The sequence below is a fragment of the Coptis chinensis genome, chromosome 1 (genome assembly GCF_015680905.1).
Source record: "Coptis chinensis isolate HL-2020 chromosome 1, ASM1568090v1, whole genome shotgun sequence".
NCBI lineage: Eukaryota > Viridiplantae > Streptophyta > Magnoliopsida > Ranunculales > Ranunculaceae > Coptis > Coptis chinensis.
In genome coordinates, this window is record NC_141456.1 from 12,232,504 (window position 1) to 12,303,992 (window position 71,489).

General features: G+C 36.6%; 5 protein-coding genes and 4 long non-coding RNA genes across 16 annotated transcripts; 6 read left to right on the forward strand and 3 right to left on the reverse strand.

Annotated features, from left to right (window-relative positions):
* The first annotated feature begins 4,018 nt into the window (after positions 1-4,018).
* GAUT14 (galacturonosyltransferase 14) lies at positions 4,019-9,839 on the forward strand. Its single transcript, XM_086591719.1, is given in 7 exon segments — positions 4,019-4,406; positions 4,928-4,983; positions 5,114-5,269; positions 7,068-7,658; positions 8,265-8,349; positions 8,352-8,566; positions 8,950-9,839. Coding segments are annotated over 7 exon segments (1,641 nt in total). The 5' UTR covers positions 4,019-4,153; the 3' UTR covers positions 9,235-9,839.
* A 9,666-nt stretch (positions 9,840-19,505) lies between these two features.
* Positions 19,506-20,966, forward strand: LOC147522184 (uncharacterized). Its single transcript, XR_015195078.1, has 4 exons — positions 19,506-19,574; positions 19,737-19,880; positions 20,378-20,487; positions 20,728-20,966. It is a non-coding gene; the product is annotated as an uncharacterized LOC147522184 (long non-coding RNA).
* Positions 20,967-21,012: 46 nt separating this feature from the next.
* On the forward strand, positions 21,013-22,082 carry LOC147522185 (uncharacterized). The gene is made up of 2 exons (XR_015212527.1): positions 21,013-21,667; positions 21,770-22,082. It is a non-coding gene; the product is annotated as an uncharacterized LOC147522185 (long non-coding RNA).
* Positions 22,083-23,692: 1,610 nt separating this feature from the next.
* Positions 23,693-26,017, forward strand: LOC147522186 (membrane-anchored ubiquitin-fold protein 1-like). 2 transcript variants are annotated; one of them, XM_086591807.1, is made up of 5 exons: positions 23,693-23,859; positions 23,987-24,156; positions 24,951-25,118; positions 25,504-25,598; positions 25,679-26,017. In XM_086591807.1, exons 2-4 carry the CDS (start codon positions 24,024-24,026, stop codon positions 25,557-25,559), a joined length of 357 nt encoding a protein of 118 aa, XP_086447933.1. In that variant the 5' UTR covers positions 23,693-23,859; positions 23,987-24,023; the 3' UTR covers positions 25,560-25,598; positions 25,679-26,017. The 2 variants fall into 2 exon arrangements, with proteins under 2 accessions (XP_086447933.1, XP_086447922.1); XM_086591796.1 differs by having other exon boundaries at positions 25,504-25,594.
* A 3,026-nt stretch (positions 26,018-29,043) lies between these two features.
* On the forward strand, positions 29,044-32,039 carry LOC147522187 (heparanase-like protein 2). The gene is given in 9 exon segments (XM_086591782.1): positions 29,044-29,392; positions 29,491-29,527; positions 29,873-30,056; positions 30,213-30,364; positions 30,448-30,780; positions 30,783-30,867; positions 30,973-31,098; positions 31,247-31,346; positions 31,550-32,039. Coding segments are annotated over 9 exon segments (1,542 nt in total). The 5' UTR covers positions 29,044-29,188; the 3' UTR covers positions 31,871-32,039.
* Positions 32,040-32,253: 214 nt separating this feature from the next.
* Positions 32,254-36,763, reverse strand: LOC147522188 (heparanase-like protein 1). Of its 5 annotated transcripts, XM_086591773.1 has the most exons (12): positions 36,624-36,747; positions 36,508-36,541; positions 35,942-36,197; positions 35,794-35,830; positions 35,414-35,597; positions 35,054-35,205; positions 34,736-34,969; positions 33,821-34,010; positions 33,529-33,654; positions 33,333-33,432; positions 33,002-33,048; positions 32,254-32,787 (listed from the first exon to the last, which is right to left on the reverse strand). In XM_086591773.1, the coding sequence occupies exons 3-12, from the start codon at positions 36,149-36,151 to the stop codon at positions 32,757-32,759; spliced, it is 1,311 nt and encodes a 436-aa protein (XP_086447899.1). In that variant the 5' UTR covers positions 36,152-36,197; positions 36,508-36,541; positions 36,624-36,747; the 3' UTR covers positions 32,254-32,756. The 5 variants fall into 5 exon arrangements, with proteins under 5 accessions (XP_086447899.1, XP_086447871.1, XP_086447880.1 ...); XM_086591745.1 differs by lacking the exon at positions 33,002-33,048; XM_086591754.1 differs by lacking the exon at positions 33,002-33,048 and having other exon boundaries at positions 35,942-36,200; positions 36,624-36,734.
* A 4,711-nt stretch (positions 36,764-41,474) lies between these two features.
* On the reverse strand, positions 41,475-42,121 carry LOC147522189 (uncharacterized). The gene is made up of 2 exons (XR_015195087.1): positions 41,822-42,121; positions 41,475-41,741 (listed from the first exon to the last, which is right to left on the reverse strand). It is a non-coding gene; the product is annotated as an uncharacterized LOC147522189 (long non-coding RNA).
* A 7,492-nt stretch (positions 42,122-49,613) lies between these two features.
* LOC147522190 (uncharacterized) lies at positions 49,614-53,322 on the forward strand. 2 transcript variants are annotated; one of them, XR_015212563.1, is made up of 5 exons: positions 49,614-49,838; positions 50,499-50,580; positions 50,797-52,051; positions 52,327-52,921; positions 53,024-53,322. It is a non-coding gene; the product is annotated as an uncharacterized LOC147522190 (long non-coding RNA). The 2 variants fall into 2 exon arrangements; XR_015212561.1 differs by having other exon boundaries at positions 50,797-52,921.
* An 828-nt stretch (positions 53,323-54,150) lies between these two features.
* On the reverse strand, positions 54,151-58,576 carry LOC147522191 (uncharacterized). Of its 2 annotated transcripts, XM_086591823.1 has the most exons (3): positions 57,949-58,576; positions 57,724-57,788; positions 54,151-55,892 (listed from the first exon to the last, which is right to left on the reverse strand). In XM_086591823.1, exon 3 carries the CDS (start codon positions 55,854-55,856, stop codon positions 54,255-54,257), a length of 1,602 nt encoding a protein of 533 aa, XP_086447949.1. In that variant the 5' UTR covers positions 55,857-55,892; positions 57,724-57,788; positions 57,949-58,576; the 3' UTR covers positions 54,151-54,254. The 2 variants fall into 2 exon arrangements, with proteins under 2 accessions (XP_086447949.1, XP_086447957.1); XM_086591831.1 differs by lacking the exons at positions 57,724-57,788; positions 57,949-58,576 and adding an exon at positions 57,315-57,539.
* Positions 58,577-71,489: the final 12,913 nt, after the last annotated feature.

Sequence of the window (71,489 nt, forward strand, 5' to 3'; positions counted from 1 at the left end):
AGGGTACAAATAAATAATATAATAAAGCTTTAGTTTTTTATATTTGGAGAGAACAAGTAAGCCATGACTTTGCAATGATTTTTTGCCCTCGACTTAATTGTGTGTTACTTGACTTCTATTATCGGTCCGTCCCTTTATATTCTCTAAAAGTAAGAGTAGATTAATGATAAAATACTTGAGTTTGATATGACGCTCCTACACGGCTACACCTATTATAAGAAGACTATGTTGTGGTTTCACGTCATACTCAAATTTTTTGAGAGGGAGGGGCGGGTGAACCTCTATATATTCAAAAAAAATTGTACTAATAATACATAGAACATAATAGTTATTCAAAATCTCTGGAGGAGCCCCTGTCTCCATCTATGAATGGCGATGACACATGTCGCAAATATATTTATGACAATATATGTCTCTCACAATATGAAGGTTTGAGTTTTGACATGTACGTTTTAGGAAATGCCCTCAAGAAAAAGGATAGAACTAAAACACATGGCCCAGCACAAAAAAAACGTCCGAAGTCGACTGTGATTGGTTGGTAAAAATAAAATAACAACTCAAACTCTCTCTCTCTCCTCTCTCCTGTTTTCTCTCTCTACACCAGCCAATCACAGTCGACTTCGGATGGTTTTTTTGCTGGCCATGTGGTGTAGTCACCCCCAACAAAAACTTAAATAATTTTTGTCCTGTTGATAGGTATTGTTGAGCACACCTGTGTGTCGCACTGTCGCCAATGTTATTCGTAATTAGTTGGAAATTAAGTAAAAATCTCAGTTAGAAACTTTTGTACACGAGGGGCCCAAGGGTACATATGTTGTACGCTTTTCGTATAACGTACAGGTTATTGTTCTGTTGCCACCATTCAATTCAGTATAGTACTATAGTGTCCTATCCTAAAGTCCTAATTTGAATTGGTCTATAAGAATGAATCAAGTTTTATTATAATTGATTTTAAAGTTCGGATAGGCTAGGTGGTAAGCTGCTTTCGAATTGCAAATCAATGACAAATGGCATGACTTGAATGTGATAACGAATTTGAATATATCACTATGTTCAACAGTGACTGCACACTGGCGAATAAGATATATCTCGATGATGCTAAACAGAATATTCAAAACAAGTTGTGATTCAGAAATCAACTAATGAATAACAACTTTCTCACAAACTCATTTGTCAGCATGTTCTGTGTGTGTTTCCTATGCAATTTCCATGCCTTGGTCTAACCTATTTTTGTATGATTAGGCGATGAAAGTGATTGTTATACAGATATATAAGAGCGGAGAAAAAAGGTTTATTGAAATTTAAAGTTAGTTAACTAGATGGTGGTTCTTTCTCTTTCTTAAGAGGTAATCAATGATTTTGGATTAGGATTCTCTATTACTCAGAAGATGCCAATATATGGAATGCTGATCACAATATCGCACGTATAGAATTAGTCATTTGCAACACCTACATGCATCATTAAAAAAGTTGACAATGCCAGCATGATCAATTGATTAGAACTTACCTCTTGTTACTCTGTTTCAGTCAAAATACGGTTTTGTTCAAGGGTTTGACATAGGCAGGTATCAAATGGCTAGCCTGGAACCTCACTTGTGTGGACTGATGAAGGCCTAGTTGGGACTTGGAGGACCAACGCCTTGCCCATCCATCAACCCTCCCAAAGGGCTTCAATGTAACGTATTTAATTATTCAATACTGGCTATATTTGAAGTTTTGAACTCGTCAGTGCGAATATACATGTCAAATTAAATTACATAAACTCCAGTTCATTTCATTACATTCCTCTTTATTGGCGAGTAAACTTAGTCCTCGACTCCTCGCACATGATGGAGTGTACCTTCGTCGTCTTTTACTCTTTGAAGATGAACCTTCCTTAGTGCAGGCCTTCATCCCTCACACTCACTACAGTCATAATGTCAACCTGATAATCTGCCTGGATTGCCTCTCCGAGTCTCCATACACCATACATGCAAAACTAAGTTGCACACTTGCACCAAAACACCAACTATAACTCAAAGCCCAAGCTACAAAACATGTCCACATGAGTATTGCTCCATCCAAGGTCTCCCCTTACACTGAGACGTCACCTAAAATTACATCCAACTCTCTCTCTTCATCTGCCCCTAAAATTGGGGGGTCCTAAAATCAAACACCCTTCTCTCAGTTTACCTAGATAGTATCCTCTATTCGGTATCCAAATATTCAATACAAGGTTTTCACCCTCAATTTCTACAAATATCATACCGTACCACTACCATGCATTATGTGTTTACTGCAAGTTTCTACAAAGATCTTCACTTTTTTCCTGCTGGTTTAGTGAATCTAGCTAACACATTAACACCATTCACAAAGAGAAAAGATTCTGGGTTTGGTCATTTTTAAAGATCAAATATTGTTTATTGTTTTTCGATGATGATATTTTGTATGTTGTTAGCCCATCAAGTATGGCCGGCAAGTTCACCATAGCAAAAATATGTTGATTCCATAGAAGAGTAATAATAACTAACAAGATCATATTAAATTGTAGCATGAATTCTACCAGCTGTTCCAGCCAAGAGTATAAGTTGGAATCTTGGATGACCGGGTTCAGCCATTTTTATGGAATAAGATCTCACTCCATTTCATTTTCATGTCATGTGTAACACCATTTATGTCCCTTTTCCAGTTCCAGACGTCCAGTTCAGAATTTTTGCAAAAAATTATTTACTTTCCTTTTCAACATTAATTGATACAAATATAGAAATTAACTGCTGCCATGATTCTTTTCTAAAAATTAAAACATGAAATATATATTTGCTATAAAAATCCAGCTTGATTTTATTGGCAACGAAGATATGATAAGTGAACTTTGCTATTTGGTGGTGAGATTTTCCAAAGAAAGAAAAAGATAACATAAAATGGGAAGGATCAAGGATCAGCAATTAAAACTGGACGTGCGCTCACTCGTTTATAACTTACTATCTTAGTTCGTTATTTTTAATTTAATCATATAAAAGATTCATAGGCTCATGAAGTGGGCTAAGATGATCTGATAACTGGGGCTTATTAAGTGGGCCTAATTGGCATGTTTTCTGACGTCGGTGATTAAAATTTACAAATCTCGACGTGTCCAGTTCGGACAGACAATTTGTTGAACGCGTTTCGAACTCTTCTTGTGCCCATGTCATTGCTTTTACTTTTCTTCCATCACTTCTGTTATACACTAATTTTTTTTTAAGAACATCTGAAAATTCACACCAAGGAAACATATATTTTCTACAAAACACTGTAATTGACGTTGTCTTGCTAATTGCTATTGGTGAAATGCAAATGTTAGTTTCAATCTATAAAATGTGACGAAGTCAACTATTTAGAGATTCTCAAATGCCTAATGTGCATTGACTAACTTCATTTGAAAGACTCTAGAATGCATAATATTTCCTATATACTCAATCAAAATTGTACTTATTCATATGTGTCATGTATGTGAAATTGTGAATACATAATTAAGAATGATGTGCAAGCCACAATCGACAATGGATATTAGCGTGTAGCCTTTACACCCATTGTCAATGAATTCTAATTAACATAAATAGACTCTCATGTCTCGTATTATTAGACTTTAATTATCTTAATTGCTTTCACATTGAGATCTGAATTCCACCAAGATATTGATGTGGAAATTACTTGAAAAAATATTGTTACCAACTTGGAAACAAATATAAATTAAAATAAGAAAAATGAGATCTACAAGCAAAAAATAAAAATAAAAATAAAAATAAAAAAATAAAAAAGAGAACTCGTCTGACTCTGCCCGAAAGAAAAGAAAAACAAGGAAGCACCTCATATTTTTAGCTTTTCCAATTCAATGAAAAAAGGCTTCTTCTTCTTCTTCTTCCTCATTCCCATTGATTGATTGATGATCTGAGATTATATTATAACAATAATAAACCCAATGCTGTATTCAAACCCACCTCCACAATCAAGCCAACGATCTAATGTCTTCTTATAATAATAAAAATACAATAACATTATTAATACTATTGTTATTATTACAGAAGAAGGAGAAGAAGAAGAATGGGATTGTTTCTTTTCTTGTTATTATTATTATAAGAATAAGAACGAGTATAGTAATAGTAATAATAATCACGAAGGGGCAACGAAGAAAACGATGCAGCTTCATTTCTCACCTAGCATGAGAAGCATAACGATATCAACAACAACGACTAGTAGTGGAAATATTAATATTAATAATGGAGCAGGGGGGAAGTTTTTTGATTTGATGAAGATCAAAGTTGCAGCTCGTCATATATCTTATCGTACCCTTTTTCATACTATCTTAATCTTAGCCTTCTTATTACCTTTTGTATTCATTCTTACTGCTGTTGTTACCCTTGAAGGCGTCAACAAGTGTTCTTCTCTTGGTGAGTTTTCCATTGCTTGCATTATTGTTTATATCAAATGAGAGATCTTCTTTTTTTGAGATCTGTTTGTATTTCTTCAATTTGGGGTCTGATTTGAGAGATGGGTATTGTTTTTTTGGGAATGAATTTCATACTAGGTTTGGGTATGGGATCTACAAGGAAAATGGATCTGTTGTTGGGTGTTTAGTAGTTTTGTTGGATTGGGATTTGTTAATTCGTTGGTGGGAGTTACATTTTAGAAGGATTAATGAGTCAGTTTCTTTGTGTTTGGAAACTGAATATATTAGTTTGATAGTTGGTGCAACTTGGGCATGTGAGCATGTTTAATGTTGTATTGCAATCCTTGGTGCATTCATCATTTAGTTAGGTTCAGCTGAAATTGCATTTGTTCTGTTTAATCTGATTTTTTTTTTGTCTTCCTCATATTGCACATATTTCTCATCTGTAGAGTTTTGTTTTTTATATACAATATAGCTTCAATTGATGGGAACTTATAACTCTGTATTACTTTTGTGCCTTAGATTGTTTGGGAAGACGATTGGGGCCACGACTTCTTGGACGGCCTGATGAATCAATGGTAAATATTTATTTCGTGTTATACGATTTTAATCCAGTCCTAAGTGTGTGACTGTTGAGAGACTGCTTCTTCTTCTTTGAAATATTTCTTCTGTTGTTTGAAGCTGATTCTTTTTTCGGTTGGTGTGCAGAGGCTTGTTAGTGATTTTTATAAGATTCTCAATCAAGTGAATTCTGAGGAAATACCAGATGGTGTGAAGCTGCCGGAGACCTTTAGTCAACTAGTTACTGAGATGAAGAGCAATCAATATGATGCCAAGACATTTGCTATCAAGTTAAAGGCAATGGTATGTCAATAATATTTTCACTTGATTACTTAAATTGTTTAGTTTACGATCTTTACATGTAGTTTGTATCTCACTTCGAGAGTCCTTGAAATAGTTTCATAAGGAAACGTTGCATCAAAGTTATTGTTTGCAAAAAATAGTACTTCTTAACTTCTTAGAAAAGCCTATACAGGCAAAACAACTAAGAAAGAGAAACAGGGTTTTCAATTAGCAGCACACTTTGGGTGCTCTACAACTATTGGTTAGATAGATTCATAGTAGATTAGTAGATCCCTTGGTCCATTTCTCCGTTCCCTTTGCAACCAAGAGGACATATTGATCACTGAATTTGCGGATGTGGTCTGCAATTTATGCACAAATTTGTTTCTCGGGGTAGGAAAATAACAAGATTGTTCTAAGGTTGATAACTTGTCTTTTATGGATTTATTCAATTGAGATCAAGGAGGTGCCTTGTTATAGGATTTTAAATTTGTGATGAGATTGTAAAGCCGATGGAATTGAAATGAACTGAACAGAAGAGATAAAAATGAACTAGGACTTTTGTTATCACATTTTTATTGAGTTTTTCAACCTCACTACTAAGAGCATTTTCACAAAGTATCAGTCCATGGAACTGAATGTGAGCCACATTTCCCAAATTATAGCTTCAGTCACCTTGTAGCCTTTTTTCTTAACAGAAACCTCATTTCTTTATCTAACCATTCAAGTTTTCCATGAACCCTCGACTTTTTCACCTTCAAGATATTTATATGATTGAGAGTTTTAGACAATTTAGTTTTATTGTATTCTTTAGTTTCAGATTTTTAAAACCTTTTATCTCGTCAGAATGAGACTCTTAAAATGGCACCAGGAGCTCTGGAATAGTATGATCCTCGGGCCGCCCCAACTCATTTCTGATTTTGCATGTTCTACACTGTCCCTGTACACCCATCTTTCGTATTGCGTCAGTCCATGCCACATCTTAAGAACCTATGCGATTGTCCTTTTCCACTGTTCTGGTATATTACATTTCAGGCTGGGCTCTGGCCAGGGATTTCGGCTTTAGATGTCACCCATCATCCACCCATTAATCATGATGGAGCCACAGTGATGAAAGATAGGTGGGTTGATTTGAAAGTTGAGAGAGACAGTATGAATGCCTGGTACATAGAGAGGGATAGAGACAATATGAGTCCTAGAAAGAGGAAAAGCTGGATTGCAAATTTAGAATAATTGGTAAAGAGAGAAACAAGAAAGAGCAGATAAAAGACTAGAATTTGATTTTCTTTACTGGACCCCTTTCCCTTACTTTTTTGTTTATTATCCTTCTATTCTCTGGAATGAACACAGTTCATGGTTGCATGTTTTCCCCTTATTTTACATATTAAAGTCGTGTAACACGATTTGAGGTCGATACTTGTTAATTAATGCTAGTTGAAGTCATTGCAACAACCTCAATGTCTCAGTCACCTCCTAGACCATTTCTGAAGCATCCTTGAATCTCCGCTGATTCTTTTTGTGTCTTCTTTCTTATCTATTCAAGGATTAAAATTGCTTCGTAGTTCACAACTTAGCATCATTAATTGGATAATCATTACCTTGGTAGAACTTGTGGATTCATTAGGTGTATTATAATGAATTGCATCATGTAGTTAGTTATTCGAGCAAGTCAGCAAATTTAAAATCTTTGAATCAAATTAAGTTGCTTCCTTTTCTTTTTCAATACAATTTATGCACAATTTATACGTTACTAATAGAAATCGTTTATACCTCCTTTTTGTTAACACTTGATTGTTAACTCAAGAATTTGTCTGTGCAGATGGAAAGGTATGACAGGGAGGTCAGGGAATCCAAGTTTGCCGAGCTGATGAACAAACATTTTGCAGCAAGCGCCATTCCAAAAGGCATTCATTGTCTCTCTTTGCGTTTGACAGATGAGTATTCCTCCAATGCACACGCTCGAAGACAGTTACCATCTCCAGAGTTACTTCCGTTGCTCTCTGACAACTCTTACCACCATTTTATCATGGCGACTGATAACATCCTAGCAGCTTCTGTAGTTGTTGCTTCCACAGTTCAATCTTCTGTTAAGCCTGGATTAATTGTTTTCCATGTTATTACCGACAAAAAAACTTATGCGGGTATGCACTCATGGTTCGCGCTGAATCCTCTCTCCCCTGCTATAGTTGAGGTGAAAGGTGTACACCAGTTTGACTGGTTGACGAGAGAAAATGTTCCAGTGCTAGAAGCTGTAGAGAGCTACCATGGTATAAGAAATTACTACCATGGGAATCACGTCACTGGCGCTAATCTCAGCGAAATTACTCCACGATCTTTTGCCTCAAAATTGCAGGCCAGAAGTCCCAAGTATATTTCAATTCTCAACCATCTCCGGATATATCTCCCAGAGGTAATTGGATGTGGACTGAAACCTTTTGCTTTGAGAAATATGTTACCATTCTGTATGACTCCACCAAGATCAAGAGAAACTTGATGATCCAGTTGGATCTTTACTTAATTAGAAATTTATAATCAATAATAATCACGAAGAAGAGACCATCAGGAGAAGACAATGAAGAGGTGTCTGTAGGACGATGGGTTTAATAGGATCAGTAAGGCGCTATACTAAGGAGGACAATCTGAGTGTTGTATTTTCGTGGCATGTGCGAGGAATCATTACTAGAAATTTTGTGTGAAATATGCGACTCTAGGGTGGTGAAGCTAATGGTTAAAAAAATTAGTTCTAATACTTTTGCATCTTTAGGCAGGGTAACAAGGCTATGCGTGTTTCATCTCTTGTGCTGTATATGGAATTTAGCACATAAGGGGAAGGACTATGGGTTCGATCACAATTAGTTTTTGAGATATGAAATGTGGTTCATCTTCCACTTACTTAAATATTGTTTTGTTTGCCTACTGGTTTATTATTATTAGTAGTAGTAGTACAAGTATTAGTTTTTTTTCTGTTTGTTTGTTTGTTCAAAGGTGACTGATCTCTCTGTAATTATGTTAACAGCTCTTTCCGAACCTCGACAAGGTGGTATTCTTAGACGACGATGTTGTTATTCAGCGTGATTTATCACCCTTGTGGGACATTGATCTTGGGGAAAGGTCAATGGTGCTGTAGAAACATGTAAAGGGGAAGACCAATGGGTGATGTCTAAAAGATTCAAGAATTACTTCAACTTTTCTAATCCCCTCATTGCGAAGAATTTAGACCCTGATGAATGTGCATGGGCTTATGGAATGAACATCTTTGATCTGCATGAATGGAGGAAGACAAACATCAGAGATACATACCATACTTGGCTGAAAGAGGTGAGTCACAGTTTTTGATGGTTTGTATACTGTATGTGTTGAAAAATTGGTTAGCTATCTATCTGATTTTGATCTACTGTGGTATCACTCTATTTCATGTAAACTTTAAGAGCATTAATCATATGAACTCATTATTTGCCCCATATTGTACTCATTTGCATTGTTACTTATTTACTGCACCAGCGCTTTTAAAACAGACATTTCAACCTCATTTTACAACTTGGTAGAGCCCCTTTTACTTTGTTCTGAGTTGAACTATAAATCTTACACATGGTTTTAAACACAAGAGTCTGAAATGGTCCAGCTACTGACTAATAAGTTGATGCCTCTCAATTGTTATTGTTGATATTCTCATATCATGATATGTTTTTTTCTTGGTGCAGAATCTGAGATTAAATTTGACGATGTGGAAGTTAGGCACACTTCCACCTGCTCTAATAGCATTTAAAGGCTATGTTCATGCTATTGATTCTTCGTGGCACTTGCTAGGTTTGGGTTACCAGAATAGGACTAATACTGAAAGCGTGAAGAAGGCTGCAGTTATTCATTACAATGGCCAATCTAAGCCCTGGCTTGAGATTGGCTTTGAGCATCTCCGGCCATTTTGGACGAAGTATGTGAACTACTCCAATGATTTTGTAAGGAACTGTCATATCTTGGAGCCGTAGTTGATCATCCGAGGAGGAAAAAGGATGAAACGGAGAAAATTGATATATACTTGAGATGGATACTCTTAAAGATTCATAAAAGATGGAATCTGGCCATGCAGGTATTGCGGTCGGATCTAGATTTCTGCTGTCCCTCCTAGTTGATAGATTCCTGCATTGCTGGATGGAAAGAGACACATTCTTTAATTATGTAACATAGCGATCCATGCTGTTTTTTGGTCGAGAAATGGTAGTTATCCTTATTGTCTTCTCAGAGCTATTGCCGTCTCTTGATGCTGAGAGCCCCTGCTTCAGATGATGTGAAATAAAGGCAGTGCCGGACATGTTGGAATTGCAAATGCAAGCTTGTCCATAGAGGATCAAGAGGGAGGGCATGTCTGGTTCCTTTGCAAGACACCCTAGATATCCTTTCAATATATAATTTTTTTGCCTGTGTTCCTTACTTTTTGTTGGATCCCCCATTTTTTGTTGTGTATTCATGCTGGTCATCATTAGTTTAGTCAAGGATATTTGTTGTGTAACAGATCCCGCTAAAATGGGGAACTATTCTTAGACTATTTGTTACTCATGAAAAATTGGAAATGTGCAGATAATTCTTTTTGCCCCTTCTTATGTCATTAGCTGATCTGAAGCAAATCCCCTTCCTTCATGCTTATCTCTCTGATTTGTGTGTGTGCGGACTGCAACTTCCTTGAAATTCTCATGGAAAACAATATTTTGGAAGCAGGCTGTTTGCAGAATTCTTCTATTTACTCATTCAAGGGTATTCCTGAATCATTTTGTTCTCCACAAATCTATATTCTGAGATATAATAAAGCATCTTTTATTTTATTTTCCGCTCATGTTAATGATCCACTTCGCGAGGACTTAAAATTTGTCTCTATGGTCACATGAAGCTGTTTTGTTCTATTAACTTTGAGACTTCTTTCAAGCAAAAAAAACTTTCAGACTTGTGAACAAGCTGAAAATGAATATCTGTAACGAATATATGTATGGATATTATTATGAATGAACAAGGTCTCCAACGATATTTCTTATGAAATTACAGTTAGGGGATATTCCACATGGGATGCAATCTAAATATCTAATTATAAATCACACACCTACTAGGTTCGACATTTTTAAACTTGCTATAGAAAAAAAAAAAAGGGTAGATGAATTAATAATAAAGGGGAGCCCCACTTATAATTTCAATTAGGGAGGTACCTCCTTAGATAAAAAAAATTCTTCGTTAAAATTTTTGTTTTTTTTTTTGAGAGTTAGTTCCGAAAACCCAGCTTCATCAGTGTAGAAATGAATTGGCTAAGGTCATCCAACGATAATTCTTATGAAATTACAAAAAAAAAAAATCTTCCAGAAGGGATTTGAATCAAAATATCTAATTAAAATCAAACAATCTACTAGGTTGTCGAAATTTTTAGTAATTTTGTGTACTCTCTTAACTATTTTGTATGAAATCTTTTATATTCTACCAAGAATTTCTTTTTATGAAATTTGAAAATCTTAAAAAGAATATCGAAAATAGACGACAAGAATCCGAAACTGTATAGATTTTATACTATAGATATAAAAACTTTTCTAATAAAGATCAACATGACTTGAACAGTAGAGCTTGCTTCAACATTCTTAAGTTTAGTTTCAAACTTTCAAAACATACAATTTATGTTTTGTTTTGCTCATGGAGTCTGTGCTATCAGTCAGACACCCTAATGAAACCAGTACACACCTCTTTCTTCATTGCCAAAATGAAGAGCTATTTGGACTACGTTTAACAACTTCTTTACTATGTAACTATGTCAGTCTCTGATTTCCGTTCTCCTAGATTTTTGGAGATTATAAATTCCACTGATATTCTTAGAGATGATGATATTTCGCGTGAATAAGGTTTCATATGCATGACTAGAATATCTTAACAGGGTCAAAAGGCTTTCCTGCAAAGATAAGGTTTTTTCTAGATTTCTATATAACTTTTGATCATAGGACAAGGACTTCAATATCAGAAGGTTATTATAGAATCAGACTCTTAAGTTTGCAGTAAGCTTCATGTCTGCAAAAGGGATTGGTATTTTGTGAACATCTATATTCTATATGGACGGTCAGCGGCTGCTAGCCTTTTCTGTACAAGTTAAGCTCCTATATAGGACATGCAGATATGGCAGAGATCTTTTGTCAAAACGTGATTCTATTGGACATGTAAAAACTCAAGGAGCAAAATATGTCTTGTGATTGAGATCGATAGAGCACCAACTATGACAAAGTAATTGTGGTACAAATGCTACGTAAGGATGCCTTGGCATGTTGAACGCTTGAACCTGAAGTCAGAATGTCAGATACTCACTTTCTTTTGAGTTAAAGGTAATTGTATTGAATAGCCAAAAATGTTACAAATGCAAAGGCATACCAATTACATATAGATTACATATGAAAACTTACTTTTTCAGATCAAATAAACAACTAAGGAAAAAATACTCACCTTTGCATTGTTTTGCCCGCAAATTGAACACTCGTGCATTTGAACCACCATCTGCTTTTTGTTCAGAGTTTTTGCTTTCTGGTCGCATCCACTTCCCCTTCAGCAACTAAAAAACATTTATAACTTAGGAGGTATTTGTTTTTCCTACTTATAAGTGCTTGCTACTTATAAATGTTTGCTACTTATAAGAACTACTTATAAGTAGGTCTTAAAATCTGTTTGTTTTTTACTATTTATAAGTGGTAGGGGTGTTTGTTTTTTCAAGCACTTATAAATGGCGACATTACAATTTAACCCATATTTTAATAACACATCTACTATCTATATACTAAAGCAGAGACCTCTAATAGAGGATTTTCTCTCTCCTATGTGGCACTCTAATATGAGAGTTAGTTTTTTTTCTCTCTTATGTGAAACTCTAATATGAAAGATAATCTTTTCTAATAGCCTACAATCTCACGTACATAGAATCTCTTTGGAGAGTTTTAATGTATTTCTAATTCTTATATTTGGAGAGTTGGAGTGTATTTCCATTTCTTATATATTTGATCAGATATATAAAATTGCTAAAAAATAGGTGATTTATAAAAGGTTACGAATCAAACATTTTTAGTGTTCCAATATATTTGATCATATAAAAAAATTTGCTAAAAATATGTGATTTGTATAAACTAATTCCTTATTACAAATCATACAATTTTAATAAAGCACCGACTTATTTCGAATATGTCCTTAACACGGCCTCAAAACATACTTAAAAACAATTATACAAAAAATAACATCACAAAATATATAATAGAAAATTAAAAAAAAAATAACGGCAAAGCAATAATGACAAATATTTAAAAAATATATATAATAATGAATGAAACTAACGTAAAAAAAAACAATTAATGGGGAACAGAAAACTGGATGCAAATGCATCAAACTATAACCTCAAATAATATTTAACAGAAAATCGAAAACTATATGCAAATGCAAGTATTAAACTAATCTTAAAAAGTAATATATAGAAAATTGGAATATGAATACAACTGCATTAAACTAACCTCAAAGAATAATTAACGGAAAATCAAAATTTATTTGATACAAATACATCAAACTAACATAAAAAAATAATTGTCGGAAAATCGGAAACTGAATGCAAATGCATTGAGCTAACCCTCAAAGATTAAATTAACGGGAAATCGGAAACTTGATGCAAATGCATTGAACTAACCTCGAAAAAAAATTAATTATAAATTAGAAACATGATGCAAATCGTGGAACTAATATTAAAAATTAATTAACGGAAATCAAAACCGGATGCAACCGCGACCGAACTAATCTCAAAAAAATAAACTGGATGCAAATGCATTGAACTAACCTCAAAAAATAATTAACGGAAATCGAAAATTGGATGCAAATTCATTGAACTAACCTCAAACAATAATTAATCGGAAATCGAAACTAGATGTAAATGCAATTTTATCAAATAATAAGCGAAAATCGAAAACTGGATGAAATGCATTAAACTAATCTCACGAAATAATTAATGGGAAATCAGAAACTGGATGCAAATGCATTGAACTGACCTCAAAGAACAATTAATAGGAAATTGAAATTGGATGCAAATGTATTGAACTAATCGAAAAGAATAATTAATTAGAGAAATCGAAACCGGATGCAACTACATTGAACTGATCTCAAAAAATAAATAACAGGAATTGAAAATTGGATGCAACTGCATTGAACTAACCTCAAAATATAAATAACTAAAAATCAAAAACTATATGCAAATGCATTGAACTAACCTCAAAACATAGTTGGGTTATATTGTGGTAATATCTCGATAAGTATAGTTTTGTATTTAAAATGGTGTTTATCTTATCTCTTTCCAGATGATTGGAAACTCCTTTGCTATTCAAGTAGCTTCAATATATATGAACTTCACCTTTTATTAGACAATCTCACAAAACTTCAATCAAATTTCTATTATTAAACAATAAAATAAAGTTGAAGGGTTTTATCAAATGTGAGTTATTTTTTTTTAATGGAAAGTGAGGTTTTCATGTTATAAGAAATTTGGTTGAGTGATTAATATAATATTAATATATAATAGTTATGCATATTTGCAAAATATTTTTGAATAATTAATATAACAACACCCGTTCATAGATAATCTTTGAATATTCCACATAGTGAGTCATGCATAATTTAAATAATAATTAATGGAAAATCGGGAACTGGATAATCTTCGATGATCCCACATAGTAAATCAAACATAATTTACTTTTTATGTCATGTTTGCAAAGACACTACAGATGAATCAATAGAAGTTGGTATTACACACCACATTGAATAATTAAAAGGAAATCGGAAACTGGATTCAAATACATAATAGAGCTCAAAGAGTGATTAACGGGAAATCGGAAACTTTATGCAAATGCAATAAACTAAACTCAAAAAGTAATTAACTAGAAATCGGAAACTGGGTGCAATTGCATTAAACTGACGTTAGATAATAGCTAACGAGAAATTAGAAATTGGATGCAAATCCCTGAAAAATAATTAACGGGAAATCGGAAACTGGGTGTAATTGCATTAAACTAACGTCAGATAATAGCTAACGGGAGATTAGAAATTGGATGCAAATCCCTGAAAAATAATTAACGGAAAATCGGAAATAGTATGCAAATACATCAAACAAACCTCATATAATAATTAATGGGAAACCGGAAACTGGATGCAATTCAAATGCATTGAATTAAACTCAAAAAATAATTAACAGAAAATAAAAACCGAATGCAATCTGTATTGAAACTAACCTCATAGAATAATTTGTGGGAAATCGAAACTAAATGCAAATACATTAAAATAATATCAAATAATAATTAATGGGAAATCGAAAACCGGATATAATTGCATCGAACTAATCTCAAAGCATAAATAATCGAAACTAAATGCGGATGCATTGAACTAACATTAAAGAGTTATTAACGGAAATCGGAAACCTAATCCAAATGCAATGAACTAATCTCAAAGACTAATTAATGAAACATTGAAAAATGGATGAAACTAATAATTATTTTACACGAACTAATCTAAATGAAATGAATAATTAATGGAAAATTATAAATTTGATGTAACTACATTGAACTAACCTTAAAAATAATTAACGGAAATCGAAACTTGATGCAAATGCATTGAACTAACCTCAAAGAACAATTAACATAAAATCGAAAAATTTGGATGCAACCGCATTGAACTAACCTCAAAGAATAATTAACGGAAAACTAAAAACTAGATGCAATCAGATAAAACTAAAATCGAGATTAATTAATGGGAAATCATAAATTCGATACAAATGCATTGAAATAGCCTAAAAATAGTTAACTGGAAATCGAGAGTCGAATGTAATCATCATCGTTGAATCCTCCTCAAAGCATAAATGTCTTTTTTAGCCTTCTCACATGAGTAATTAGGAACCCAAAACGAAAGTGAGTTTATAAAAATAGAGTCTTACATGTATGCAAACTGTATATAAATTATAAACTATCGAACTAACCTAGAAAAACAATTAACGAGAAATCAGAAACTGGATGCAGATGCATTGAACTAACCTCAAAGAGTAATTAATGGGAGATTGGAACCTGGATGCAAATGCAATGAACTAATCTCAAATACTAATTAACGAAACATCGAAACTGGATACAATTGTACTGAATTAACCTTAATGAATAACTAACGGGAAAGCATAAAGTAGATGCAATTGCACTGAACTAACCTCAAATAATAATTAACGGAAAATCGGAAACTCGATCCAACTGCATTGAACTAACCTCAAAGAATAATTAACGAGAATTTGGAAACTAGATGCAATGTACTACATTAAACTAACCTCAAAGAATAATTAATGAAAAATCATAAACTTGATGCAAATGCATTGAACTAATAACCCTAAAACATATTTGTATTATATGTAGGAGGAATAAATATCTCCACAAATATAGTTTTACAATTTAAGTAGTGTTTATCATAATTCTTTTATTGTGATTGGGAATGTCTTGCTATTCAAGTAGCTTCAATATTATCTTCGTCACATTAGGCATTCTTACAAAACTTCAATCAAACTTCTATTGTTAAACCTAACAATAAAAAGAAGTCGATGAGTTTTATCAAGGTTTGATGCTTCCTTTTTATAGAGCTATGCATAGTGGTGCAAGAAATTTAAATGAGTAATTAATATAATTTTCATATCTCATAACTATGCATAGTTGCTAATATTTTTTAGAATAATTTAATATAACGGCACCCGTTCGTAGGACACGTTCATGTGACAAATCTTTTCAAGTGGGAGTAGTGTATTCTTTGAGGATATGGAAACAATCAATCTGTTTTAGTGATTTGTACACATTAGTAAATAAGTTTCCTATTTAAAGCGGTGATGATTTACTGCTAAATCACCATAAATCTAATAAAACTATTATACAAGCTAGATTGAGTTTAAGATAATTCCATTTACAAATTACAAATTAATATCCTAAACCACAAAGTGAAGATGCTATCTCAATTTGATCTCTTAGTTTTCAAATACTTATGCACCATAATCACTGCTCATTAACGTATTTCGGTTTATTTTTAATAAAAATATATTGTGATTCAAAAATTTGCCGCTAAATCACCATAAATCTAATAAAACTATCATACAAACTAGATCGAGTTTAAGATAATTCTATTTAAAAATTACGGATTAATATCCTAAACCACAAAGTGAAATGGCTATCTTAATTTGATCATTTAGTTTCCAAGTACTTATGCACCATTATCGCTGCTCATTAATGTATTTCGGTTTATTTTCAATAAAAATATATTCTGATTCGAAAATTTGCCGCTAAATCACCATAAATCTAAGAAAACTATTATACAAACTAGATCGAATTTAAGATAATTATATTTGAAAATTATGGATTAATATCATAAACCACAAACTGAAGAGCCTATCTCAATTTGATCCCTTAGTTTCCAAGTATTTATGCACCATAATCGTTGCTCATTAACTTTTTTTCGGGTTTTTTTCAATAAAAATATATTCTTTGGACCCCCTTGGATTCGAAAATTTGTGTAAAACATTTTGTAAAAACCTTTTCAGCATACAAAATATTTAATAGATCCCGAGCGTATGCCCGGGTCCAAAATCTAGTGTACTCTATTGTGGAAGTTAATGATGATCATATAAGAAATCAATTTAATGGAAGTAGAAATAAATTCATATAGACCATGCATTAAACAATCCACAATAAACATATTGTTTATTATGATAATCATGAAGTGCTATTGGAAAGACATTAACTTCTTCCATTTTTAAAATCAACTCATTTGCTATTTGGTTAGTTATGTAATTTTATATGCGTCCATGGGTAGTTATGTAATTTTATGTCTAATCCCAACTTATAAGTTGGAGTAAGTAGGATTTTCTCACTTATAACTTTCGGCCCTACTTATAAGTTTTTTTTTACTGTTGGCTACTTATAAGTGGGAAAAAACAAATGGGTAAAACCAAGTGGTCCACCACTTACAAGTGCTTATAAGTAGGAAAAACAAACACCCCCCTTAGTTTATAAACAATTCATATCCACTAATGATATCCACACAATGATATACTAAACTTGACAAAATGAGATGCTACCTGAAGTGATCATATCCACTAATGGCCTTATTACATTGATAGCAAAAGATCTGCGTGCAGTTTCCGCATACCATCTTATTGCAACCTTGAGTTCCTGAAACCAAACACCAACTCCACCTGAATTCTCTATTTTAATTTTTATTTTAATTGAAAGTCAAACCTTAAACCCCTTTTCTTTAACTAGTTGTTCCTTAGTGGGATCAACATAAGCACTAGCATAGTACAAAATATCCCGATATATCACGATATTTGGGGATATCTATCCAGATTTCAGAGAAAGATATATAAATATCACGATATGTTTAGAGATATATACGACTATAAATATCAGTGATATTTTGATGATATTTACGATATTTGTGATATTTTACGATATTTTGTGTATATAACAATTTTATTTAGTATTTACCATTATATTTCAAATAAATATAAATAATGTATCATGATATATCAATAAATATCCACAATATCCACGATATTTATTGATATTTTGGATATATCCACGATATTTGCATGTGAAACAATGTCAAATATCTCCAAAGAGGAGGATATATCCACGATACATATCCAGAAATTGAATATCGATAAATATCTATATCATAATATTTTGTACTATGAGCACTAGTATCCTTTTTATTTTCTTTCAAGACATGGGCAGGATTATTAGTTGTCGAAAATCGTGTTTTTAGGGTGTGATGGGTATAGTTGTTGAAAAGTTGGGGTTTGCTTCCCTCCCGTTTCTCATCATGGTGAATCTTTGGACGTGAATTTCGACCGCTTCAAAGCTTATATAATGGAAAACATTGTTGTTTTTCACTCGAAAGGGTAACCGAAAATTTTAAACATCTTATTAGAAGGGTAACCCAAAAATGTTGCCTCTTTCAACTCCAAGGCGAACAACAACGATGAGAATATTACTTCCATGCCATGCCATGCCGCAATGTGCTATAGAAGGTGCAGTTCAATAGAACCTGAAGGGGAGACGAAGGTAATAACTAACAACTCTGCTTTTCCAGGTTGAACAATGAAGCACTGATCGACACAGAGAGAGAGTGAAAAATTAATTAAGAAAACAAGAATCCAAAAACAAATGTGGAGAATTTGTCTTTTCTAATTTCAAGATTGTAATAAAATCAATCATCTATATTTCTGCTGGAATAAACTCGAACAGAGAAATACACGACAAAACTATCAACAACAAAAAAGAAAAAAATTAATAAGAAACTTGGACCACTGTGATTCTCCTCTATCCCAGCCCTTTGACCACTGTTAGTCTCTTCAGCATCTTTGACCCAAAATTGCCATTCCCTGACATTCTTCTTGTTTATTGCAAAATTCTTATCAAAGCGATTTTATAGATTTCTTCCAGTTCTTTTTCTTCTCTCCAACTAAATTGCCCCTAAATTGAAGCCTTTGATTCCCATGTCCTGTCCTCCATTAGGTGGATGAAAGCGGAGCCAGGATTCTAATTATGTGCCCACTCTATCCCACCAATTACGCAAATTTTTTTTATTTAGTTTTTATCAGAAAATCTAAACAATAAAAATCAACAAAATTATACATTTATTTCAATTCACAAAACTAAGCGTTAACTACTAAAAATTGCATAACAATTAAGCCATTAATTGATACTATGTGGAATTAAATGGCAAAAAACCATTTGTTCTCAAATTTACAAAAACCCAAACCCTTCAATTACTTCAATTTAAATGAGGTATCCAATTATTTGGTTCTCCGCCAACTTTTTCCACTATGTCAAACCCTTCCCCTTCATCGTTTGGGTTTCTCTCTCACTCTTGAATAAATGTTCCCTCTTCATCTATGCATGGACTAAAAGCGTGTTCTTGATTTGACATTTACCATGTTTCATTGAATTTTGAATTTGTTTTAATTCTACATACTATTTCATTAATGTAATTGTATTTCTTCAATCTGCTATAGTATATCTAATTGCCTTCATTGTATTGGTGTTTGCTTTTTCATTTCTACTTAAATTTTATTAAGTGTAGTCGGTTTCTTCATATTATTGGAAGGGTTTATAAAGATATGCAATATTAGAGATTTGGTTAATTTGCAAGTTCATAATCATAATTCTCTTCGGCCCTCATAATCTTTTGAAATTGGTTTTCAGGTTTCTTCTTAAGGATGTTGGCTTCTTCTGATCTACATGCATTTTTTATACCTGGACTATCATACACAGTAAGTATAAAGGTAAATTCAAGGTTTTAATTGGGTTGAATACGGGTTCAAAAACTAAGTTCTTGAATGGGTTTTCTTTTCACATTTGAAATTAATATGTATGTTTGGTTTAGTGCTACAATTTTTTTTTTTTTTTTTTTATTTTTTTTTTAAGTTCTTCAGGAATGGAGTTTTTGCTAAGAGTTCGTGTTCATCTGTTCTTGATGCAACAGTGATTTCATCGATGTTACGTTCAAATCGGCAGGTTTACGAATCGAAAAGAATTTTTACCATAATTGTGATCATGTACAGAAAAACATCAATAAGGTGAGACATTAAGAACATAAACCTAGCGGTTTGATTAAATTGGATTTTGATCGTGTTCGTTGGTATTAACTATGCATTTAATTTGGAATGGGTTTTCAAGTATTTGATTTTGTCTAACTCACACGTCACACGTCTCATGGTTCATGGTGTTGGATGCTCTTTACACCACTTTGGTTAGTTGGTTTATATCACGTCCTATTTATTAATATCGATGGGTTAAAGAGTAATTTCAGATATATCAAGAATTTGTTTTTGATGGGTTGCGCAAGTACCTTAGGAAGTTATAAAGTGAAAATGAATAGTTGTATGGACAGACAGTCTTAACCATCTGATTTGAAATCTGGAGTTAAATTGTCACTTTTTGGTTTCTCCAAAAAAGTAAAAATAAGTATTAGATAAGCTTCTAAGTTATTTTAAGTTAAAGACCAATACAAAAATGGTGACATTTTTTATAGTCTTATTCTAATGTGTTCCAAGTCATATGATTATATTTGCAGGAAAGGGAGCATGCATTGAGCTCATTTAAGAATGGTCGTCATACTCTAATTTTGGTGGCAACCGATGTAGCGCCATAATGATACACGTAAACGGAAGTGGCATACAAAAGGTACTTTCCCTTTACTTTCATGTGAACCATTTGTGTTTTGTCAATGACTTAAATAAGTTCTAATTTGAACTCAAAGTTTTGGTTTACAACACAGGCACACCGCATATATACCTAACATGAAGAAGGGAAAAAGTTGCACGGTTCAGTAGTATTAAAAAAAAAAAAATTGATTGATATTCATTTACTCTATTTAATACTGATTACTATCCTCTTTTTTTTTCCTTTGTGGTTCAATTGTAGGAACTGTTAAGAACGTGAGCGACATTTATTCTAAATCCTTGCATTACTGAAGGCATCTTTGAGAGACGCCTTTGTTACCGCTTGATGTTCCAGGCGGTAGAGCACAATGGATCATTTAGAAGCTGATTGACAATACGATTATTTGCATCTTATCTTTCTTGATGTCCTATACATTGCGGGTACGTCTTTTAACGGCCGAGCCTGAACAACAACAGGGGTGGAAGGATCTGTGTCCATGAGGTCCCGAGCCACAATGAGCCCAACAACTCAGCTCATTGTGGCTTTTTAATCTTCTCCCTTAGTCCCTCATAGTTCTGAAAGTAATGCAACATGCTATAATCTCCTATCTTTCCTCATCCCATCCAAGTTTGCCATTGAATTGTAGAGAACTTATTGAGAAGGTAATGTAAAACTTTCTATCCCAACTATAGATTTGAGAGATCATAGAATGCATCGGGTGATATTGGTAGTGATACGATATGGGTAAAAAACCTATACAGGGAGGTTTTGTGGGGTTTGATTGCCTCTATTGGCTTTCTTAGACTATTGGTTTTCTATATTGACATAGGGAGCAATGCAAGGACAGCAACATCATCTGCAGAGTACTTTTTTTCCCTTCCCTTTTCTTTTGTACAAAGGGAATGGAGTTTTAGAGGAAGCTATGTTGTTTGAAGTTTGAACTATGTATTGGTTTATAGATATGATCAAAGTATGCATGACATTTCTTTTTGATGCAGGAGGTTTTTAAAGGAATACATAAGAGGAAACACAATCGTGTATGCTTGAGACAATGCCAAGTACGCTGAGATGACTGGGAATATATACTATCGGTGATTGTAGATCTATAGTTTGATGTTATATCAGCCCTTGCTTCATGTCTTCTTAGGGAGTCTTTATCAGTCCAGCTCTGGGAGAATCCCTTCATCTCAGTGTCATAAAGGTATAGAAATTTCTTCATTTGAAAATAAGTTTGTTACCTACAAGTAACAGAACCTATGTCCATTATTGTCCGATTCTAATCGATATGTATACATCTGTATAGGCTTCTGCTTATGGTTAATCAAATGTTGCAAGAAAAGAAGGGGAGCCTGTGGAATTCATTATGTACTTACCATGAATTTGTTTGGAGGTGCTGATGGTATTGTTTGTTAGTCAAATAGTATTTACATAGTACTTCGGCTAGGGACCTCATTAAACTCGGTGATACTGAATATTGGGCCTAAAGAATGATATGTTGTAAGTGATTTTTAAGTTGGGAATAGTGATGATGTGTCCTATTAATTGACTGGGATGAAATTGATCTATAGTATGCTGTAGATATTGAATTTGACATTAGAAGAAATTTGGCTTCTGCATACCCATTATATTGTTACTCTGTACAACCAAAATTCCACTTTTATCTATTATTGCTGTGAACAATTTACAATTATTTACTCTAGGTTGGTAACTTGATAGTACTTGATAGTGTTTTTGAGATCAAGTAGCAACTGATGGTATACAACTATACATATACATACGAGTTGAGGGATGTGCTATTAGGGGAGTGCTAATTAGAAATATAATTGTAACTGTGAACTTAAATATTTTAGGAGCATAATATGTATACAATCCATTAAGTTATACCGAATACAGTGTATTGTTCTTAATTTTGTGGGAATAGGTTAGCTAGATGGATACATTTTACGTCATGAACAACAAGTTTTTTTATCTCAATTTTTTGAAATTTTATGACTACTCTTTTAATAGTTGTAGTTCTGACAAAAAATGCAAGTTGCGTATTTCAAATTAACACAGATAAATTGTTTGTAAATTTCATTTAAAATTGGTAAAAGAGATTTTTTTTAATACCAACTGACTATATTGTATCTAATTATGACTTTGTAAAATATAGTACTGCTTATGATCGAGGTTTAAATGACGACACCATTTCTGATTAAGAACAATCTTTCTCATGATTTGCTATGAAGAAGTTGTGAGGCATTCTAGCTACTCAACGTTTTTGAATTGTATAGGTTATTAAAACATTGGTAATCCATGTGTTGTAAGAATATTAAGAGATCGTACATGGCAACTTGGAAACACATAGAAGCTAATCTAGGGTTAGTTAGTTTAGGTAGGCACTTTGAGACATAATTAACTATGATGTGCTGACAATGAATGTTGGTGTTTGGGTTGCAAACTTGCAATTGGAGATCGTCTACATGTATGATTGTACAAAACTTTCTTAAATCCTTTATCTTCCAAAACTTATAGTTTGTGGATTCACAAATGACAAATGATAAGGGTTATTGCTGATTTCAAATGCAAAATATCTTAACTATCTATTATTTTATATTTAATAATGATGTTTGACAAATTAAGTTTTAAAAAAAACTCTTTGAGGTTAGAAATCGTGGCCTATAGTGGCAGGGATGTGAATTTTTTTTTTTTTTTTTGTGACAATTTTATAGAAACATTGCAAATTGATCAACAGAAATGCCTATTAGACTAACTTTAATAATTAACAGAAAATCGGAAAATGAAAGCAAAAAAATTTAATTAAACCTCAAAGCACACAAGAGGATGAGAATAATAGATATAGAATAAGTAATAAGAATATCTTAACAAATATAGTTCTGCATTTAAAATGACGTTAGTCTCTTTAGGTACTGGAAATGAACTGGAAAAATGGAGCTGGATACGTTTTACAAGTCTAGAATTAAAATTGCCTAAAGTTGAATGACACCCGTTCGTAGGACGGGTTCAAAAACTAGTAATTAGAAGAAAAAAAACAAACACCCATATTAGCACACAAACTAAACAAAATTAAATTAAATTTTGTGCAAATAAAATAAAATATAGTAAGCACTTAGAAGTAGAAAAAAAACAAACAAAATAAAATATTGTGCAAAAAGTGTCGATTTCCATGGACATAGGAATATAGGATAGGACTATAGGAGGAGATTGCAAGGAATGAAATTTCGATGACTTGGAAAACACCGATATCACCTCGTCTCTTTTCATATTCATTATTTTCTTCTTCTCCAAATGACCACCAACTTATTATTATTCACGTCATCTGTTTCCTCTTTTCTTAGATTTCTCGAACTCTTTTGAGAAAACAAGACAAGCCCAACTCTGTTTTTCTCCATAGTAAGAACCCATTTTCCATCTCGTTTACTACTTTTTCAACTGTTCCATTAGTTTTGGAAGATTACCCATCACTAGTTGCAATGATTCTTTTGTCAGTGATTGGTTATTTTTTAATCTTTGTTCACAGGTATCCGTATAGGATTGATTGATTGATTGATCTGGAGATGTCTAAAACTCAGGATCCATTAGATATCAAGTTTCGATTAACAGACGGATCGGATATTGGACCCAAGACCTTCACTCCCGCCACAAGTGTCGCGACTCTCAAAGAGTCCATCATTGCCCAATGGCCTAAAGGTTTGTTTTCTGTTATTTAATGTATTTCTTATCTGTCTTGGATGTTAAGGATTAGATGTAATATATTTTTATACAACGCTTTCTTGCTGAAGATGTTTGCAATTCTAAATTCTTTGATGAGCAGTAACTGAGTAGATCAGTATTTTAAATTGCTTGCCCTGCTGATTGGGAAAACCACTCTTGTTTAAACTCGTGTATCTGTAGGAAGTCAAGGTCCAATGTAAGAGTAGCAGACCAAGGATTTCACTTTTTTTTCTTCCTTTTGTCCATCATTAGCTCACCTTGCCAATTAATGTAAAAGAAAATTTTAGATGCATAAATAACGTATAATATCCTTGACTAAGTGTCAAAATGTTCCAAAATGCCTGGGTAGTGGTGATGTACGCATCTTCTTAATTGAATATAAAACAAGGATAGCTTGGGTCGGAAATGGTGATCCATCAGTTTTCCAGTGAAGTGAGCTTGAATTATTTTCCCAGAGCTTTAATTTTGTTTCTCTCTCAGCTTGGGCGTCTAATTTCTTATAATAGTCATACTGCATTTCAGATACCATTTGCTAATCATTGGGCTTAACTGTAACAAGACTTATCTATCAATGTAAACTTTTGTTTTTTTTCCCTTACTGTAAACATCAGAATATCTTTTTGTTACCTAACATCATTTGGTTTTCTCTTTCACTTCGATTGCCGTCTATCTCCTTTGCCAATCCTTATTCATTGTTATTATGGTCTACATTAAGTGGGCATGTGCTCCTTGTTAGTTTTAAGACACATTGAACTTCTGCTATTGAGCAGAAAAAGATAACGGTCCAAGGACAGTAAAAGACATCAAGATAATAAGCGCAGGAAGGATATTAGAGAACAATAAAACACTTGGGGAATGCAGAAGCCCAATGTGTGATATCCCTGGAACAGTAACAACCATGCATGTCGTAGTTCAAACACCTTCAACAGATAAAGGAGGTATGCTCTGAATTGCAAATTGTTGATCTTTTGTGGATGATGTGTTTTATATTCTGTATTATTTCCTTGATCAGTTGAGGATACAAATTGCATCTGCAAAGAAGTTATATTATATTTGGTTAGGAGGGGCACGACCCAATTCGGACCAACATCCTATTGGTCGAGTGGTTAAATATCCTTCTTTTCCTGGAGGATTGAACCCACTGCTCTGGACTTACTGACAATAATCCGGTCCAACATCTATCTTGTTCAAACATGCCCCATCTAAGTGTGAACGGTTAGAAATATAAAGTTAAAATTATAGGATGCATGAAACATTTCTCTGTTTTTGTAAATAGAGGTGATGTGAATTACTGATGGAAGTATATATCTTGTTGTGGAACAGAAAAGAAAACGGCCAATGACCCAAAGCAGAACAAGTGCGTTTGTGTTATCTTGTAATTTGCATTTTGAAGTGGAATAGGGATTGTCGATAAGTGAGTAAGTTATCCATATCTACTAAATTTGTATTTCCTATTGCTCCATAGCTAATAAACATTCTTGTTGTCTCTTCTCATTAGAGTATTGGAGTGATCTATACAGAAGTTGGGAAATAGATCATGACCGTAGATGGGAAAGTTGATAGAATTCGTCTGACCCTGGCTCAATTTTTTACACAGTTTGGTTCCTTCCATGAGGAGGTCTTGCTTTATCATACATTTTCCATTGATTATAGATTCTTATTGTGATGGGTCTACCATCATTGCACTTATATCCCATTTTCTTGTGCACTCTCTGTTATATAAGATCCAAATTTAGTACATTTAGAGTCGTTCATTGAAGAAAAGAAAAGAAAAACTGGAAGACTCGAGCCCTTTGGGATACCAATTTTTAAAGTTAAATGACATTCAGATTCGATCTTCAGAATTTCAGAATATTTATCTGCCAGAAAAGTCCCTCTCGGCCTAAAGGTTTCTAATGGGACCCCTGAGAGAATTTCTGAATGCAAAGGAATGTGGTTCAAATTTAAGCTTCAGATGGACCACAGCCACTGTTCAGAACTTCAGATTCTGAAACCTAAGACTGGCACTTTTGTGCACCTTGAGTAGGCCACATTATTGCTGTTACAAGTGGACTTGATTTTAGCTTATTCTAAAAGGAGCCTTATCATAGGGGGTGCACATGGTACAACATTCCAGCCTGGCTTTCTTAGCTTTTAAGAATTTGGTCTTCTTGGACTGCACTTACCCAATTATATGCCTGTGAAAAGCTGGTTGGTTTTGTGCTCTATCAGAATCTCTGGGTTTGTGAAATTTCTGATCACATCATCCATGGGCAACTTTAAGGGAACAAAGTGAAAAAATAAGTTAATACACTTATACTAACAACTTGCAAATGTGATACCTGCGGGCTGAAGCTAAAAAAAGTCATTAAAGGAGAAACTGATGCTGTGTAGTACTGTTTGCGCAATGCCTTCGCACCAGAACGCTAAAAATTAATCACCCTGCTATTGAATGGTTTTTTTTTTCTTCTTCTTCTTCTTCTATAAACAACTATTGAATGGCTTTTAGTATTCTATTAGGATCGATATTAGATTTTTGAATACTGCCGTCTGCAAGTTTTTGTTTACATACAAATGTTGCCACAAAAGCGATGACTGCTTCACGGGGAGTTCACGGGTTCTTTTCATTTCTTGTCACCTGTACAACGATGCTTCAGAGGCAACAACACGATTACTATATAGTATATACAACTCAATTTCTATATTAATCTCTGTAATTTGTTTTGTTTCCAATTATATTGGTACGATTTGACCTGGTGGTTTGGAAGAGTTTGTATTGCATTTGGCTACTCTCGGTCAAGAATCAACTCTGCCGACCCCAAGTTGCAAGAAAAAAACATTTGAATAATGAAGCATCTACCCCAATTATCAGACTTTTTTTTTTTTTTTTTTTATGATTGGCAAGCCTATTTTAAATGGGATCAGTAACTCTTTGATGCTTAGGGTCGAGCTCCAAACTTATAGTATCATCACCTAAAAGTTTTGTCAATTATCTGAATTAGAGGTGCATAAGTACTGATTTGTAATAAAACAGATGCTCTATTAGCTAGAACCATTTTAAATCTTATTTGAATTTCTTCAATTTGTTTTAACAGACGGTTATTGCCTACTCCTACTTACTGAATGAAATTATAGAAACTTCAATGAATGGTCTGTACTCTGTACAGTCTGTAGTGTAAAATAGTCCAATCAAGTACTCATTTGAAGGAGTAAGAATATTATGATCTAAAGATTTTTGTTCAGGCTCTACGTATTTTTCATGTGAATCCAGATGAATTCAGTTTTTTTTTTTTCAAAATATATTGTTGAGAATGATAACTACTGTTTGGAGACCAATCCACCCAAAATCAGCCCTTAATCCAATGTTTAAGTCTACTTAAAAAAATTCGCTAGAGCTTATGTCTAATTCCAAACAGGAGGACAACTGGGGTGCTGTTGTTTATTTCTGTTTTTGTTGTTTTTAAGATAAGCTTACATGTTTTAGTTTCCTCAAGTAACTAATCCATATATCTAAAACTATTATTGTATAGTGGGCGAAAATGGTCATATGCGATTTCAGGAGGCCACATCAGCACAATTTTTAAAATAAGTACTTAAAATTAATTAAAATTCAAAACAGTATTTTAATTATTTGTGAGTCAATTCCTACTAAAAAATACACTAGACGTTAAGTTATATGTTTTCGAGCTCCATAAAATAATAAGAAAACAATTACACACCAATCAAAATTATGATTCGCTACGGAACATTAAAACACACAAAATGATTCAAAAAAAAAAAACACCCCTCGCCTCAAACTACGAATCCTCAAAAAACGAAAAACCTTCCGCTAGAAAATCGTTCTCATCGCCTCAAACTACGAATCCTCATAAAATACAAAGAGAATTTCACTCCAAAACCAGGAGTTGGATCGAATTCAATGAAGGGGGAGAAGAGAGAAGATACTGAGCTTCAGAAGTCTTATGGATCATTATCTTCTAATGGAGATTTCACCCCATATAAGGAGAATTTCACACCTAAACCAGGACTTGGATCGAAATTAGTGAAGAAGGGGAGGAGAGTAGGCATTGAGCTTCAGAAATCATGTGGATCATTATCTTCAAATGGAAATCAATTTTCGACAAAGGAGAATCTGACACCGATAGTCCTGAGTGATTCTAGATTGAAGAAACCTCTATCTGGAAGTCGATTACGACAGGAAGCAGATGTAATTTTGTGCAAAAGAAGAGCAGGAAGGGTACCATTTCAACCTCTGTTTGTCAACACCATGAGCAGTAGCATATCAGAAGCTTCAGGTCTTAAGGCTACTAGAAGCAGCATCTCAGTCAGTCAGTAATGACCAAACAGTTGAGATCACTGCTCCATATACTGCTGTAAGTCTTTATGTTTATTATGCTATATACAGCTTGAATTGTTTGCTTACGTTATGCAGAACCAGTCATTTAGAGAGAGAAATAGGATGACAAATTGTCTTTTGAACAAAGAGTCCAGAAGGTCTCTGCAGCTACTACAAGGCCTAAAGGGCACCCAGCTTATTGTTCCCAGGATGGGTAAGTGAATGAGTTATTTATCTAGTCTCCTCAAGTAACTAATCCATATATTGAGGAGAATGGCTGTAACAACTAACAAGGACTAGTCCTCTCCTCCATCTATACTTAGCAATAATCCAACTAATCATATATATATAGCTTGAGAAAATAAACACTCTGTATTGATTTACACAAGTGGTTTTTGTTCTATTGATTAACATGTATTTAAAGAATAGATTACAACAGTATGGAGAGATTCACTCTACCTATCTAACTAAAACAAAGATTACATTGGTGTAACTAACATGAAAGATAAACTCCAAATCTTATCAAGTAGTTCTTTGATTCTTGGAGTAAACACGTGTAGATATCTTAATAACTCTTCACCTCATCCAATAATCTTTATCTAAATAAAACTCTGCATTTTTCTTATAAATTATCTTCTTCTTCAAACCAGATTATTGTTTCTTATTGATTTTGCTTATTAAAGTACTGCAATAATGGAACTCAGAAACGTTCTTCTTATACTATTTCTGTTTAAGGTGTCAATAAGTTTGGCAGAAGATGTTATTGTTAAAGTGGAAAGTGTTACAAATATTGCTACAACAGATGATAACTTTGTTTGCGCAACTATAGATTGGTGGCCTGCAGATAAATGTAACTATAACCAGTGCCCATGGGAAAAAGCTGGCCTTTTCAACTTGGTAAGAAAGTAGCTTCAATATATATTGAATTGTTCTCTTGTCTACGTGTATGCATTTTCAATTTTCATTAACTTATGTGGTTTTGCTGATATTTGCAGGATTTCAAAAATAAAATTCTTTCAAATGCCATAAAGGGTAAGTTATGATCAATATTCATATTTGATTATCGAGTGGCTTGCTTGAACTGAGTGAGGCCAACAAAACTTTTGTAGATTTTATTTCGTTAGGTATATGGGGTATTTTTAACCAAAAACTTTTAGTCAGAATGATATGTTTAAGTGTGTTACATGCATGGTACATCTTTTGTTTCTGTTTAATATCAGTTTATATTTACACAAACAAGAACTCTATTTTGATGGAATCGTGGATCTGAAGGAAAATGTTTGCATTGGTTTTAGCCTACCTGTCACCTGTGTATGGTACATGCAGAATTAATTTTTTTCATTTTTTTAAATAGATGTGTTGTGTTTTTTTCTACAGCTTTCAGTCCTCTGAGAATCAGAATTGGAGGTTCATTGCAAGACCAAATTTTGTACAAAGTAGGAAAATGGGTAAAAAATTGCCCTCGCATAACAAAGACCACAGATGGGTTGTTTGGATTCAGCAAAGGTTGCCTCACTATGAAAAAATGGAATCAGATAAATCATTTAGTAAACAAGACAGGGTAAATCTCTCTTTCTCATTGCTTTCTTGCTAAAGGAAAATTGCAATTAATAGTATAGGGACCTCAAATCGCAATGTAGACTTTCTCCAACTTCACATTCTCAAAGATCGATGTTGAAGATGAAACTAAGGTGGTACTCATAATTGACTGTTTCAGAGCTGTTGTAACATTCGGCTTGAATGCACTCATTGGTAGAACAAAGGCCTCGGATAATGGTACCCATGTAGGTGACTGGGACTCAACGAATGCTCGTGATCTAATCAAGTATACCGTCTCAAAGGGATACAATATTGACTCATGGGAATTAGGTAACAAGCAGCATATATATTTACATTTGTCGATACCACTAATTTTGTGCATAGACAATAAAGTTGTGCTTCCTTATCACCAGGAAATGAGCTATGTGGAACCGGAATTTCTGCAAATGTTGATGCTAAACAGTATGCTAGAGATGCAATTGCCCTGAGAAAAATTCTCAACGAACTATATCAGGACTCCACAATAAAACCGAAATTACTAGCTCCAGGGGGCTTTTTCGATCAGAAATGGTTTTCTACCTTTCTACAGGCTTCAGGGCCTGATGTTGTCGACATAGTGACGCACCATATTTACAACCTTGGTCCAGGTGATGATCCCAATCTAATACACAAGATCCAAGACCCACTTTACCTTGATCAGATAAATCAGACATACAAGGACGTTGAGACAACACTTAAAAGTTTCCGTGGACATCTGCTTGGATTGGAGAAGCTGGTGGCGCATACAACAGTGGTGGAAAGACTATATCACACTCCTTTCTCAATAGCTTTTGGTATGTTTCTCAAGTAATTAGTAACAGATTTTTATTATGTCAGTGTTCATATATTGAACATTCAGTGGTTTTAACTGCTTTCTCATGTTCCTGTTTTTTTAACAGGTACTTAGATCAACTTGGTATGACATCAACCTTCAATCACAAGACCTTCTGCAGACAGTCATTAATTGGGGGGAACTATGGTCTGCTGAATACTACAAACTTTGTCCCCAACCCAGATTACTATAAGTATGTCATTGCCTCATTGGAGTGAAACCTTGTCTTTTTTTTTTTTTTTTTCGATAATAAGTGAAACCTTGTCTTAATCCAGTCATTTGCATGTAAGATATCTACTGTTGCTGTTTTGATTCCTAATACCTCTTTCTTCCTCTATCAGTGCTCTTCTTTGGCACAAATTAATGGGGAAGAATGTTCTTCGGGCTACTCATAACGGCTCCCCTCACTTGCGCGTGTACTCTCATTGTTCCAGGACCAAGGTACAGTTTTAATCTTTATGTTTATATACAGGTATCTATCTTTTTTCCATCCAGTTGTTTTTTTATTGTTATCTTTCTTTTTCGTACTCTTTAACTTCTCCGTTTCATAAGCTAATCAGCTATAAAAAGACATCCTTCAATTCTGTGTTTCATTTTCTACGACGAACGTTCTAACATAGGTTTCATTTTACTGCATGTCTCAGCCAGGGATTACTCTGTTACTAATCAATATGTCTAACTCTACTTCATTCGATGTGTCGGTGGTGAATGATGTGAAATTACATCCGACGATTGAAGAGTTGAAAGGTGAACATGCAAGAGAAGAATATCATTTGACACCCAAAGATGGAAATCTTCAGAGTAATGTCATGTTGCTTAATGGCTCCCCTTTGGTGCTTACAAAATCGTTAGGCATTCCAGCCATGAATCCTGTTCATGCAGATCGTTCTTCCCCAATACGCATTGCTCCGGACTCAATTGTCTTTGCTACTTTGAGGGACGTCCTGGTTCCTGCCTGTGCTTGAGAGTGGTTTATTCTTGGTGCCAATAACTCAGATATTAAAAGCAAGAGACAGTGCTATTAAAACTGACTCTATTTGCTATTGGTAGGCCATTGGAATTCACCCAGAATAGGATTTAAAGGATTTAAAGAATCATGTGTATTTCACAGATATACAATGCTGTTCCAGTTCACCACTTGTTTTGGTAAAACTCAAATGAGTGACAACCAATATAGACTTACAGTCCAAAACAAAAACCAATATAGATTTACCCTTACCTGTAACTGGATTGAATCTCTGAAATAAGTAAAGCATGCAAATCAGATAAACTTAAGAGTACTCTAAACTTAATGCACGGAAAACATATTAGAAGTACCATCCTCAGTGGGCAGACTTTGAGAATCAAAGGCAAGCTAAATGTAAATAATAATTATCGAAGCAAAGGTTGAAATTTATTGTTGACACTGTCAAACAAATTTTACATTCCCATGAATTAAAGTAAGATAATGTAGTGCACAACACAGTGAGTGCAGAGTCTCAGTAAAAGTGACCATTCAGACACAACCTGGAGCCTCAAAGTTGGGCAAGGCTATGAAGGCAATGGACAAAGGAATGACAGATAAAGGAGATTGCACATCGGTAAGAAGTGGATCCAAATTCGGGATATCTCCACTTTCTGTAAGTTGTAATGGCTTCCCATTTAAAGCCATTGTCTGGCTTCTGAGGTCACCATCTGGTGTTAAGTGGTACTCTTCTCTCATTAATGTTCCATCTGAAGCTTTTCTTCCAATCCATGAAACTGATTTCTTGAGGCCATGCAAGAAAGAACCTTCTGAGGGACTTCTCTTTCCTATATGAAGGTCGATATTCATATTGTTTCGAACCATAACATTAAAATTGGTCTGGTTGCTTAGGTTGATGAGGAGTAGGGTAACACCTGGCTGACAATGAGAAAACAGTACATGTTAATAGACTATCTTGAATGATCAAGTGTCTGAAAAAAGATGACAGTGTCTTTTCTGGCCTATACACAAAAACATGCACCCATTCAACATGGCTAACTTTCATTCCAAAGAAGCTTTCTTCGATATCAGACATCCTGAATTGTCGTAATATCAGATTTCCACAATTAAATGGAGGTCACATATAGCTTACTGGAAATTTTTGTTTAATACAAACTGCATGACAATGACGATTGCAACCTGCAGTGTCACAAATTTGGACAAGTTGAGATTTAATAAGTAAGATCCCACCTATGAGAACCTTACGATAAATTTAGGGTGTCGCTAGCTAAGAACAACGCTGTCTACCGAAACAAAGAAAAATTCACTAAACCCTAGATATTCTAATACTTCTACAAAATCAGCTCGTCCATGCATTCGCACCACATTTATGTGGTGTTTGAAGTTCATTTGTGAGCCAATAGTTTTATGATTCTGCAGTCCTTTTTTGGGGCAATTTAAAATAATAATAATATGGAACTCACTCTTCCTTTGGAACAATGGGCATAAACGCGTAAAAATGGCGATGAATTGTTATCAGCAGCAAGGACTCCTTTGCCCATAAGCCGATGCCACAGCAGTGCACTGAACATAATAAATCCATCAACAGAGGAAGGACATTAGAATTAGAGTATCACTCAAGTATAAATGCCGTTTCAATCTCAATGAAAATTTTCTTGCCTGTAATAATCAGGATTGGGAACAAACGTTGTCGTGTTGAGGAGACCATAGTTCCCACCAATTAAAGTCTGCCTACAATATACTTTAGTATTGTACTTGGATGCCATCCCCAATTGATCTAAGTACCTGAAGTACGTATGGATATCGTACAGAAAATCTTAGAAACAGAAACAAACGCATATATATACACTGATGTAATCCAAAGAAGAAGACGAAGAAGACTTCTTGTGTCTCGTACATGAATGATAAGTTAGTTAAACCCAAGAAAGAACAAAAACGAGGAGAAATATACCAAAAGCTGTTTACAAAGGTATTGGACACATGACGACCTCCACTGTTGTAGGCGCCACCAGATTCTCCAACCCAAGCAGAAGCCCAGGGCCCATGACTTTTTATGGTTCCTTGAAGGTTTTCAAATGTTTTCGATACCCGATTTAAATAGTGGGGATCCAATATTTTATTCGCAAGATTGGGATCATCACCTGAAAAAGGAATACGTTACACTACTGATTTAAAAATTTCCAGCGAAATTGCCAAGAAACGCCTTCAATATCGTATATTTCTTTTTAAGGTAACAATTACATTACATTTTCTAATTATTAGGAAATGTAACAAGCTCATATGTTAAACTTGATACGAACTATATACTAGAAAACATATAGGTTCCAAATATATGAAATAATATGCACCAGTCACCATATCAAACTTTCGGGAATTAGTTGTGCTTATGTCAGATACGAGAATTACATGGAAATTACTTGCTATGATATAGTTGCTTTGGTATATGGTTTTCTGATGCATATCTAACATGAAGGAAGAAGGAAGAAGGAAGAAGGAAGAAGGAATCAGGAATGAACACACAATATAGTCACATTCTTTCTTTGCTTTATGTAGATTAATTCATGTGGGCACGTAGGAATGAAGCATTTCCAGCATATACTTACTGAGCATATCTTGAATCTAGACTAGTACTTTTCAGAATTTTTTTTTATTGTTCAAGATGGTTATGAATATTTAACATGCTCATCTTATACGTTAGAGGTGTTTTGAGTGTGAATTCTGAATTATAGGTCATGGGCTTTACCTGTTCCATGTTTCAGTATATCCAGTTATGATCTTTGTAAACTTTATGAGTCTTAGACACTAGAAAGCTGTGTGTGTGTGTGTGTGTGTGTGTGTGTGTGTGTTCAAAAACGTCCTAACCTACCTGAACCCAGATTATATAGATGATGTGTCATGACATTGACAACACCAGACCCGGAAACCTCAAGAAGCTTAGCATACCACGCTTCATCGTAAAATCCTCCTGGTGCTAAAAGCAAGGGTCTTGGGTGAGATTTCTGGTATAACTCATTGATGATTTTATTAAGTTGCATCATGTCTTTCCCATATTGTTCAGCTCCAACACTTGCACCAATTCCACTTCCGCTCAGCTCATTTCCTTGCACAAGGAAAGAATTTGGTAAGGGCGACTTGAAAAAGAAGACAGAAGAAATAAGGAATCACACATAAAATTAGGCAGTACCGAATTCCCATGAATCAACTTGGAATCCTTTGGAAATGGTGTACTTCATGAATGCCTGAGCATTACTAGAATCCCAAGCACCTCCCCAAGCAGAACCTCCAATGATTTTATGTCTTCCATAAAGTGCATTCAGACCAAACATCACTATTGCTCTACGAGCACAAGATTTAGACAACAAATGCATGACCAAGTCAGATCGCCATTACCAATTTACAACAACTACTACTGCTAGAGTTAGTGCTAGTGATATAGATTATGTAACAAAAGTTCTAACATATGAACATTCAATATCTTTTGTGCAGTCAAAATTGGTGAAATGTACTAGTTATATTAAATGCATGTTAGTCTAAAAGAAATTACCCTGTCTTGTTGAAGAGGTGATTGAGCTCATCCCACCTATACATCGGTAGACAACCTTTGGAAAACCCAAACAACCCGTGTGGCATCTTTGTAAATGGATGGCAAGGATACTTCAAAGTTCCCACATTGTACACAACTTGGTCTTGCAAAGAGCCTCCAACCCTTATCCGTAAATGATCAAAAGCTGTTACAGAACCCACAAACGACTGAAAAAACCAATAATACGAGGTGGATTTGTTCTTACTTGTAAATATGGTTTAACCATGTGATACTTAGTATTTAAGTTTGAAGTAAATCTATATAAAAAACATATCCAAATCAATGAAAAGTCCTTAAAGATTAGTCTAGATGAGACAAATTAAACGATCAAGAGTACAAACCTTGGATGGCATTGCCAAGAATAGGATGAGACAAATCCTATAAAGATCAAAGTAAAGAAATCACTGCCGATGAAACACCAAATGTCCTATCCTCAATTTCTTAAGCAGACCAAATCATACAATAACACGAGCTTTCATCAGTCGTTACCAGAGATAAAGCAGTAGACTTTCCCCAAGGACAATGGTTATAGTTACACTTATCAGTAGGCCACCAATCAATAGTAGCACAAACAAAGTTCTCGTCTGTCTCAGCAATCTTTGCTGCACCATGAACTACGATGGTTGCATCTATAGTTTCTTGAGCTGAAATCCTGCTTAGATAGGTGAAAAAGAGAATCCATGACAGCCGGAAACCCATTCCAGATCAATCCAGCTGCTTCAAGACCAGGGTGAATCCTCCGGAACTGCTAAATGCAGATAAAATTAAACAACAAAGAATACATTTAATGTCCTTGGGGATCCAAATATGCTCAAGATATGTACTTCTCCATGAAAAATGGGTTTTCTCATCATTTGAAGCAGATCTAAATTACATCCAATTGCATAAACACAATATCAACATAAGAATTGTGTTTCGATATATGAGCTATAGCCTCTAAACAACTCAAACAAAAGAATATTTGTCTAAAATCTAATAACAAATATAACAAACACTACTAACAATCCAACACGAATCATCAAAATAAACAAACCAGAAACTCAGTGAAAACATACCAGGCTATGCCCCAAAATCTTTGAAAAACGAAAACTGAAACAACATAAGCAAAAGTTACAAGATATAAGAGTGCTCCGGCCCTTTTCTCAAGTGAGCTAAAATGATTGAAACTTACTAGTTAATAATGGAGTTGTTGAAAGCTCACGTAAAGCAACATTTTTCTGTAAAGAAAAGAAACAGAACGACACTATCTTTACGTTACTTTGACTCCTCTATTTATAATAACAATTTTAAAATATCAACTGCAAAAAACATGCGTATGACTATAAATGAGAATTTAGTCATTATTGCACGTACGAATCTTTTTATGTTGGATTTTGTTGGAGTAGAAAAACAGTCAAAAATCTATCTGGCTTAACTGTACAACTGTTTTGTTTAATGTTTTTGGTTAATTAGAGCATATTTAGAGTATCTTTAGGAGAGCAACAAAAAATACACTAAAAGTTTGAACCAAAAAAACACTAAACACCAACCATTTTAAGAGCAACATCAAATTTTCAACATCAAACTATACGGTTTTGGATAAACCGCGCCATATAGCCCACGCGGTTTTCCCAAAATCGCACCACTAAAGCCTATCTGACAAGCCCAAGCCCACGCGGTTTTTCAGAAACCGCGTGTTATAACCATTTAACCCTCTTGATCCTGCGAGGTTCTCTTCATTTTTCATATTCCCTCTAATCTAAACTCATCTCCTTGAGCAAAAAAAAAAACACTACCAAAACTCTTGACGATTTTTTCAATGGATCATTCATCTTCTTCTGATTCATATTCTTCTGATTCTTCATTGAGCTCGAGCTCTTCAAATGATAACACTGCAATTAAAATTTATAAATTAGTGGCTATTGCTCTACCTTTGGTTCGACATCGTCTGAGTTTATTGCGTCAGCAAGAAGCGGAGTATTCTTATAGACCACATAGTGGTTCGAAGAAAGGAAGAAAATATAAGAATCGTCAGTATGAGCCAACACTGGCTCGTGTAAATGCTAACTACTTCGGCGCAAATCCTATATTTTGTGACCACAACTTTTAACGCCGATTTCGTATGGGTTAGTCATTATTTACTCGTATTTTGAATCATCTTAATCATAATGTACCATATTTTCAACAAAAAGTTAATAGTGCGGGTAAGTTTGGGATTAACCCAAAAATAAAAGTAATTGCTGTTATACGAATGCTTGCTTATGGGACTGTAGTTGATCTAGTAAATGACATGTTACATGTTGCTGAGCCAACTGTTCATGAATGCATGCGCTATTTCTGTGATGGAATTATTAGAATTTTTGGAGGTGAATACTTGCGCAAACCAAATGCTGCAGATATTCAACGTTTGCTTGAAGAGTCTGAGGAACGCGGATGGCCTGGAATGCTAGAAAGCATTGATTGCATGCACTGGCAATGGAAGAATTGCCCATCCGCATGGTAAGGGTCTCACACTGGCCATGTGCATAAACCAACAGTAATTTTGGAGGCAGTTACTTCTCGTGACGCATGGATTTGGCATGCTTTTTTTGGAATGGCGGGTTCTCACAATGATCTTAATGTGCTTGACCGCTCACCAATATTTGATGATATAATAAATTATGAAGTTATTCCTTGTAACTACACTGTGAATGGCTATCATTATGATATGGGTTATTATTTGGCTGACGATACTTATCCTAATTATGCCACTTTGATTCAAACGATTACTAAACTGACTATTGCACAAAACAAACATTTTGCAAAGAAGCAAGAAGCTGCTAGAAAAACATAGAGTGGGCGTTTGGTATATTACAGTCGCGTTGGGCTATTTTAGCGAATCCGTGCAGGTTATGGTATTTGGAGAACATGGCTACTATTAAGAGGGCTTTCATCATTTTACACAATATGATTGTGGAAGATGAACGTGAAACGGATATCCTATAATATATTCCTGAGTATGAAGTGCCATGTAGAGAAGGTGCATCTGAAGATCAACGCCACTTTGTTCTATCTCGTTGGGCATCTGGCGTCGAGAGGGTTCGTTTAAAAGTTGTTCATGATAGATTGAAGAATGACTTGGTCGAGAATTTGTGGAGTAGGCGTGGGCGGCGTGGTCAGACTTGATTTCTATTTCTATTTGCACTTCATTTGGACTTTGTGTTTATTTATCATTTTAATTTCTATGTATTTGTGTTCCAAGTTTATTTCTATGTATTTGTGGTTTTATAAAATGATTTGTGTATATGAGAATTTTGAAAATACAAAGTAGACTCTGCCGATTTTTTTTTAGAATGATAAAAATTATCAACTTTAAATTAAGATAACTTAACTCAAATTAAAAAGAAATATTCAATTAAAGTACATTCTAATTAAAATCAAAATACAAACTCAAATTAAAGTACGTCATTAATTAAAAGACATAAATTAAAAGACAAATTAAAATATTCAAATTAAAAGACATACAAACTCAAATTTAGACTATGCATTACTTTGACTACTACCAGTGATATTGCCAAGTCGATTCTTCATTTTTTGTAAAATTTATGTCCTTTTAAGTTGCCAAATTTCGCGCTCGTCTTCGGGTAATCCTTCTAATTTCATTCCTAGTATTTTCGCATCATTTTCATCTTCTTGAACTCGAATCGCATCTTTTTTCAATTGAAGTTTTTCTTTTTGGATTTGGAACTTCCAATCTATCGAACTTTTCTTCAATTGAACTTTTTCGAATTCCATCTCATCTTTCTTCAACTGTCTTTGAACTTCCAATTCATAACTTTCTTTGGTGGTTTTAGAAAGTTCCACCAGAAAATCATCAAGTTTATTAGCGGATTCCTCCACTTTAGAATCACCTTCTTCTTTCTCTTTTTGTCTTCTTCTCTTGTCTTCTTTCTTTCCAAGAGGCCTATCCTCAAGCCCATCAACTTGGTGTGGATCATAATCCATTGGTTGAGTTGTCGCAGTTGATATTGGAACTGATGAACCTCCTTCCCCACTGTTTGACTTCGACTTTTTGGTGTGATGCAAATCATTTCTCAACTGTAGCCTCTTCCATTTGGGTGAGTCTTTCACCATATTATAACATTGCATCTACTTCCAAACCCCATTATGCATCACATATGCACTTATTGCTTTCTCAACCTACCAATTAAGCAAAAACTAAATTAGAATTGAAAAATGTATTTGTGAATCAAAATAACAAATAAAAAGTAAATACTTACAATCATATTGTCATTATAGCCACTTGGAGGAGATGCTTGAATCTTAGAAATAATAGCATGAAACTTGTTGATATTAGTTTGAATGAGAGTCCAACGGTGTTTCATGCCCGTCAAGTTGCGTTTGGTCATTCTTTCTATATTTACATGAAATGTATTTAGAATTCTAGCCCAAAAATCGTTCGACTTTTGCTCATTTTCTACTACACCATCTTGACTAACTTGTAGCCAACTATTGGTGAAAGTAACATCTTCTTCTTGTATCCATGAAGTCCCTCTAGATTTTGCTTTTGGTTATTGACTAGTCATTGTTGTTTTAAGAGTAGAGAGTGGAAAGTAGAGAGTAGAGAAAAGAAGTGAGTGTAAAACAATGGTGTGAGTGTTTCAATTTATAAGGTTAGAAAGATATATCCGTTTTTTGCCCATTGTTATTATTGAGAGCACGCAGTTTTGCCAAAACCGCGCCATAGAAGCCCAAGCCCACACAGTGTTGGCAAAACCGCACGGTTTTTCTAAAACCGCGTGAGTGATTTGATACAACACCAAAGCTAGAACCAAATATTGGCCGATTTGGTGTTTGGTTTGATGTTTTTATCAACATGTGACTCTCCTGAAGTTGAAAAAACACCAAATTGTTGGAAATTTGGTGTTTGATACTAGGTTGATATCACTCCTAAAGATGCTCTTAGAAGAGATACTATCCTAGCATCAAACACCAAATTTTCAATAATTTGATGTTTTTTCATTTTAAGAAGAGACACATGTGGATGAAAATACCAAAACAAACACCAAATCGGCAAAATTTAGTGTTTGCTTTGGTGCTCTATCAAATCTCTCTTGTGGTTTTGAATAAACCGTGCGGTTTTGCGAAAACCGCATGGGCTTTGGTCTTAGTTTGGGACTATGTCTCGTAGTGTTTCGAACACCAAATTTTGATGTGACGTAGTTTACCAAAAACCGCATGTGCTTGGGCTTGGTCTCTTGGGTGGTTTTGCGAAAGCCGCGCGTGGTTTGATTCAAATATTTGGTGTTTTTGTGGTATCTCTCCTAAAGATGCTCTTATAGATACTAGTGCTTTAGATATACTAGCAAATATGCACGTGCAAGCACGTGGAAATTGTAGTGAACAACGTACAAGTTCGTCTGTGTTCATTATATATAGACTAAATAGTAAAAGCTACAAAAAAAGTTCAAGTACACAACGCTATTGAGATAGAGTACAGAGAAAAACTAATATCATATATATATATATATAGTAGGTAAAGTTAGAGCCACTGAAGTTCAAATTATGGGATTATCCTTAATCGGGTGGTTTTTGGTGAGACTTGACTAAAATAAAGGGGGAGAGCTTGCTTATTGTATCTTTAGGGATATTGAATAAACCCAAGATTTTCTTCTTCTTTATTTATTTTCTCTTTCTTTATTTAAACTTTAGCTCTTTCCCCAATATTGAAATTTCTCGACTTTAAACAAATTTGAATTCTAAGCTCTCTATGATGTCTGGGAGATAAAATATTCTTAAGGCAAGTTCTTTGTTGAAATATTCAGTTGTAGATAGTCACAAAATGTCACAGTTGTCAGAGCAAGAAGAGATTTGTATGAATGATTACATTAGAGATAGTTGAAGAAGTTCCATTAATATAAAGAGCTCATTGAAGAGCATTTGAAATGGAGAATTGCATTAACTTATGTATTTGATACAAAGAGCTCATTGAAGAGTCGAAGTCCAAAACCATAGTAGTGTTTTTAAGTGTTTTTATCAGACATATAGATTGAAAATTAAACCAAACAAAACCAACTTATGCAACAAATAGGAATACCGGTACATAATTGGAGTCATAACTGACTTCACAACAAACATTTAACATTTTGTATCAACTCCACGTTTTATGATCTAAGTTGGCATTGGATACAAAAAACTGAATTGGTGTACTTGGAACAAAGCTCTCCAATCAAGATAGGAAGGTAGGTCCATTCTCAGTAGCAAGTCGAGTGTGTTCTTGACATGATGAACAAAATGTGTGTCCTAGCTTTGGCATATGGAGCATCTCTTGCTGCAAAGAAAGAAACATGCAATCTATGAGTTTGTGTGAATGGGAAAAAAAAACAACTGCATGGTCCCGTACTCCCGTACATGTACATCTCAATTAGCCTCTGAATTATGCATGCTCGTTCTTGCTATCCTTTGTGAACTTATAATATTCTGCCTCCGCTTCCACCAACATACAGAGCCAACAAAAATTAGCAAAAGTGCGAAAAACACTCTGAACGCGATGCCTATCTTAGCAGCAGTGGAAAGATGTGAACTATATGTAGGTAGTCCAGGTATGCCACAAAGACTTGCATTAGTTGTAAAGGCATATATGTCCACAATAAGTATTCTTATATGCAAATCATTTAATTTAGAGTTAACCATAGGCTTTTAAAGAGGCAATGTAGCATACTTGAAGCCAGCTGTATGAAGAAGTTTTCCTCCAAGCACAAATGGGACTCTTCCAGATAATAAGTTGTTATTGGGATTCCTGCAGCACGATAAAATAGATTAGAAAGTTTTTCTACATATTCGTGTACATAAGAAAGCAAACCTATGTTGTGTACCAACATCCTTGCTATTGTTGTATATGAATGAACTAGAAAGCATAATGAACATAAATTGGTGAACATAACATGCTCTGCATGTCTTGGGATGCATGATGTGTTTAAATAAGAAGATAGATACAGATCAAAAGAAGAAAAAGGGAAAGAATCAGGCTCACTTTAACATAGTCTGCGTGTCCTACACAATAACATGCGCATAGTGTCGGTTAACAGTCTCATACTCCACATGGGACTGCAAAAGCACCATAAAGTTTTAGAAAGTGAGATATATTTCCAAAACAATGTATTAACACCACTGAAGAAAATTAATGCTTCTACAAAACATATATGCAGTACAATAAGACGCAAAAATTGTAATTCCTCTCTACCCCTTTGCAAGATCGAGCTTTGTTGATCTCATTAGGGCGAGAGCCTTGGCTTTCCCTCTTTTACTGGCACTTGAGACAAAGCGTGTAACAAATTCAGTCATTCAAAGTCTACTATGCTACCTACGTATCAGTCATTGTGTACTAAATCAATCCATTATGCACTACACCCAAAGCTAAACTTACTTCAAAGTGCCCATTTTTTCTTCAAAGTTTATTACTAACCTTGAAGGCAATTCGTTTCTTTGATGGGGTCAAGAGGCAACCTTCAATTTCTAATAAATAGTATCTGTAAAATGGATGATGGCAATTCATTTCTTTGATGGGTGAAGAGTGCTATTCTTTTTTTTTAGGTGAAGGAGGAGGTGATGGAAGTTGAGCAGTTTTTTTTAAGCTGGAGAGAAATAATGCAAACACGCTGTAGAAAAACTATGATAGAAATTTAAGGAAACAAAAATCAACAAAATTGCGGGCGAACGGTGGCTCATCAAGCCTCTTATATAAGTAGAATAGATAATGAAACTCGCAATGAAGACCAAAGGAGAAGAACCAAAATCATAAGAACAATTGTGACCAAAATCAAACAGCTTGACAGATTAAGTTAAGGTAATTAAGAACTCAGCTTAATTATGGATACCAACTATGTGGGGATGATTGTTTAATCCTACCCTTTCTTGGCATTCACTAATTGCATGCTAAAAAAGTCATTACTTAAACTCAGGCTACCAAACTTCATATATGTATATAACTCTTATTATAAACTTTAACCACAATGTGTTATTTGCAAGGATTCTAACTTGATGCCTTAATGAAAGAAATCTAGTGGAACCATACCCGAGAAGATGCCTTGAAGAAGTAAAACAAAACTCAACAATACAGAGAACATTTCAATTTATCAATATACGAATATTGCAACACTAATGACTTAATAGTAATACATTATGTTTGATATAACGTAAGCTATGGATTCTAAAAGTGTTTTTGAATTTTCTACGAAAGCACATATTTTTTGGCAACGATATCCTGCGAAAAACTTTCCCCTAGACTCAAAATTGTGCCATGAACCAATGAGAGATGGGAAACCCCTATCCACCCTAAAGAAATTTTTTTTACTATCAAACATTCCATAAGGAAGACGGAACACATGATTTTCTCATGCCATATGTAGATTTAAGTCTTCAAGCCAAAGATAATAAAAATGTGAGTCCATACTTCCTACCAATATCACAAATTTATTAATTCAACTCTAATTCATACCTTGGGGCAATGGAGCATGCTCTTCCTCAAGTGCCAAAGACCCAAAACCAATATTTTGGTTATTGATTTTCTGCACCAAACTGAACCAAATGCCATTACAAAAAAACCACTAAATCCAAAAATAATAAATTCAATCAAAAACCCAATTTACCACTAATAAAAAATACCAATTGTTCTAGATTGAGAGAGAGAGGAGTAGTAACTCTCGTAAATACATAAGAGAGAGAAAAGAAAAACAATTGACATGGACTTCAAATTTACCTTGTGGATCTGAAGCTTTATTTGTTAAAGCTTCCAACTTATACTGAGAAGCAGTGAATTTTTCCCTCGTTAGATTTCGATGAAGAAGAAACACATAGATTTTTTTGAGAGGGAGAGACCGAGAGAGTGAGTAAAAATCGAGAAGCATATAGAATTTTTTTTTGTTAGATACAAAATGACAATTTTGTCCCTGTGACGTACGTGCAAATTACTGTTCATCGACCTCCATATTTTTCTAATTAATTAATAACACTTTATTAATTAATAATAATTCTATCGCCCACATTCTAGTAGTATTTCCAAATTTAATATATAGTGTGTGTAAATGAATCCAAGCAAAATCATGGACTTAAAAGTTGAATTAAAGGCTGAATTTTTGTAGATATGATCTCCCCACCATAGAGAACATGCTCACAAAAATTCAGCTCATTCAAAGGAAGTCTAACCTTAGATTATGCTCACACAAAACTTTTAGACTGTTAGGTGAAAAGTTCAAAAATGAATACTAATTTTTATATAGTTAGACGCATCTAAATATTATAATTTTTTGTGAGAATGATCTTCATGGTGGGGAGATCATCTCCACAAAAAACCAGGCCTTAATTCTTTTGTATGTCGAAAATGTGGCTATAATGTGTGCATAATGGAATCAACCTAAGTCTGTCCAATTTAAACTTAATTAGAATGAAAATGATATGTATATTAATTAGATATTTAGATTGCCAATAATGGAATCAACCTAAGTCTGTCCAATTTAAACTTAATTAGAATGAAAATGATATGTATATTAATTAGATTGCCAATAATGGAATCAACCTAAATCTGTCCAATTTAAACTTAATTAGAATGAAAATGATATGTATATTAATTAGATTGCCAATAATAGAATCAACCTAAGTCTGTCCAATTTAAACTTAATTAGAATGAAAATAATATGTATATTAATTAGATTGCCAATAATGGAATCAACCTAAATGTGTCCAATTTAAACTTAATTAGAATGAAAATGATATGTATATTAATTAGATTGCCAATAATAGAATCAACCTAAATCTGTCCAATTTAAACTTAATTAGAATGAAAATAATATGTATATTAATTAGATTGCCAATAATGAAATCAACCTAAATTTGTCCAATTTAAACTTAATTAGAGTGAAAATGATATGATGTTGGTAATGATGGAGGGTAAATTCCATCTAATCTTGTAATTTCTTTGGAGTAATAGAATATGCTTTTACTATAGTAAATCTTATACCAGCACAATGCTTCTGCCACTCTGCAAACACAACTACACAAGTAAAGTACCTGTAAACACATAGATAGATCTATTTCTCCTTTTCATTTGCCTGATCCAAGAAATGTGTTATTTATTTGAAGTTATTATGTGTAAGAAATGGAAAAGTTGTAACATAAAGCTGCTTTCTAAACGAAATAAAAATGAAACTAAATTAATTAAATTAAATTAAAAATAAAGTAGGGATGGAAATTAAAATATCACTCCTCGTTGATTTCGGTAAGTCACTGGAAGCCAATAGCCCAATATACTAGGAGTAGGAGGAGCTTTATTTGAAATCAGAACCCAGCCCTGTTATTTTTTTCTGTTTGAAACCAGCCCAGCCCATCCCAACTTATGTATTGGACTATTGGGGCTAATGGACCCCAGGTGGTGAATGCCCTGGGATTGTTGCCAGTGTGAACTCATGTTTTTGTTTCTATCATCCGGAAAATGCTCCCAAGAATCAAGCACATTTAAACTTAAAAGGGTACAATGAAGACAGAATATTGCATGTACGATAGTTCTGGACGTCTGGGAATCTGAGGTTAAAGGAAAAATAGGAATGAATTTACGCATACTAGAAATGGAAGCTAAGAATAAAGTTACAGGATAAAAATCGTATGATTACTGTAAGAACAATACAATGTTGCAGTGTGCTTCAGAGAAATTGTAATTATTTAGGAGATATTGGATGCTTAAGAAAAGTTATGTGGAAATAGAGGGGCATAATACGTTTTGCATATGCATATCCTACCAACTAGACAGAAGCATTCAACTGTACTGCAATGATAGGTGAGTTTCAATTAGATCGCCGTAGTTCATCAGATGCAAACCGGCCATGATCTGAATCTACTACACTTTGATATAATGTGCATTGTACGTCATCGTCAACAAGACAACATTCTATGTTTGTGGTAAGTACACAAAGGCTTTAAAATAAGAAAAAACAACATCCAAAACATGGATGCAGTGGTTGCGTGTACAGTTCATAACCAGGAAGTCGATCAAGGAATCAAGTCCTGTGATGGATAGATTTATAAATGGTGTTAGAAATCAACTACACGTCTAAATGGATTTTTCTTGCCAATGGAACACCAAAAATATATAGGAGGACTAATAATAATTAATAAGCCACACTATTGCGCAACAATGATGATCCAGAGAAATGTAATATTCTATTCAAAATAATCAACAATGATAATAATAAGCCACACTTTGCATTACTACTACATATGAAATTGTAGTAGTAATGCATACTGCTTAATTGGTGAAAATTGCAAAGTAAGACTAAGAGTTCCCTATTCGTTTCCTAGAACTTATACTAAAGGGTTATGAATTTATAAGCTGGCGCGCCAAGTTTAGAATCAGCGACGTTATGACAGTACGTCTCAAGAACATAGGAAAGAGATTGAGAAGAGACATGAAATACTTAGACATGATGAATAAATTTCAATTGAAAGCATGGAGGGTAGAAGTTAAGAATAAACAATAAAGGGCAAAAGATAAAAAGAAAAAGAAGAGTGAAACGCAATACTAATTGCTATAAAGACGTACTGTACTGCGTTGCTGTATCACAAAGATTTTTCGAAAATTCCTCGAGGCATTTATAGAGCTTGAAAAGATTGTGAAAAATGGTTGAGGGTGTTGTCTCATTTTTCTCAAACAAATTAAGCTTGCTCATTGAACAAGTTGTCTCACTTAGGGAGTTAGGGACGAACTGGAATGGATCAGGAATTAAGTGGGCAGAAGTGTGTCTAACATAGCTGATCTTATGGAGAGATATCAAGTTTCGTCGGGTCAGATTATGAACAAGAATAAGAGTAGGATGTTTGTTGGGGGTATGAATATGGAAAGAAGACATCACTTGCAACAACTCTTGAATATTCAAGTGGGAGCTCTACCCGAGAAATATCTGGGGGTGCCGTTGATCAAAGGTAAGGTTACTAGAGTTGTGTTAGCTCCCTTGATAGACAAGATAAAAAAGAGGATTACAGGTTGGAGAGGAAAATTACTATCCTTTCAAGGGAGGAGTGTTCTCATAAAGTCGGTCCTGTCTAGTATTCCGGTGTACAACATGGGAGTCTACAAGTGGCCTGTAAGCATCATAAAAGAAGTCAAGAACTGTTAAAGAATTTTTCTCCGGACGGGCAATCCAAATTAAAAAAAGACTAGTGACAACCTCGTGGGAAAAAGTTTGCAAACCTCGAAAAGAGGGTGGTCTCGGTATCGAAGATTGAAGGAGTTAAATCGGCTTTGTTAATGAAATTAAAACTTGGCATATAAGGTTTAATGATGATGATTATGCTGTTTTCATGAGAAAGAGAAGTTCTTTACTAGAGAGACGGAGAGTTGATAAACTATTATGCAAAGTCTACTATATGGCCAGAATTAAGTGGGCTTTGCCTCAAGTTTCTTCTAGGGCTCGGTGGATTTTGGGCTCGGTGAGAAGGTAAATCTATGGAGAGATATTTGGATTGGGGAGCAATCAATTCAACAAAGGCTACAATTACAACCGAGGGTTCTCAAGGGATGTAAAGCTAATGTTAGCGATTATCTCCGATGGTGCATGGTCTATCCCTCGAGCTCTTCAAGTCATTCTTATGATTGCGGGTTTAACTTAAATTAGTTGCCTATTATCAATGGGGCAGACCATGCGATTTGGAAGCCTGACCAACAAGGTCAATTTTCGGTTCAATCTGCATTTGAGACAATTAGAAGGAGAGCACCAGGCTCTTGGTGGTGCAAACATTTGTGGCACAATTGGTTGCAACCAAAGATCTCGGGTACTGCTTGGAAGCTATTGAGGAACTGTGCTGCCACTGATGAGTCTCTCCAAAAAAGAGGTGTTAAACTAGTTTCTAGATGCTACATGGGATGTAATGCGGCTGATACACTCCAACATATTTTGTGGGATTGTACAGAGGCAAAGAAGTTATGGGAATGGGCTGGATTTCAGTTTGGATGTAACGACAATTTTACAAATTTTTCGGAGGCACTTAGGCTACATAGAAGAAGCGGTTCTCTCGTTAAGCAGTTGTGGGTGTCGACGGTATTAGCAGGCATGGTCATCAACTGGAGAAGTAGAAATCGATGCATCTTTGAAGGGGAACAACTGAGTCTATGTCAAAGAAAAGCACAATTGAGGACTAATATCCAATTCTCTTTACCGCCTTTGCTACAGTCGATGAAAAGAGGGGGTAGTGAGCCTCGTATCTTGAAGAATTGGGGTTTGCAAAACAAGCTAAGGAGGGCACCTAGGATTAAGGATTGCAAATGGTACCCACTTGAGGGTGATATCATAAAAGTTAATGTCGATGGGGCTTCTTGTGGTAATCCCCGCCCCTTCGGGCTATGGTGTGTGCTTTAGAAATTATGAATGTGTGTTCCTAGCGTGTCTTTGCGGAAATATTGGTCATCGATCTAATTTCATAGCTGAATGTTTAGCAATTCTAGAGGCGTGGAGTATGCTATTAAGAGAAATTAGAGGAAGGTATGGGTGGAGTCGACTAGACATCTGCGGTTAATGCTTTTGGAACTTCAAGTGTACCTTGGTGTATGAAGCGAGATGGCGAGATGCATAAATCTTTTAGATTACGCAAATTGACTCCGGTTTGGAGAGAAGCCAATTTCACACAGATCAATTGGCAAAGTACTTTCGTTAGTTTGCAAGACAATGATCAAGTTGTTTTTATTGTAAAACCCCCATGGATAACCAAATGAGAGGTTCCAGAGCATGTTTATTATAGGTTTTGTTAAGTTCTTATAGTGCTATTGTGTGAGTAGACTGTAAGTAACTCCTCATGTACTCTCCTCCTCCCCCCCTCCCCCCAACCACCTTTATCAATACAAATTTTTGATTACTGAAAAAAAAAAAATGGATCAGGTACTACTGAAAACTTGGCGTTTCAAAATTTGTTTAGGAAATGAGAAATGGTCGATTTCAAATATCTTATCGGAGATTGGATGACTTTATCATGCATATTATTCTTCAGTTGACAATATTATTTAAATGATCAATTATAGTCCTCTTTTTAAGTTAAATTAAAATTTACCTTGTAGGAGGAACATGATATTGATTTTTTTAACTGGCAACCACTTTTCCATATTATTAAATCTTTCCTATGATTATATTGCAGGTGGCTGAAAATTATGATGAGGACTGTAGCATGTGTAAATGACCATTTATAGTTGTAACATTGAATTGAAGTCCCAATGGTACCAGAAATGCTACAGTTATCTATTTTGCAGTTATCTGTTCTACTTGCAGCTGGAAAATAAACTATTGCCAATTCTATGGTGAACTCCTTCCTCCTCGGGTTAAGCTTCGGAAAGTTGAATATAAGTGGACCAAGAAAGTCGGTCCAGCTCGAGACCATAGCTTCTCCCTGCGGAGTATGAACATAACTATCTCTTATACTTTCAAATGTTATGTTCGAAGTTTTGATGGTTGACGTAGTAATCCAAGTTTTATATGATAGATACTAAAAGTAGATTGGCATTCATATATTTCACATTGTAGTAATGAAAGATTCATGCAAACAATTTGGTGGTCATGAAGTAGGCACATCTTAGATATTAAGTACTGTAGTTTTAGTCACCAACTTTCTATAGTTTTCTTCTCATCTTCTTTCTATATTATTTTAGGTGTTTTTTATATCTGTTTTATGACAGGATTTGGTATTGGAATTTAGGTCCAATCAAGTTAGCATTTAATCTCTAAATTGTCTCAATTTGTTACATTCGTTTCTAGAAAGTTTGTTGAATGATCTTTTTTCTTTTGCGTAATGTCTCCCGTACTTGAGATAAATTAGATCGGCATAGCCATTGGATTACACTGTTGATTTTCTGTCAATGTTTAACAAAAGTTTTCAAATGCATGTGTTTTTTTTTTAAAGTCTGACGAATTAGAGGTAATTTTCTTTTTATCGAGTTGAGAATTCTCACTTAAATTCCAGATACAATGGAGTGGTTGTATATTAAACCCATATGCTATTTTAAACGGGTATTTTGTTTTGCTATTAAAATTTCAAATATAATTGATTTGCTTCCCAGCATGCCACGAGGAACAAATGTTAGAGAAGCAACAAGAAGGTTCGCAATCTTGCTTAGCTTGGAGCATATGGATGGCAACATTGTGAGTTTGTACTTCTTTTTATAGGATGCTTTTACTATCTATAATTTCTCTTAATAATAGATGCTAATTATTAGAATGTGATTTTTGGTCCAATATTCTGTTTCTGAAACTTATTCTGAATTTCAAAGACATGTTTGAAAGGATTCATTTTACAAATGCATCACCCATGTATTCAGTTGGAATTGAAATGCTGACATGACCAGTTTATTCCAACAGGTACTTGTTAGAAGGCAGAGCGCGCACGCGCCTTCCATTCCAGTATTGCAGCTTGTACCGTTTGTTTCCTATTTGTTGTTTTAGGATTTCTATTAACATAGATAGAAACAATGTGTACGTATCAGGAATTTGTAATCTCTTTATAAACAATTGTATAAACAGTAGAAATTAATCAAGTAAAATATTCTCTCAAATCAATCTCTCTAGTTTATTAGTACTTCTTGTAGTTTATCAGTACTTCTTGAGGGATGCTGAAAAAAAGCGCAAAGAGTTTCCTATGGTGGAGATTTGGGTGATCCAAATCAATAACTCTTCTTACCATTACCGTTTGAACTGTTCTTCTATTCCAAATCTCCGGTCTTTGTTAATATTTTCTGAAGACATCTCATACAAGTGGGAGTGCAATTTTATGAAATGCATTAAAATGTTAATGGTGTGGATTTGGAAGCTGTAGAACTACCGGGAGGCTTATCTTAAGGAATCCGAAAACTCATTCTTTTGCACTACTTGGGGTTACGTCAAACTAACTTAAAAATTCTTCCAAGTCTAGATCTAAGAATCACTCGCATCAAAAGCTTACCGAGAGGACTATGGAAAATGAAAAACCTAAGACACCTCTATTTGGATCGCGTTGATCGTCGTCTCAAGTTTCTAGTTGTAACATGTCTCGACATAAAAGATTTTGGATGAGATCTCCTTACGCTAGAGGTTGGTGTTTCCATCTGGATGTGCAAGGGTGGGGGTTATCAAATGTTTTCACAACATCTGAATGTCTTCGGTCGTTGACGCTATTTGGGAGTGTAGCAATAGAAACATATAGTTGGAAAAGTTGTTTTCTGTCGAGCCTCACTGAGTTGACACTAGAAGTCTCCAGATCTGAAGAAGACCCGTCAGACGTGTTGGGAAATCTACCAAAGCTGAAGATACACTTTTTAGGAGTGAATTAATATGCTTACAAATGGAAGGGAAATGGTTTTTTCATCTGAGCGATGGTGCAATGGCTAGGCTTAGGCATTTGCGTATGTCTTTGAGTGATGAACTAAGTAAGCTTCCAGATGGACTTAGAAGCATTACCAATCTTCAAATTGTTGAGATTGCTGACCAGACAGGGAGATTCAAGCAGAGAGTAAAAGAAAATGGAGAAGATTGGGACAAGATTGAACACGTTCCTTTCATAGTAGTCCTAGACTCCTTTTCACTTCCAGACTTTTTGATAGATGGTGCTGCAAGTATTTCTTTAAGGCAGCTGTAATTGGTATGTTTAGCGTTCAATATTACTTCCCTGTGTTTGTTGCATCACTTGCATGTGTTCTGTATTTCTTGCATGTGTGCTATGTTTGTTAAGGTTCATTCCCCCACTGGATGCTATGGTAGTTATATATATAACTTGTTTTTCCCCCTCTCGCAGTCTCAGCCTCTCAGGTATCATTTTTTATATTTACAAAAAATCAATCTTTTTTCTTCTGACATATTCTTAATTCTTATTATTATCAATACACTTACAATGCTCCATGTATGTACTGTATGCAGGAGATCTATTACATATTCTTCATTTCTATCATTTGCAGAATATGAAGATTGAAGACTACTGATCGTTGCTTGGAGTTGCTAACTATGCTGTGAAAGATTGCCAATGAAAGTGGAGGGTCATTTCTTTAATGGAAAATAGAACAGGAAAAATTGTTTCTTCCCTTCATTTGCTTCTTTGTTGTGAGTTGTGATTTGTTGGATGTTATTTTCTAGTTTGTATTAGCTAATCTGGTGTTATTACTCCATCGTGTGTGTAGTTAAACTTCTTATTTGTCTAATGATGAAATTCTACAACTTTATATGCATACCCTGTTTGATGCACATTATTAACTAATGAACGTATATTATGAAAACAAACTTGACACAAGATCCATCAAGTGTGTTTGGAATAATTAGATGTACAGTAGCTATTATCAGTTGCTGTTGATGATACTCTTTTGAAGTTGTTTAGGTAATAATAATATATTTAAATTTTGAAGTGTTTAGATGGTGTAAAGAGCATTTGGTTCATCATGCGTTTACTTGGGCCAAAGAACTCTAACACACATCACGCTTGGGAGTTGGGCCAAAGTATTTGTTAGTGGCGAATTGGCAGGTAAGTAAGATTCAAATCCATGTCGATAAATTTTAGCTTTGAGTTACACTGATTTACCCTCCCATTTGAAGTCTTGTTTTCTCTATCTTGGTCTTTTTCCAGAAGATTACGAGATCAATGTTCACAAACTCATTTCGCTCTGGATTGCGGAAGGTTTTGTGCAATCAAGGAGAGATGAAAAGATCCAAGATGTCGCAGAGGATTACTTGGAGGACTACATTCAGAGAAGTATGCTCCAACTAGCTTTAAAGTTGTTTGGATGTTATTTCTAGTTTGTATTAGTGAATCTTGTGTGATTCGATGAGCGTGTGTCTCTCATTTGTTAATGATGAATTACTGTTACTTTAATTATTATGGAGCATTTAGATGTACAATTATTGTAATCTGTTGTTGTTGGCTCATAGTGCTTTTACTTAAAAGTTCGTGTGTGCAACGATTTTTGTGATTTGTCTGAGTTATTTTAGTTGCCTTCTGGAATTCTGTAACTTGATTTTCAACCAGGAATCCTAAGAAGAAAAGGTAACGTTCAGGACTCCAACTTAATTGAATTTATACATTTATACAGTATCCAACAAACAGGACTTAGTTGCAGTCTGAATGTCTGATCATCAAAGAAAACAAAATCAAAATTTAAACCAACTTTTTAATTTAATATGCAAACTCAGATTAGTGTAATTTGTAAGGGCATCTCCAATGGGGGGTGTAAACCGTATAGAGTGGAAATTTTACACCCCAAATATCATAAAACTCTTTCCAATGGGGGTGTTAAACCGTAGGTAATAGTGTATTAGCTAATAGAGAGGGTGGGGAATTCCCCCTCTCGCTATTAGTTAATAAAAAACCCGGACGTCACTTAAAATAACGTCTGTTTAACTTAAAAACTCGGACGTCACTTCAACACACGTTTGAAGCTTTATTTTTTAACTCGGACGTCACTCCAAGTGACGTCTCAGTTTAAATTAAAGAGGGACGTCACTTGGAGTGACGTCCGAGTTTAAAATCTATTTTTTTACACTCTTCCATTGGAGAGTATAGAGTGTGGATATTTATGAGCTATACAATACTATACAATTAGAGGTGTAAAATCCTAATGGCACCTACGTGGAGCCTAGGTGGAGGTGTAATTTTACACCCCCCATTGGAGATGCCCTAAGGTACGCTGAGGTTACACTAAAATAAAAAAACCCCAAGAAAATGAAACAAGGAAAACATACCCCAAGGAAGAAGACTTAGAAACAAGAATGTACTTCAATTCCTGAATACAATGTTTCCACACTTCAACTGAACTATCTTCATTTATGTTACAACATCACAAGCACATTCAATATCCAAGTCATCCAGAACTGGTAGCTGAAGGTTTACGCTCTTGGAGAGAAATAACAGTTTCAAAAGCACCCACCAAGGCCTTGACTTTGCTCTTCCTGGTCTCAGCCAACTTACTTGCAGTCTCTTCAATAACATTATTAAACAAGCCTTGGGCATCTTTCTTTCCATTCACATCTTGGTGCCTAAGAACAACTTTTTCAGATTCAGCATCGCCTGTAGAGCCACCATTATCAACTTCTCTCTTCTTAAAGTTTTTCCTTTTATTATCACCCTTACCGTTTTCGTTCTCTCCCAATACTCTTCCTTTCCTGAATCTGAGTCTCCTTGGGGCACTGTTCTCGGACTTTAGGTCAACCACCTTTCCCCTCCTGAAAGTTAGCTTATGTGCAGGGTCATCATCTTCAGGGTGAACCATTGCAGCCTTTCGTGGTCTCCTCTGGTAGTCCTCTTTAGAAGTATCAGTTTGGTTCCGGTTCTCAGTTTCACTGTACTCAGAGTCGGTCTCGGTTTCAACGTATTCTTCAGTCTCTGTCCCACCACAATCGGACTCTGCATATTCTTCTCCCACATGCAACTTAAGTGATGGAGAAGGTGGGGAAGATGATGATGATGATGATGATGATGATGATGGAGAAGATAATCTAGAAAGATTTACAGATTCTGGTCGATCCAATTCCAAAGTTTTCCTATCAGGTTTTGTCTCGATAATGTATGGTTTTGGCTCGATAACGTATGGTTTTGGCTCAATGACAAATGGTTTTGTCTCGATAACATATGGTTTTGGCTCAATGACAAATGGTTTTGTCTCGATAACGTATGGTTTTGGCTCAATGACAAATGGTTTTGGATCGATGACATATAAGGTCTTTTCAAAGACTTTTTCTTCAATGGGTGGCTTGGATTCATCTTTTTGGGTCTTGTTTACATTCTTCAGGGGAGAGCCACTCTGCAGAACTCTAGCTTTTATTGCATTTAAGCTTGTAGTTCTGTTTAAAGATGGTTTTGGGACCAAAGCAGCTTTTGGCAGTACCATATTTTTCTTCTGGCCAATTTTGGAGATCTTACCATTCTTGCTATTCATGGCATCATCAATGCTTCTTCTCCCAATCTGATCTCTAGGAAGATTCAATGAGGAGGAGGGTGACTTCGCAGCAACACGCTTTGGTTGGGAAGAAAACCTGGATTTTGCAACATTGATTATTTCCTTAGCAGGTGACGGAGCCTTTTGCTTAAAGATTTTGGTCTGTTGCTTGTTAATTTCAGCTGTATCACTAATCCGGCTTTCTAGAACAAGAGTTGGAGTTGATTTGATCAGCGGCTTCTTTCTCCTTGTCCGCGCACTTCTACTCTTTATTGGTAGACTTCTTTCACCATGTATAGCCTTATTTCCTTTCAGTATGGGATGGTTTTCCTTTGCTTCCAAAGCGTGCATCCTTCCGTATTTACACAAATCATGGCAGGAACCTGTGGACGCTCGAAGATAGTGGGGAAGAATCTTTTCACTGCTATTTGAAGTGCTTGGTATCCCTGTTGAGCTCCTCCTCAAACTACCATCTTTGTGTTGAATTAACTCTGGGCTCAAAGACATCTCAATCCTCTTCTCAGCCATTTCAAACAAAAATGATGACAATACCAAGAAAAGAACCTGAAGCCAATGAAGTTTGTGATTAACTAACAATATAGAGTGGTAGACGACACTAAATCAATAATATCTAGGTACGTCACAAAGAAAATTTGCTTTTAAATCTACCAGAAGCAAATAATTTTAGGATAATAAATCTTCATGTATACTGAAATGAATTGTTAAAATGCTTTCTACAAATTTTCTAAATATTTATGTAAACTTCATGTATCACTCTCTAAATGTTCATTGCTAGAATGCATCCAAGGGAGATGATTTTTTCCTATGAGTGAAACAGGGAACAAGTCAATTCCTAAGCACCCTACATAGAATTTCTCTTTTATATGATATCTCTACATAAAAATACCAAACTAACCATATTTTTATAAAACTTAAGATTTCATCACTTTCGAAAATTCCCTTTCACCAGCATCAATATAAAATACTCTTTACAGTGAATAAGTAAATTCAATCCGTTGACTTCCTAATTGCAATCAATAAAGATGTTCTGTTAATTTCTGTAGTAAGAGAAAAATAAAAGGAACACGAAAGATAGTGGAAAATAAATAAAACAATAAACAAATCTGAAGAAAATTTTATAAATGTAAAACATTTTATATCAATGACATAATTTTTCTTTCAGAGACTTCGTTTAAGATAAAAGGCAAAAGAAGAAAACAGGGGAAGAAACTTCCGTAGAATATAACACCATTAGTTTGTTCTACCTGAACCATTACATTGAACAAAATGAGCACGGGAAGTTGCTTGGGAAGTTTGGGTCTATGAAGCACCGATACGTCCCTAAGGGTGAAGTATCCGTGTCCGGCATGGATACGCCCCGATACGCGTCCGATAAGTGTCGGATACACAATTTGGAGTATCCGATTTTATAATTAATTTTTTAATTTCCGACACGCGGGGGATACGCGGGGGACAGTAATCTCACACATACAAGAAAATTTTTTGGAACTTCAACAAAAAAAAAACAAGTGAAATAAAATCCAAGTTAAGAAGAGATGCAAGAAAAGAAAAATGAAGTGAATCCAAGTTATACATGTAAGTTGCTGCTTAATGTGTTTGAATTGGTCATTTTATGAAGTAGAATTGCCATTTTAATTTGAATTTGGTGAAAAATGCTCAATTATATATATATATATATATATATATATATATATATATATATATATATATATATATATATATATATATGTATTATTCAAACGTGTCCATGACATATCCGTGTCCTATATTTTTGAAAAATGCCGTGTCCGCGTATCCGTGTCACGTATCGGTATCCGTGCTTCCTAGGTTAGACGGGGTGGACAATTTATGCATAGATACGTCAAACAGATATGAAAGATATAAGCAGTTAAGCACCCGCTAAGATTTTGTTTCCTGTCCAATATGCAAACAATGAAATAACTAGAACTCTAGAAGTAACCGTACCGTCTAAGATTATTAGCTGAAGTCTGAAGGATTTAGTTCTTCATTGCTAACCAAATTAAATATTCTGAAAAAAAAAAAAAAAAAAAATACCACCCCACCCTTAAAAATTGGATTCTTAATATAATCTGCAAGCAATTATGTTTTTAGGACTAAGTAGTAAAACTTTTGATAAGGACTATCAGTTCCTTTACATTTATCACCTTACTAACCAAACAACAGATTCTGAATTTTAACCAAATTGGTATTAGGAAAACAAAGCTATCTCAAACTCAACAACAAATATGTTATTGCAATATAATGACATTATAAATCATGTCTCTAGTGAAGAAACAACAACTTTGTGTCATCCTCTATAACCTCATAAGCCAATCTTTAATCAAAATTAAACTCAAAAATCACAAAAACACACCTTTAAGCAACTCCTTGATATTCAATCAAACCCCTTCTTCCAAAACCAAAAGCCAATCACCAAACCTGAAACAAAATCAATAGCACACCAAGATCACACCTCAAATAAAACACCAACTTGTAGCACAAAACACAAACAAGATGAAATTCTGCTGCAAGCCCATTACTTATATACACATAAACAATAGTAATACAATGAAAAAAAGACTTTGTCAAAAAAACATACCTTTTCAGCAAAATATATATTCACTGGTATGTAAAGAGAAAGCAAAAGCCCCTTAAAGAAGAAGAAAAAACTCAAATGTTACTTCAAAGATCGTGCAAGCAACAAAAATGCTGTTTTGAGGTGTTGGATGAAAAGATTGCGTGTTTTTTTTTTTTGTTATGCCAGAAAGAAAGAAGAGAAAAAAGAGGGGGAGGAAAAGAAAAACTCGTAAAGAGTGGGACCCACCACCCAACTAAAAAGAAACGGTTTTTTCGTCTTTGCTAAGTTTTAAGCCATGCAATTATTTTTTTCTTACCTAGAATTCCAACTCATTCAAAGATCGTGTTGTGCCATTGTTTTTGTTTAGAGTTTTAATGGGGAAATAGGTTGTCAATATTGTTGATATCTACTGAGATTAATGAAATGGAATCTGAATATTCTGTTTTGATGTTTTAGATGTTTGATATTTATGATTGTATCGGTTTTACCATTTTACAGAAACCTATCACAACTGTGGTTTTGACTTTTGACGACGGAATTGAATCATTTGAAATGTTTGCCCATTCGGTTTTGAGGTTATAAATTAAATGTTGAACTGAAGGCCCTAATCGAATCTTTAGAAACGTTTACCATATAACGAAATATCACTGTTCTAAAAATCGGTCTAGGCGGCCGCCTAGGCGGTCTTTAGGCGCTAGGCGGTGCCCAACCGACTCGCCTAGGCCCTAATCGTTTAAAAAATCGGTGAACCGACTAGACAAGTCTCAAAGTGCAGACCGATTACAGCGGTTAAAGCGGTTTAAAGGTCCAAGTTTTTTTTTTTTAAATGATTAAATGTCGAAAAATAAAAAGGCCCGTAGGCTTAAGATTTAAATGAGTTTAAAATACTTAAGTCTAATGTAAATTATGTCATTGTAATAAAGAGTGTTGTTTTATATGAAGTCAATATTATTCAATTATTACACATTTTATAATAAGTATTTTTTTGTTGTGTTTATTTTTTGAATTATGGTAAATAATTTTCTTTATTTCTTGAAGTATATGTATATATTATTATATATATTAGGAAAAAAACGCTTTAATAAGCTAAAATTCGTCTAGTAAGATATAAGGCCTGTACACTAAGCTAGCTCCCAATCACCGACTACCGCTTTGTTTTTTAAAATACTGAAAAATATAATTAAACTAGTATAACTATTAGTAGTGGGGAGTGAGCAGAGAGTGAAAAAGGAAGAATGAAGATGAGTTTGGGGCAAAAAAGAAAAAAACATACCCCCAAAATTCGCTCTGTTCACTTGATAAAGGCCATTCGAATTGAGCCTCCAAACCGATAACAACATGAACTGATGTTATGGGTTTTAGTCAGTTCTACCGTAGAGAATCTGACTTCGTCAAATCATAGTAGAATAGGTAAGTGTGTAGAGAATCTGACTTCGTCAAATCAAAGTAGAATAGGTAAGTGAAATTATCGAAATACGTGTCAACGTCAAAACTTCTGAATTCAATGTTAAAAGTCCACGATGAACGTGATAATCTTTTTAATAGTTTCTATTTCATGCCAATCTAATTAGTGCATATTCTAAGATTCTCCAACAATAGGTGCATTGACAATTCACCAAATAAATCATTATCCCTATTCCCTACACAAAAGAGTTTAAAGTTTACAAGTAGATTGATTTGGTCACCATCATTTTCATATTCTTATTAAAAGTCATTATTGTTGTGGTTTTATACTATGCTCCTTATCCATTCTGTAGTTTATTATCATTTTAGGTACTTTTCGGCGTTGATTTATCTTACTCACGTAATTTGAAATAGTCGGAGTTAGTAATGACTCTCATGAACTTGTCGTGTTGAGTTATAGTTTACGGCAACTCCTCATAGATCTTACCTACATTAACATAACTAGTATTGAACACGCGTTAGTAGTGTTACACACTTGGGATATAGAGAGAAAACCTATGTTGTACGTACGCGGACGCGGCGACTCGGTTATATCTCAAAAAAGTAGGATACAGACGCGATAAAAGATGTGGAAATTAATTAATATTTATAATTTTATTTTATATAAATTAAATATTAAAAAATAAATTAAATATATCAACATTAATAAATTCAAAACTATTAAAAATAAATAGTCACAAAATTAAATTTAATATTTCTTAATCAAACTTTAAAGGCATGTCATAAGTTTCATAAAACAAAAAAATGAAAAAATTGAGTTTTTTAATATTATTTTGATTTATTTTTTTAGGTCAAAATCCGCTTTTGACTACGTCTTGACCCGCGTCTAGTTTAGTTGACTGCGTCTTGATTATGTTGACCGCGTCCGATATGCGACTATGTCGCGCCCGCGTCTGAGGCGTGTCCGACGGGCACACAACCTATTAGTAGGTGAGTCCGTGCTTTAGAAAAGAAAACCAATAAAAATTGGTTTTAAAACTGAAAAAAACAAAAAATATCAAAAAGCAGAAAGTGACAAAAAATGCGGAAACCATGACAGCTAACCCGTTGGCTCCAAGCCGCATTACATACGTACGTAGTTAAGAAATTCTGTATTGACATGTGTTTCACCGCAACAATGATGTTTTTTTTCCACCTATTCTATGTATTTTCATGCATTTCATGTGGATGATTCTGCATATATTGTATATTTCAAATTTATTCGTATGTTTTGTGTTGTGCACTATTACTCGATCTCGACTCAATAGCATTTGAAATTGGAGTGACGATACTATTTCTTAATTAATTTAATAGAGCGCTAAAATTCCTCACAAGTTTTCGATAGTAAATCAAAATATAAGTTTGTAAACTACAGAGGATGTTAAACCAATTAAACAAAGTGGGAGGAGTCGTTTGAATTCGACCAATCTTCTGGTTTGGTGCAGAAATTGGATTATATAATCCAAATAACAGGATCTCAGATAGAGACTAGAGAGTGCTGTAAAGGAGGGTTTTGGTTTTTCTTGAGGTTTGCGAAGAAAGGGGGAAGAGGGTTGAGATTCTATGGAGGGACCGAGTTCGCTTGTGAGAGAACTGCCTACGTATCCTCTTTTGGTTTTTCTCTTTCTGGGGGAGAGAGGAATCAGGTCCGACGTAGTTCAAATAGGTAGTATTTATAGGCTTAAGAAAATGTCAATTCGGGGGACACGTGTGTCTCTTGCACACGTGTAAGGTGGAGATCGTGAATGAGTGTTGGGCTGGTTATATTATTAGTCATGTGCTGATTGGGAGTTGGCGCCGTCACCCCTATTTCCCGGTAGTGGGAAGTACAAGTAAGATTTTGGTAATGATTACCCCTGGTGGTGATCCTATCCGAAGGCGTTCGTCTCGGCCATGCGTTAAATCGAGACATCTTTGTTCGCACCACCTACACCGAAAGGAGCCTCCGCAGTCGGTCTTGGAGGTCGATGTCCCGAAGTTCGCTTATGCTTTGCGCGACATGTGTGTTCACAAGGGAGCTGCTCACAGGTCGGTCTTGGAGGTCGATGTCCTGAGTTCGCTTATGCTCCACGCGTGCCTGATAACTTTATGAAGATATCACTCCCCTACACAGCCCCCTCTCAGCAGAGTGTTTTTGTCACGGGAAATGTTCTGCTGAGAGAAAAAATGGAAGAACGTGTGGAACATTTGCGAGCTGTGGTGGACGATCTGACTGGGACGGCGCAACTTTTGAATCATGTGGTAAGATGATTTGGCGGGAAATGGAAGTTGTGCCGTCATATGCACGTGACAGAATCGTAGCAGTTGAGGGAGAAACGTGTCGCCGTATTATACGGAACTGCTGAAAAGACAGTACCTTGGAACACGTGTGCGGGCTAGAGCATAGGCTGTAATCATAACTTCTTGGTAACTGAACGGGCGGTTTATACAAAATCAAATTTGGGACATCAAAAAGGTACTGCGTGTTTTCTTCTTCCGCAAAAACGCAAGCTAGGGTTCCTCAGTGAGTGCTTCTGCTGCTGTTACCTTTCCATTTTCAATTTGCTTTCCTCTCTGTCCAGTGCACTTTGTTAAGTAAGTAGGTCATTGTAAGATTATAGGGTTTAAGCTTGAGTAATTGATAGAAAAGACTCGTTATAATGTCTGATTCTGATGATACTCGATCGGAGGAGGTTCGGGAGATATCATTGAGTTGCGGAGAGTATGAGGATGACGAAGCAGTGAGTGTTGGCGTTGAGGTTGAACTAGATGAGGAAGATAGGGTAGATGAGGGTAATACTCGATCTAGGTCAGAAGGTGGCGTAGCCAGTACGTCAGGTCGAGGGGAGATGTCGTCATCAAGTGATGTGCCCCTTAGAAGTGTAAACCGTCGTGCTGCAGACTCGTTCCCCGAACTGAGGGCAGCGTATGGGATTAATGTCCCCGACCTTGAGATATACGAACCACGGTTGAGTGAAAATGTTCGTAGTGAGGAGTACAACCCGCCTAATGGTGGAATAATAATCTGTGAGGGCCAGCTGAGAGCGCATATGCAAATACCGTTCTCGAAACTGGTATGTGACTTCTTGGCCCATTGTTGGAAGTCTCCTTGTCAGTTCGTTGGTAACACCTGGCGATTGTTTAAGGTGTTTGACCTGTTGAATGCGAGTGGGGAATACGACATAGTGGAGCACTATGTGGTAAGGAGATCTGGGAATTTGAACTTTAGCTTGCAAACCATGACGACGCGTTCTGCTGTGATCGATGGTGTAAGCAATGAGGCAAAGGGCGCATGGCGACCTGCTAGAGGTGGTGCCTCAGGAGCTGGAGGATCGAGTTTCCGCCCTGAAGGGGGTTCGATCGATGCTCCTGTGGAGTTAGAAACGGTGGTTTTCAACCCTCGCGCAAGGAGCAGGTCGGAGAAGAGGCCGCGCGATGCCTCTAAGCAAGACGCTGCCCGAGTTACAAAAGTAGCGCGACACGCTCTTGGGGAAAGCTCCAGTAGCGGGGGGCGGTTCGATGGTGGCGGCTGGGGTTATTGTTTCTGCGCGAGTGGAGCGACTGGCGTCATGGACTTGGCTACTTTTGGGGTGGGGTCTAATGCACCTCGTCGGGGGCGTGAACCCAGTCCGGTGGCGAAAGCGCAAGCTCCGCGTAAGGCGAGTGGAAAGGCTGTTGTGGTTGCTCACGAGCTAGAGGGACATTTTGTTTTTCCGGGCGAGCATGGGCGAACGAACCGTGGAAGCGAAGTGATTGTAGCTTTTCGATCGAAGTAAGATATCGGGTTACTGTTAGAAACGATAGCTCGGATGGCAACCGCAAAGGAGCTGGATGAGAAAGGGCTGGCCGATAACTCGAGATCGAATGGAATTCGCGCAATGCTTGATGCGTGTGTCTATCTGCGTTTGATGTAATCGTTTTACGATACACAATTTGTTATTTTGTGGCTATTAACCATGCGTGTGTTTTGCAGCTAGTAAGTGGGTTTCGTAAATTGAAGGAGATTGCCCGTTCACAAAAGCGAGATAGAGAAGCGGTGGTGAAGTCGCGATGAGTTTGAAAAATGTCCGGAGGCCTCGAAGATGGAACGCGAGGAACCGGAAGATCCAAGAAAGCTCATCAAGCCGAAGTCTAGCCAAGATCCGAAAGACAATCGGGGCGTAAGATCCGAGGCAAAAACTTCTGTGGAGCTGAAAAAGAACATCTTGGCGGCGACCGTGGAAATCGGGTAGTCAACGAAAGTATGCCTTATCTTCGTAAGAAGGTTGCTCGGGACGCTACCAAAGCCTATGACGCTCGGATGCAGACTTTGTTGAACTAGAGGCGCAACTACAACGCTTTGAAGACATATCATGCACCGTACATCTCACACATCGGGTAGAACAGTGCCGAGTAATTAGTGGCGCCCCGCCGCTTCGAGAGGTCATGCCGGAGATTGCACTACCGCGAATTGATGCTACTGCGTCTGATGTGATGATGAGTTTAGACTTGGATGGAGTATCTGTTATGGTGACTGGGAGGGATGCTGAGATTGATGAGTCGCTCATGCCTGGAGAACTAATTGTCGAGCCCAGAGATGGCGAGTTGTAAGTTTGTTATGTAATGCTGTCAGCTTATAAGCTGTGATACAATAGAGCCGGGTTTCACAGGGGTAACCCGGGCGATTCGCCTTTTATTTGTATGTGCCGATCGCGGAGTGATCCGATACCCGCTTCTTTTGGGGCACTCCTGTGAGGACGAATATTGTTTAGTCGGGTTGGATTTCCTGAGTAGTCTCAGCAACCCGGCTAACTTACTATGGTTCCAACTTGCTAGGACAGTCGTTGTTTTAGCGGTATGCCTATGCCTTGTTGTTTTTGTTCCCCTATTATGTGTGAATCGCTTGCTTGACCATAGTTGTGTCTGCGTATAACAAAGCATGGCGGGTGCATTGCAATGACCACTTCCCTGCCCATGATTGGTAAACTTGCATGAGCGCCTTGTTGTTAAATTGCTTGCAGCTGTAAGGTGTTGCTCGTAACGAGGTCACCAGGTCACTGGATCCTGGTTCGTGAAGGAGGTCGAATCGTGTCGTGTTTAGTGCCGCTAACGGCAGTGTTCCCTCGCGTGCGTGACACGTGGAGGGAGACGAGCGGTTCAAGGAACATAATGATGGCGGGCAGATGGCGTTTGGCGTCTCAAGGTAATTATGAGGCGCTTAGGAAAAGACGTTTTTTATTGAATAAAACTGCTCATCGAATACTAACAAAGTATTTGCTCGTCTTCTTGCCTAAACTTAAAAGTCTGTCTTCTCGCTTTGCTCTTTTGCTGTGCATCGTCGTTGTTGTTGCTCGTTCAGGTACGTTCATTCTCCTCTGAGAGTGTTATTTCGTCGAGAAGAGTTTGGAATAAAACTGTAGCTCATGTGACAGTACCTTTGTTTGCTAGGTTTTATCATGGTAAGGTGTCGTCCATTCATGAGGGGAGAAGGAAGCATGAGAGAAACGCCTCCTCTGATAATGGAGAGGATGGAGTTTGAACCTCACGTGCATGGTGATCGCGGGAAGAGGAAAGCTGCTGCTGTAGAGGCGAAGGGTCATAAACGACCTAGGAAGGTTTGGGCGCCCACCGGCGCATTATATGTTTAGGTCGCCCCGCCGGTAGTAGCGACATCGATCGATCATCACGCCGCCATGAGTGTAGCGACTTGAGGCAAGGTCGCCCGATCGCAGGTGAGAGTTCGCCCTCTACTTGTGGTGATGTGGGGAGCCGAATTCTACTACATGGGAAGACGGAAAGAAGCGTATGGTGAAACGCCGGACTATAGCTTCCACTCGGCCCATAGCGACCAGCGCCTCGGGCGGGGATCGTACTGGATGGTGATAAGGCAGAGGTGAAAGATGAGGACATGAAGACGTTGCTGGGGACGATGGATATGGCCGCTTGTTTGGTAAGTTTAAGACACACTAGGTTGTTATGTCGGTTACCCAGGCAAACTGATTCTTTGACTTTGTTCGTGCAGTTTCTTGCAGGATATGATAAGTTGAAAAAAGCTGTCCAAAACACCGAGACTGATGATGACCCTCACGTCGAGCTAGGGTGTATGCGAGCTGCATGGGGGGCTGATAAGAGAAAGCTGGAAGTGATGACTACCAAGTACCAGAACGTTATGGCTGAGAATGCTGTGTTAGTGAACGGACGGACTGAGCTAGAAAGGGAATTAGCTGTGGTGATTTGCTTATGCTAAGAAATGTCAGAAAGTGGCGCGCAAGAAAGCCAAGAAGGCGCATTAATCGAAGCCCGCATATCGCCTACGCTGCTCTGGACGAGAAGTATGACACCTTGAAGAAAGCTACTGTAGGCGATGAACAAGGGCAGGGGATGCGTGTGATGTTGAGATCTGCCCGCACAATCGCTTTCAACGGTAGCGCACCAAAAATAAGCATGTCGTCACTGAGATTTGATGATGCGATCTACTTTTGTCTCTGTCAGCCAGAAATTATAAGTGTTGTTTACATTTTCCTCTCTTATATGAGAGTTAACAATAGAGTCGGTCTTCGGGCTTGCCCGAAAGCGGTTCACCTTTTTTTATTCAGAGAACTGGTTTCCACGAAAGTGGCAGTTCGATACTTTGTTAATTTTTGTAATGAACACCGATCTGGATTTTCTGGGTAATCCCAGCAGATCGGTGGATGTAGTTGTTGTGACGAATGGTCATATAATGTTATTGGTTATGTTCTGCATGCATGTTGTCGTGTACTCGTGTGTAACTAGCGCTACGCTTTATGATTTTAGAAATATGCATCCCGCCATCTAGTCGCCATGTATAAGTCCTCGGCGTGATCGAGAGGCTATGTAGCCCGTGAAATATAAAATATAGGTCCTTGACGTGACAAGAATTGGAGAGGCTATGTAGCCTCGAGCTCCGGAGAGTCGCCTACTCGAGAGAGCGTTCTCGTTTAGTCGATCCTAGAAATATAGGTCCTTGACGTGACAAGAATTGGAGAGGCTATGTAGCCCTCGTGAGCTCCGGAGAGTCTTTCGCTTTCGGAGAGGCGCTCTCGTTTAGTCGATCCTAGAAATATAGGTCCTCGATGTGACAAGAATTGGAGAGGCTATGTAGCCTGTGAGCTCCGGAGAAATCGCCGCTTCGCGGAGAAGTTCTCGTTTAGTCGATCCTAGAAATATAGGTCCTCGATGTGACAAGAATTGGAGAGGCTATGTAGCACGTGTGAGCTCCCGAGATCTTAGAAATATAGGTCCTTTAAGAGAGCGTTCTCGTTTAGTCGATCCTAGAAATATAGGTCCTCGACGTGACAAGAATTGGAGAGGCTATGTAGCCTGTGAGCTCCGGAGAGCTGTCTGCTCGCGGAGAGCGTTCTCGTTTAGTCGATCCTAGAAATATAGGTCCTCGACGTGACAAGAATTGGAGAGGCTATGTAGCCCGTGAGCTCCGGAGAGCTCGGGAGAGCGTTCTCGCTTAGTCGATCCTAGAAATATAGGTCCCTCGACGCGACAAAAATTGGAGAGGCTATGTAGCCCGTGAGCTCGGAGAGAGCGTTCTCGAAGTAGGTCCTCGGGACTATGTAGCGTGAGCTTCGGAGAGCTATCGATGAGTCGGATGAGCGGAAGTAGACTCGGTCGAGGAGGACGTTTGGATGCCAGTAAATGGAATAGCTTATACTAGGTAACATAAAAAATAAAGTTGAAACTGATCGATAGTGCTTAAAAAAAACAGAATATACAACAACAAAGGTTTTATTGATAAAATCGTTTCAGCAGATAAGTATTCCATGGGCGAGGTAACAATTTCCTTCGAGTTTTTATCCAAGACTCCGCTGCCCACAACACGCTCTACTATGTACGCACCTTCCCAATTAGGGGCTACTTTGGAATCGCCTTGCGTCTTTTTTGAGCACCGGATCGCCAGCCGGAATGATCGAGGATGCACTCGCTTATTGTAGGAGTTCTTCGTGGTTTGTTGATAAGATGCGACTCGATGGTGGCTAAGTCACACCGCTTCTTTGAGCAAATCGACCTCGTGCTAAGACGAATCATTGTGTCCAGTTTCAACGAGCTCGGACCGAAGTCAGTGTGAGTGTCACCGGTGGGAATGATGTACTTCTGTGCCATAACACAAGGAGAATGGAGATTCGCCGGTACTGGACCGAGCTGTGGTGCGATGAGCCCACAAGATGTTCTCCAACTGGTTCGGCCATTGACTTTTGTTCTTTTCAATCTTTTTCTTCAAATTTTCTAAGATGGCCTTGTTACTTGTTTCCGCTTGACCATTACTCTGAGCGTACTGTGGAGTAGAAAATGCATGAACTATCTTCCATTTTGCTAGAAATTCTTTAACGGTTCGACCTTTGACATGACGAGTGTATGTGGCAACCCAAATCTGGTGATGATATGAGTCCAGATGAAATTGCGGACATGCGATTCTTTAACATATGCTAAAGGAATGACCTCGACCCACTTGGTGAAATAGTCAGTTGCCGCTAAGACGAACCGAAAACCAGTGCTTTTCTGGGGGACGAATGGTCCCATAATGTCCATGCCCCACATGTGAAATGGCCATGGGCTTGCTATATTGATCAGCTCGCGTGCGGGCTGAATGATGTTGTGGCCGAATGTTTGACATTTTAAGCACTTGAGAACGTATGCTTTGGCATCGGTTTGCATACGGGGCCAGAAGTAGCCTTGGAAAATTGCCTTGTGGGCTAAAGAACGACCTCCGGCATGGTTTCCACATTCTCCCTCATGGATTTCGGCAAATATCAATTGTCCCTGCTCTGGAGTAATACATCGCAAGTGCGGTCCACCAGCAGATTTTCTAAACAACTTATTGTGTAACACGCAATAACGACGTGCTTGATATTGGATCTGTCTAGCTTTGGCACGCTCTACAAGGAGCGTGCCCTGATGGATGTAGTCCATGATGGGCTGCATCCAGATCTGGCGCAACTGATCTTCGGAGAGAGGGATCAGATCGGCTATAAGTAGGGCATGCTCGACCTGATATGCAGGTCGGTCGATCACCTCGATAAGGAGTTGTCGTGGAACGCAACTCGATGTTTGAGTGGCTAGGTAAGCTAGGCTGTCTACGTGACGGTTCTCATCACGCAAAAAATGGTGTATGGTAGATTTCTGAAAAGAAGGCAACAAATGATGAACGACCTGAAGATACTTCGAAAGATTACCTTCTTGAGTAGTGTACTCTTTAGCAATCTGGCGAACGACCAGTTGCGAGTCACTAAAGACTTGAAGCTCTTGCACACCGAGTTGTAGCGCCATACGAAGGCCCATGATCGCCGCCAGATTCACTACCAGTATTGAAGATCGCGGTCGAAATCGAACTTATTTTTCGACCATAAGTCCTTCGGGAGATACTAAGACGACTCCGATGCCACTCCCTCCGGGGTTGCTAGATCCATCTACAAAGAGAGACCAGAGTGATTTGACACGCTCTTTGTCAACAACAATCTCCATCTCTGGTTCCCAGTGTGGGTCCTGAACAAGGAAATCGGCGAGGAAGTCGGCTACGACTTGACCTTTTTGAGAGGTACGAGGTACAGTGTTCACCAAGCTCCTCGGCCCATACGGCCATGCGAGTAGTCTTGTTTTCTTTGTGGAGAAGTTTCTTCAATGGGAGGTTGGTCAGTACGCTGATCGGATGTGCTTAAAAGTACGGCCTGAATTTTCTAGCCGAATACACCAAAGCAAGTACGGCTCGTTCAAGGAAAGAATAATTTTTCTCAGCTGGCGTGAGCGTCTTACTTGTGAAGTAGATCGGCTTTTCGGAATTGTTATCCTCTTTGAAGATAACTGAGCTGAGGGCGAAATCTGATACTGCCAGGTATAGCCCCAGTGTCTCTCCATCGACTGGTGTGGCTAAGATGGGAGGCGTGGTGAGGTATTCTTTGAGAGTGGCGAATGCTTGGTGGCATTGATCAGTCCATGAGAACGGCTCGCCTTTCTTGAGGAGTTGTAGGAACGGACGACATTTGTCAGACGCCCTGGATATGAATCGATTAAGTGCAGCGACCATACCTGACAACTTCTGTATCTGCTTCTTTGTCTGTGGATCAGGCATGTCTAAGAACGCTCTGATTTGGTCTGGATTCGCTTCGATCCAGCCACGCTGTGACACCTGATATCCGAGGAATTTACTAGAGGACGCTCCAAAGAGGCATTTCTCTGGGTTCAACTTCATTCGAGTGCGGCGCAATCTGGAGAACGCTTGCTCAAGGTGAGTAATATGGTCGACTGCTTTTTTGCTTTTGAGGACCATGTCGTCGATGTAAACTTCCATGGTCTCTCCTAACATGTCCTGGAACATGTCAGTTACCAGACGCTGATATGTCGCTCCGGCGTTCTTAAGGCCGAACGGGAGGACGTTATAACAATAAATTCCTTGTTCGGTAATGAACGAGGTCTTCTCTTGATCTTCCTCAGCGAGTGGGATTTGATTGTATCCGGCCAGACGCATCCATAAAGAAAGAAGTTCATGCCCGCAAGTCTGGTCGACAAGGCGGTCAATGCGTGGTAGGGGAAAACTATCTTTCGGTGTTTCTTGATTGACATTCGTGAAATCGACGCATAGGCGAACAGTTCCATTCTTTTTGGGGACCGCCACGATGTTAGCGACCCAATCGGGGTATTCCACCTTTCTGATGAAACCGACTTGCTTGAGTTTGTCGACTTCGTCATTAATGGCTTTCTCAAAACGCAGAGATAACCGGGAATTTAGGATTACCGGGCGAACCGGGTTTAGCATTAGGATTTACATTTAATCGATGACATGCTACACTAGGGTCTATACCGGCACATCGATATACCACCAGTGCAAAACATCTTTATTCATAGCCGCAAAAGTTTACAAGTTGGGCCTTGAGTGTAGGGTCAAGGTTAGCCCCTACATATACAAACTTGGGGTCATTATCAGTTCCTAAGTTCACCCGCTCTCTGTCGACCTGTGGAGGTGCTGGCCTGGGTGGCGACGCTTCTTCGTGTGCGGGCACTGCAGCGACTTGAGGGAGAGTACATCGATTCGCCCGAACTGAATCGGTATCTGTGTTGACGAGGACAGGGGCAAGGGAGGGAGCGACTGTCGACATGGAGACTTGTTGTGCGACACATGGCTGTGAATCCCTTAGGATGCTGACTGGTGAGATAACAATAGTAGAGGGGTCTTCCGGGGACGTGACTGCGGTATTAACACTAACTGAGGCGACTTTGGGAATCCGTTCTGATGGAGCGGCAACAGCTGGATTGGCTTCTGGAGTGTAAGTGGACGACTTCCTCTTCTTACTAGAGCCCCCAGCGTGCTGCTTTGATGCGTTGGCTCTGACCTCTGCAACTAGGTCTTTGGCCATGGTATAATTGATGGGTTCGCTACTTGTGTGAAGTGGTGTACTGTCGGTCTTTCCTGCTGACAAGATTTGGTTACAATGATATGCTTCCAGTTGATTGCTTCTCAGCTCTATTAGGCCTCTGGGGCCCGGGAAACGGAGAACTTGATGCAACGTCGAAGGTACAGCTTGCATTTGGTGGATCCATCGTCGTCCTAAGATGGCATTATAGGACTATCGATGTCTAGGATCGGCCGCCAGATTGCGTTGCGACTTTGTCCTCTTTAGATCCCACTGATATTGGAAGGATGATATCACCGACAGGGTCGGCCCTGGAACCATTAAACCCAAAAAGGGGGGCAATCGGGTCTATCAGAACTGACTTGGGTAACCTCATTTCTTGGAGAGTGTGGTAAAATAAAACGTCGCAAGAACTCCCCGGGTCGACCAAGACGTGCTTTACTGTCCAGTCGCTGATCTTGACGTGGACGACTAGTGCATCATTGTGAGGAAGGCAGACCTTGTTGAGGTCGGCCTCTGTGAAAATGATATCTCCCCGAATGACGACTGAAATACGGAGCATGTGCTTTGCTGGGAAGTAAAGTGATATACTTCTTGAAGAGCGCCAACACGACGTCTTTTCTCTCTGGATGAAGTAACTGAATCATCAGGGAAAGTAATCATGTGAATTGTTCAGGCATTGTCACGATCGGAGGAGTGTTGTCTTCGCTCGTGACGAGAACGATCTTGGGGACGTCCTCTATTGTGAGGGCGACCTTGAAAGTCTTGGTGGTGACGGCGAGGTGG

Coding starts and splice junctions, on each gene's coding strand:
- LOC147522186 (XM_086591807.1), top strand. CDS start 24,024: ATGTCTAAAACTCAGGATCCATTAGATATCAAGTTTCGATTAACAGAC. Junction 24,157..24,950: donor CATTGCCCAATGGCCTAAAG/GTTTGTTTTCTG, acceptor GCTATTGAGCAG/AAAAAGATAACGGTCCAAGG. Junction 25,119..25,503: donor ACCTTCAACAGATAAAGGAG/GTATGCTCTGAA, acceptor GTTGTGGAACAG/AAAAGAAAACGGCCAATGAC.
- LOC147522188 (XM_086591762.1), bottom strand. CDS start 36,151: ATGGGTTTCCGGCTGTCATGGATTCTCTTTTTCACCTATCTAAGCAGG. Junction 35,598..35,793: donor TCTTGGCAATGCCATCCAAG/GTTTGTACTCTT, acceptor GTTCTGTAACAG/CTTTTGATCATTTACGGATA. Junction 34,011..34,735: donor TCTATATAATCTGGGTTCAG/GTAGGTTAGGAC, acceptor TTCCTTTTTCAG/GTGATGATCCCAATCTTGCG.
- LOC147522191 (XM_086591823.1), bottom strand. CDS start 55,856: ATGGCTGAGAAGAGGATTGAGATGTCTTTGAGCCCAGAGTTAATTCAA.